This window comes from Hypomesus transpacificus, chromosome 9 (genome assembly GCF_021917145.1).
Source record: "Hypomesus transpacificus isolate Combined female chromosome 9, fHypTra1, whole genome shotgun sequence".
Lineage (NCBI taxonomy): Eukaryota > Metazoa > Chordata > Actinopteri > Osmeriformes > Osmeridae > Hypomesus > Hypomesus transpacificus.
Genome location: NC_061068.1, coordinates 13,755,274 through 13,827,362, shown reverse-complemented (window position 1 = coordinate 13,827,362; position 72,089 = coordinate 13,755,274). Strand labels below are relative to the sequence as shown.

Genomic DNA, 72,089 nt, shown 5'->3' with positions numbered 1-72,089 from the left:
TGCGCCTGGTGGGTTAAATGTCCACTCTATGCCTTGTTCTCTGAGTGTTTTTTGTATCTTGTCCTGGTTTGCTGTGGTCAATGCTCTCTGCAGCTCTTTCTTTGCACCAACAAAGTTGGTTCCATTGTCTGAGCGTATGTGTTTCACTTGGCCCCTCCTACAAATGAAACGTCTCAGAGCATTGATACAGGCATTTGTGTCTAAGGAGCTGGCCACTTCAATGTGAACTGCCCTGCTGGTCATGCAAGTGAATAACACCCCATATCTACTTCGAAAGGACCAAAATAGTCCACTCCGGTGTTCGTAAACGGAGGTAAATCAGGCTGAAGTCTTTCCTTTGGCAAGTCAGACATTTGTTGTTCTCCAACTCGAGCTCTGTGTCGTCTGCACACCACGCACCTAGTCAGAATCTTTCTGGCTGCTGAATTTGCATTGACAATCCAATATTTTCTCCGCAGTTCAGACAGCATATGATTTCTTCCACCATGTCCTGTTATCTTATGCATGTACTGTAAAATCAGTGTGGATACGTGTGAGTTTTTTTGGGATTATGGCAGGACATTTTCTTTCTTCTCCTGTGGTTATTTTGTTCAACCTGCCTCCCACTCTTAGTATTCCATCCTTCACATATGGGTCAAGTTTGTACAGTACACTTTTCCTCTTTAATTCAGGAGTCTTTGTGGTAAGCATTTCTATTTCATTTGGAAAGAACTGAAATTGGGTAAATTGAACAACGGCAATTTCAGCTTTCTTTAAATCTTCAAGACTCATCTGCTGGCCACTCAGTGGGTAATTAGGCATGTCCTTTGTCTTACTCCTGGTAATCACTTTGTTCTCACCCAGTTTTCTTTTTTGCACCAGTCCTTTTAAGGTTTCCTTTAGCTTCAGATACCATGCAACTGCAAGCTGAAGTTTTGTCCAGTCAGAAAAGTGTGACATCAGTCTTTGTGTTGCATTTTCTTCCTTTGCCCAGATTGCATTCACTGTGTGTGTTCTTTTAAGCTCTAGGTCATCCAGTGCAAGTGAACTGGTTTCTTTGAAGCTGACAGGCCCTTGCTGTTGCTCCTGTTTCTCTTTCCATAACATTTCTGGACCATGAAGCCATCTTTTGTTGTTCGTAAGTTTGTCTGCATTTTGGCTTCTTGTTGCATCATCAGCGGGGTTGGATTTTGACTCAATGTATTTCCACTGTGATAACTCTGTTGCATCTCTTATTGCTGCAACTCGATTGGCCACAAATGTTTTGTATCTGGAGTGTTCGTTTGCTATGTACTTTAGTACAGATTGGCTGTCTGTCCAGAACATGGAATGGTCTAAATGCAGCTGCAAACTAGATCTCAGCAGCTTGTCCACGTTTACGGCTAAAACTGCTGCAGCAAGCTCCAACCTGGGGATTGTCATTCCTTTGAGAGGAGTAACACGTCCTTTTCCCATGACAAAGGCGACATGGACAATGTTGTGGTCATTCACAAGCCTTACATAACTTACAGTTCCATAGCCTTGGTCACTTGCATCTGCAAAGTGATGTAACTGTGCATTTTTGACTGATCCAAATCCTTCAGGTTTAAAGCAGCGTGGCACCTTGAAGTCTGAGATTCTAGTCAACTCAGCTGCCCATTTCGACCACTGCTGACGGATGCCAAGGGGTACTTCTGCATCCCAACCTAGATTCATCTTACAGAGCTCCTGTAGCAGGAATTTGGCTGTTAGTGTAAAGGGTGTCAGGAAGCCAAGGGGGTCGTAGATTGAACAGACCATTGACAACATTCCTCTTTTGGTGAGTGGCTGTTGTTTTGGCTGAACATTGAAAGTAAAGTTGTCACTCTCGATACACCATTGCAGACCTAAGGCCCTTTCAGTTGGAAGTTTGTCTTTGTCAAGGTCGAGATCCATCATCTCTTTGGCTCTGTCCTCCACGTGAATGAAAGACAACACCTCCCTGCTGTTTGTAGCCCACTTCGAAAGGTGAAAGCCTCCTCTTTGGCAGACGGCTGTGATGTCGGTGATGAGTTGCATTGCCTCCTGGGCTGTGGGCACTGATTTCAACAGATCATCAACATAAAAGTTTTGCAGAACTGTATCTGTTACCTCGGGCCTGAAGTGCTCTCTATTGTCCTTAGCTGTTCTCCTCAGTGCATAGCTTGCACAGCTGGGGGAAGATGTTGCCCCAAAGAGGTGGACAGTCATTCTGTGTTCCAAAGGAGGTTGTGATATGTCTCCGTCTGGCCACCACAGAAACCTGAGGAAGTCAGCATCACTGTCTGCTACTTTCACTTGATGGAACATGGCAGTGATATCCGCCATCAGTCCTATTGGCTCCTGACGGAATCTGTTGAGCACATCTATAAGACTGTTGGTTAAGCCAGGCCCTTTGAGTAATTCTGCATTCAATGCTTTTCCACAGAAGGATGCTCCACAATCAAACACAACTCTTAATTTTCCTTTCTTTGGGTGGTAAACTCCATGGTGGGGCAGGTACCACACCTTTCTATCCATTCTAGTCAGCTGCCCCTCTGGCACAATTTCTGCATATCCTTTGCTGATCGTGTCAGTCATGAATGAGGTGTATTCTGCTTTGAATGACTGGTTCCTATTGAATTTCCTTTTCAGGCTTTGGAGCCGTTGCGCCGCAAGGCTACGGTTATTAGGCAATGTGGCGTGATCCTTTCTAAATGGTAGCTTGAGACTGTAATGTCCATCCACAATTTTGGCAGATTCATCTGCGATTTTCAGAAACTGTTTGTCTTCAATGGACATTTCCTTCACCTCTTCGCACAAATTCTCACTGAAATCAGTATTGTACTGAGCAATCAGCATCTCCTGCAGGTTATGTACTGAAATGCGGTTGACTGTATGAGACTGAATTTCATGGTTAGATCCTGTTCCTACTGGGCCACTCACTACCCATCCAAGAAGTGTTTTCATTGCGTATGGGCCGTCTCCTTCACTGTTTATGATTTGCCAGGGCTCTATTGCTTTGGGTGCATTTGTGCCTATCAGCAATTCAATGCCTGCATCAATAGTGGAAATTTTGACATCTTTAAGATAAGGCCACTTTGATAGAGACTTCTGGTTGGGTATGTTACTCTTTGTTACAGGAATCTTTGTTTGCGTGTATGTCTCTGGCAGAGTTATGAACCCGTTGTCATCATGAAGTCCACTTACTTCCAGTCCAGTGATGATATTAGTAGACATAGTTTTCTCCTGGCCCATTGTGCGCAGCATGATGCTTGTTCTTTTCCCTTGTACATTTAGTTGGCGCATTAATCTATCAGTACAAAAGGTGGCAGAGCTGCCGGGGTCAAGAAACGCATAAGCTTGTATAACTGTGCTGCCCTTGTTTGATTTTACCTTTACAGGTACGATGGACATCAGACACTGTTCTTCACCGGCCCCAGTTTGACTGCATGTTTCGAGGGACACAAGGCCTGTGTTCTTCACCCTGTTGGGTTCCTTGGCTGCCTCCTTATTTGTTTCCTGTTTTTCTGCTCCTTTGTTCTGCTCCACTTGTCCTATGTGCAGTACAGTAGGATGCGGCCTCTGGCAAATGGTGCATGACTGACGCTGGTTGCAGTCCTTGCTCATATGACCTGTTAAGAGACATGCAAAACAGATACCTCTTTCTTTCAAGAATGTAATCTTGTCAGTGTGACGTTTCTTTTTAAACCAAGAACAGCTTGCCAGTAGATGTCCTCCTGAGCAAAACAGACAGAATGGCCTATGTTGGACTGGTGACGCGCTATTCCTCTGTTTGGGATAAGTGGAGATAACATCAATGGTTGCTGCATTGGTTGTGAAGCCCTTGTCACTGAATTTGGATTTCACAGAACTTGAGTGTATGGGCCTTAGACCTTGTGCTTTTGGTGAAGGATCTTGTATATCACCAAAGACAGGATCTGTCAAGATTTTGACTTGTCTTTCGATAAACTCCACTAAGGTTCCGAATGTGGCTCTGCTGTTTGTAGTTTCTTGAAACTTGCATACTTCAACTCTCCATCCCCCTCTCAACTTGTAGGGCAATTTGCTGACTAACAATTTCAAATTAGAAGCCAGATTTAATTCATCCATGTAGGAAATTTCATTCATCCCATTCAAGCAACCTCTGAGGTACAGAGCATATGATTTCAGGGTTTGTGAATCCTCAGATCGAATGGAGGGCCATGTCAATGCCTTTTTAATGTAAGCATTGGAGACTTGGTACTCATTTCCAAAGTGCTCTTGGAGCAATTCTTTGGCCCTTGCAAAGCCTATATCTGCATCTAAGAAGAGACATGTCTTAACCAGCTCTCTGGCCTGACCAGATGTATATTGCTCCAGATAGTACAATTTGTCCTTTGCATGCTCAATTTTGCTCTCTATCATGTGTTCGAATGAACTGATAAATGATCTGTAGTCAATTGGATCATTAGTAAATACCTTCATCTCCTTTCGTGGCAAAAATGATTTGTCCTGTTGCCTTATCAAAGATGCTGTGATGTCGTTTTGCCTCTGCAGAATGTCATAGAGAACAGTGTCTTGTTCTCCAGGAGAGGCCCTAGGTGCATCACCTTGGGACTGTTGCCCTGAGTGGGGCTGTGATGGACCCTGGGGTTGCAGAGTGGTTTGAGAGGGCTGTGATTGATGAGAGGATCTACTAAGGCGTGAAGGCTCCTCAGTATGGCTAAGGGGTTGTGGCTGGGATTGTCGTTGACTTGGTTGGGCAGAGGACCTGTACAGAGATGTATCTGGCCAGAGGGGGGGCCGCACAGATGGAAGGGAATACGGCTCTTTTATGGCATGAAGTTGCATTGGTTGAGGGGGGAGGGCATGTGATTTAAGTCTAACACTCGCATCTTGCATTCCTTTGCTATGCCCCTTTTCCGTTTTTGGTTCATCATATTCCTTTCCAATTAATTCCTTTGTCCCTTGTAGTTTGAGTGCTTTCTCAAAATGCTCATTCATTACATCTCTCTGTGAAACACCACTTTTCCTATCACTTAATATATCGAGTTTGGCCTTAGCTGCCTCTAATTCGCTTTGGACAGCTAACATTTCCTTTTGTTTTCTCAGTTTTTCTTGTCCTTGAGCCAATTCTGCTTCTTCGCTTTCTATGGCGTGCTTTTCTTTAAGAGCCGCCAATCTAATTTCTAGCGCAGCCTTCTCCGCAGCTGCGCGACTCAACGTGGAGGAGGTTGAAGAGACCTTTGATCCCCCGTCGTCTGCTTTCCTTGCATGAGTTGCAGAAACACTGTCCTCTGGACTTATGTCCTCTCCATCGTCGTCATCATCATCATCATCACGCTTTTCGTGTTCACCTAGCCATGCATTCGCTTCTAACATGAACGATTCATTAATCTTTCTTTTAGGTTCATACCACCATGCATCATCAGAGTCGCGTTCCTTTTCCGACAATACATGCTGATACTCCTTATGACTAGCTTTAAATTCACCCAATAAGTCATCATATCGTGCTACATTTTCCATCACTTGTTTTACATTTGACGGAACAGTCATCAGTTCTTTAATAACGTTCATCTTGCGTGTAAGCATTCCGAGTTTTATCTTCCTGGATTTACGCAAATCTTTTGCGGTTTCATTTTCATCCAACTCAGTTTGCACATTTCTGTCTTCGGGCTTACTGGTTTCATCAGCCATTGTGTAACAAAAAAGGGAATGATCTTCGCAAAAATCAAAGTATCCTTTCCACACATATATCAACGCTCCGTTGCAATTAAGCTAATTCAGCAAGGTGAAAAATGCGCGCATCAATTAACAGCAGCGCTTAAACTTTCTTCTAGTAACTTAAAAGTCTCATCAAACTTGCTTCAAAGGCAATCCATAATTCGAACAAAAATATTATCTAAATAATCAATACAATCTTCGGCTCCTAGAGCTCTTTGTCCAAGTACAACTTTAACCTTTTAAAGTATAGAGGCCTACCGCATTTTCGGGATTTGTTTGTCGGCTTTCCTTTGTTCCTTTTGCGGCCTGTTCCTGGCGTGGCTTTCGAATTCCAATCCTCGTAATCCACAGGGTTATCCAGATCCAATAGCGAGCTTTTGACTAATATAGTGACAATTTATCCTGAGTGTCCCTTTGTTTGTCACGGTGGCGGCGTTGACTGGGGGTTCTTTGACGCTTGTGTTGTGAAAATAAATTAAATCCAAAGCGGTCCAAGTAAAGTTCCAAGTGGTTGGTTTATTAACAAAATGGATGGTACAACTTGTGGGTAGTAAATAAAGTTTCAGAGCACAAAAAAAACAGCGAGGCCTATCCTCCAGCAAACTAATCAATCAGCAAGGTCAAAAGCTGTGTGCTCCTAGTCAGCCGCACCTCCCACAGGTCACTCTCCTATTTATTTGCCTTTTGACCTGTAGAGGGCACAAATTCTCAGACAATAGAAATAAATGCCAGCATTAAAATAACGTATACAATAAATACAGAAATGGCTCCTACACATACACTATAAAAACTACATTTAGGACCAATAATATCACTGGGCTTCAAAGCAGGAGGGGAGGGGAGGGGAGGGGAGGGGAGGGGAGGGGAGAGCTGGGTTTTAATTGTTGACAAACAACAATCCTGTCTTTGATCTCAGTCCCACAGAATGTGATGAACTAAATGGTTACACGTGTTAAGCAGGGTCTTTGTCTCATCATTCTAATAAGTTGTTGGATCGAGGTTTGGCTCATATGGTTGCATTTTTTATTTTATCTCTGGTAAAATATGTTGACATAAATGTTAAAAATGATGCTTTATTAAGATGTTTTTGCTGCAGAGCTACTGGTGAAGGTCTCCCCGGCTTCTTCAGGGCTGTTTGGGAAGCTGACCACCTCCATTTCTATATCATTCTGAAACACAACACACTGAGTCAAAGAAAAAACAAAGGATTGATAAACAGAGATACTAAATTCATAAAAATCTAACCTCCCGAGTCAAGCCATAAACTATTATAAGAGTTGATGATCCCTCACAGTGTTGATGCAGTAAACGTTCCCCTGTTTTCACCTAAGGAATTTGAGAGATTTTGCAATGCAATGTCTCCATTATAAAAACAAAGACAGATAGCTGTATATTAACTATATTGGCATATTATACTCGCCACCACTGTGGCTGTGTAAGGATGTACCAGACGGGGTTGGATAGTCGGACAGGCAAAGATCGGTACACGGTAAGAGATGTGCAGTGAGATGTTCATTTAATGGCAAGTTAATTTTGCATGTGGAACTGTGAAATGTAGCTAATGTAATCTCATGTATACCCAGTTACAAGTAAATGAGTTGTACAAATTGCACCTCGTGAAAAAAGTGCAAAAAACTGACCAAGAGATGGTGTAGGCCTACTTAAGGTAGAAGAATAAAGGCTAATCTCCAAAAAGATTTACTGGAACACCAGTTACGGGAGGATGCATGGTCACAGGTGATGTTAATTGTAGGAACAATACCCTACATTAATATTAATTGTTGAATTTCTATTTTGACCAAGAGATGTTGTACATAGGGCAGAAGAATAAAGGCTGATCTTGTAAGGCTATCCACCTGCCCCCACCTCTTATATGGTAAAATATGGAGTTACTGGATGGAGTCTCAACTTGATGGCTCTCACATCTTTGTAACTTACTGTAGCATTGCTAGACATGTTAATAAGTAAGGGTCAAGATTCTGGTGTGATTGTAGTTGTTCTTGAATTGTGAAGCATTGTTCTGTGATCTCCTGAGACCTTCTCCTCACCTCATGCTTTCTATCTCTGGTTTTACAATAATCATTGTAGAGTATGCATTAGAGTTAACTTAATTGATTGCATTCATTTGCAATATGATAAAATGATTATATTATTTAACCTTCATTTGACCATTCTTGCTCTGATTTAACCCAAAGAGTCAAATAACTGTAATTCCATTGGTATTGGCATAATTTGGTTAATGTTAATACACTGTTCAGTTTCCCATCTTCCTTCAAACCATAGGGGAATTAATTTAGGTTGTTTGGCCAATATATCGACCCCCAACAATGTTGAAATAGATTTGCTGAAATAACAGTTACAGGACGGTAGCCTACATCATGTAAATTGTAGGAATCATATGAATCATGTAAATTGTAGGAACAATAGCCGATAAAAATAGGCTACTCAATGTTGGATTTCTATTTGTAGGCAATAAAGAAGACCATATATCATCTCAATTATTTTTCTTTATTTCAGTGGCAAAAGGTATTTGGTCAATTCTGAGTGCAAATCCATGGCGAGTAACACTATCGATGAAGACCCAAGGGCTGAGAATGTTGCTAAAATAAATTACAGATTGCGACAGGAAACGGTGACGTTAACTAAGGTATTTATCAGGGAATTAAAGTACATCAAACCGCAGTCTTAAAATCGTCTCCCGGCATATAACTAAGCAAATAAATTTTTGTTCGAGATCGCTCGGCTGAACCAGGAAATGATATGCCGTGTCTGCCAACGCTATCAGGCTAAGAAAGTGGGGGCGGATCGGTTGAAACCAGAGTTTGGCATGGATAACCTGCTATTGAGCAGGTTAGTTTCAAGGAGTAAGTTACCATGGAAACTTACCAAAAGGTTTCGTTACCTCTCTTTCTGGAACGCGGAACTCGGAGTATGCCTCTTTTCAGGGTTAAACAACTCAAAGTTTTCATTAAACCCGCTACTTGGAATACCCCCCAGGAATCTCACAGTTCAACACATCCACCACCCCCCTCTGTTTAGTTCTTTAAACAACAAAGTGTCTGGGGGATGGTGCTGCTGGGCGTTGTATTGTCTGTCTGCTTCTGCTGTGTTGTGGGGTTGGGTTGGTGGGTAGAGTGATGTCATCAGCTCGAGATTGATTGGTGTTTGCAGGGACACCAGCGACATCATCTGGGTCCCAGCTGACATCATCGATGGTTGGCTGATTCAGGGTTCGTACGGTCATGGAAAACCTGGAAAAGTCATGGAATTTTAAAATGGGTATTTCCAGGCCTGGAAAAGTGCTTGAAAAAAATAAAATCCCAAAGGTTTTGGAAAAGTCATGGAATATTGTTTTAATCATATTTTCATTTCGTTAATTTATGCTGAGTTTGAAATAAATCAAATGCTTTTAACACGTTCAAAATATAAGCAGGCATACGCTCTCCATGCGGCCATAGCCACAGTAACGAAGCGTGCAGGATCATAAAAAAAACAAAGCGTGCGGGATCATGCCAGGAAAGTGTAAATTTAACGATGCTTGGCTACGAATGGAAAAATACATGTGGGTTACAACAGACAAAGACCCGGGACGAGCAAAATGTCGGTTGTGTGGTGGGAAATCATTCGACATTTCTAATATGGGAGAGGCGGCATTAACTAGCCATGCCAAAGGTATCAAACATCAGAGCGCTGCTGCTAGCAAAGCTACAGCAGCACCCATCACTGGCTTTCTCACCACAGTGAGTTCAACTGCTACGCCTAGCACTAGCAGCGCGTCTCTGTCTTCGGCTACCAAGCAGGGGTTGATAACCGATGCTATGGCAAAAAATGAAGTCCTAACTGCGGAGGTAATGTGGGCACTGAAGGTGGCTAATTCTCATTATTCTTTTAAATCATCCGAAGATGCCAGCCTGCTTTTCCAAAGAATGTTCCCCGATAGCCAGATTGCAAAACAATTTGCTTGTGGCGAAAGCAAATGCTCGTATCTCTGCTCGTTCGGACTCGCTCCCCACTTTAAGAGTCTTACGTTGTCCAAAGTGAGGACGCAAAGGGCCTATGTAATGCTATTTGACGAAAGCCTGAACCACCATTTACAGTCCAAACAGATGGATTTGCATGTGAGGCTATGGGATGGCGCCAATGTGAAGACCAAATACATCGGCTCTGAATTCATGGGCCATTCATCTGCCCTTGATGTCGTTGGGAAAATGACCAACCTGCTGTCTGAGATTGGAGTCAACAACCTTATCCAAATCTCTATGGACGGCCCGAATGTGAACTGGAAAGTGTTCGAAATACTCAAAAAAAGAGTGTGCAAAAAGATGTGGGAAAGTCGCTTGTCAACATTGGTTCATGTGGGTTGCATATACTCCACAACGCATTCAGAGATGGATGCAAATCTACAGGTTGGGAAGTTGAACACACGCTCTCCAGCATTTACTGGCTTTTCCACAACTGCCCTGCTCGTCACGAAGACTTTGTGGCGGCAACTGGTTGCAGCACCAACATGCTTCGGTTTTGTAACCACCGATGGATCGAAAATGTTAACGTGTCAGAACGAGGAATTCTGCTCTGGCCGCACGTAAAGGCCTACGTGGAAATGGTGGGGAAAGGTGAACTACCCAATCCAAAAGTGAAGTCATTTAAGGCTCTGAAGGACCGCTGTGCAGATCCTCTCTTCACCGTGAAAGTGGGTATCTTCAATAGCGTTGCAAGAGAGGTCACTCCATTCCTGACCGCCTACCAAACAGACAAACCCATGCTTCCCTTCCTCAGTGAGGACATGTTCAAACTCATGAAAGGTAAGCATGAACATATTTTGAAGGCATACATTTTTGCTTTAAGCATTGCAATAGAACAACACTCTATTTTGGCTTTTAAATGTCTTGTATCATTTTGACAATTTCAATTAGTGTTGGAGTAATATGTTGGATAAAAACTTATTATAAATATATTTCTTTCAGAACATTTGAACAACTTTAAAACATTCTCTGTATTGCACCTATTAAAATGTAAAAAGTGGGTTGGAAGGGACCGTCCCTCTTCTAGTGTAATGAGGGTTGATTTGAGTTGATCTGCATCTAGAAAAATAATTTACGAATTGGGTACTATTCACTTGTTTGGCGTGTCTGATCAGACAGTGTATCATACTCAAACTATTAACACTTATTATTTTGTGAATTTGCCAATAAAGAGTGATCAAAATTCTAATGTTATATATTTGAAATTAATCATTATTTTCATGTCAATATTTGAAGGGCTCATGGGACGATTTCTGAAGGAAAACACCCTGAGGGAGGCCACCTCCACACTGAAGCTCCTCCATGTTGCTTTTCAGGACAGCAGTCTGCACAAAGACTCTTCCAAGATTGACATTGGATTTGCAGCAGAAACCACCCTAAACCAACTCAAGTCTTCCAAGAAGATTTCAGAGAGGCAGGTGCTGGAGATCAAGATGGACTGTAAGAAACTCTTGATCAATCTGACTGAGAAGCTGCTAAAAAAGGGTCCAGTGCATCACCAACTGGTGAGAAGCATGCAGTGCCTTGACCCAAGACGCATGGCCGTGTCCAAGGATCTGTGCGTGCCCCAAATGAGAAGAATGTTGCACACACTTGTTGAGGCCAAACACGTAGACGAGTCAGTGTGCGATGACATCCTCCGAGAGTTCAGTGAGTTTTGTGACACAACTGCTCTTCAGGCCAACTTCAGGGAGTTTGACCCCAAGACAGACCGGGTGGACACCCTCCTGTTCGAGACAATGGGGTCGAAACCATAATTTTCTAGAGTGTGGGATGTGGTGAAGGTACTGCTTGTCCTGTCTCATGGACAGGCCAGTGTTGAGCGTGGATCCTCAATCAACAAAGAAATTATTGTAGAAAATCAGAAGGAGATGTCCCTGGTGGCTCAGAGGCTCATTGTCGACCATGTCAGGTCTGTTGGGGGCGTAAACAAGGTCAAGATCACCAAAGAACTGTTGCTTTCAGCTGCAAGAGCCAGGCAGAAGTACCATGGGTACCTGGATGAAGAGAAGAGAAAGAAGGAGAGGCAAGGAATTGACCTGAAGAGAAAGGCCCTCACAGATGAGCTGGATGACTCAAAAAAGAAGAGGGCAAGATTGGAGACGGATATTAGCGCACTTCAGAAATCAGCAGATGAGTATGCTGAGAAAGCAAAAGCTACAGGCCAACTGACCTTCATCACCAAATCCAACAGCTTCCGCCGAACACAAAAAGAGAAGAAGGTAGCTCTGCTGGAGATTGAAAAGCAGATAGATGCGAAGGTCACAGAAATGAAACGCTAAGCTGGCAAGTTACTGTTCAGTTAAGGTCCCGAGGACAGTAAGAAAGCACCTTTTTTTTCTCTCTCATTACAACTTGGTCAGGTTGCCACCAGCTATTCTCTCTTACTAGTCTCTCAAGGGGACAGAAGTGTGTGTGTGTGTCAGTCAAACACAAAAAGAAAGCACTTGTTATGCAAATGTTGTTTTATAAACCTGTTTAAATGTGAAATTCTTTTTGTTGATTAATGGTCAAAGAGTTTGTTTCCAACTCAACATTTTGTTAAATTTTGCACTAAAAAAGAGAAAGCAATGTGTGCACTAGCTGGATGCTACTACTAAAGCTCTTATTGATGTGTCAGTGTTATGAATGCCTGTCAAACAGAGTACATTTATAAATGTTTGTTCTTTTAATCAACTATTATTTCTCATTCATTTGTGTCATCTAAGGTATACTGTATGCTTTGGAATTCTCATTGTTTGTTTAAATACTACATTTTATAACTTTTTAACGTATACACCAAGATTTCACAAAAGGTTTGGTCATGGAAATTTGGTTTAAAGTCATTGAAAAGTCATGGAAAAGTCATGGAAATCCATTGGTCAAAATGTGTATGAACCCTGCTGATTGTCAGATGATGTTGTCCTGAGTTGTTCCTGCACTGGACGAATGTCTCTTCTGTTCCTGCGGTATTTCTTGCCATTGACCAGGACAATATAGGAACGATCACTGAGCTGATCAATACAGATGCTGAGCACCCAGTTTTTGTCTGGACTGTTGTGGTGGATAAGGACTCTTACTGTCTGTCCCTGGGTGATACTGGGCAGGTCGCGGGCCGCACTGAGGTCATTGAAGCAATTTCACTCTTGTCTCTTTGGGTTGTTTCTTTGCAATGAACTCTTTAAGGATTCTTGGTTGCAGAAGGGCCCATTTCCCAGGCAGGACTGAAGGAGTGCGTCTTGAGAAACCTGGAGGGTTTCTCCATGTCAGCACTGCCTGCCATGGGGCCCTGCCATCCTTTGAACATTTTTGGAGTCGTGTTTTGGCGATTTTCACTGCAGATGCCACTTTTCCAATGCTTTGGCTGTGATAAGGGGAGGAAGTCATGTGCTTAAAGTCCCAGTCTTCAGCAGACAGTTGAAAGTCCATGCTGCAGGGGGGGCCATTGTCAGAGAACACAGTGTGAGAAATGCCCTGTCTGCTGAACTGTCTTTAGCATGTATCAATGACTGTGGATGAGGTGGAGTCTGATAAGTGATGGATCTCCCAGTAGTCTGAGCAGTCATCAACCATGATGAGATATGTGGAGGACTTGATGCTGAAGAGATCTCAGCCTACTTTGAACCACAGACAGCAGGAATGTGGTGTGGCGTGAGAGTTTCTTTCTGCTGTTTTGTCTGAGAGGAGTTTGCAGGTGGCACAGCTGTTAACGAAAACTGTTAGATCATTGGTCATTCCTGTCCAAAAGACTGCTTCCTGCACCTTCCTGTGACTGGCTTCAATACCTGAGTGCCCTTTGTGGATCTTCTGGAGGAAGATGGGACGTAACGTTCCGGGATGAAGACTCGTTGTCCTTTCAAAATCAGTCCGCCGTCTACAGTAAGTTCCTCCCTGTATGTCCAGAATGGATGAAGAGGAGGGCCAACCTTGGCTGATGTGGGCGCATAGGGCCTGGGCAACACGGTCTTGAGCTGAATGTTTCTTAATGTCCTCCAATGTCTTTGTGGTGCCGTTGGTGTTGCTGCTGTGGTTGACCTGTTCTAAGTCTCCTGAGGTCAGGCCCAAGGCTTACACTGAGGACGGTGCCTGCATTTGCAAGTGTGTAGAATTAGGCTGTGGGGTCCTGGACAAGAAGTCAGCTACATGAAGTTCTTTACCAGGTCTGTATATCAGGCGTATCGAGTGCCGCTGGAGTCTGAGCAACATCCTTTGAAGTCTCTTTGGTGCCATATGTAAAGGTTTCTTGAAGATGGTTTCGAGTGGCTTGTGGTCACTGTGAACAGTTATAAAGTCTCTGACATGGAGGTACTGATCACATTTGTCACATCCAAACACATTTGCAAGACATTCTTTTCCGATTCGTGCATACCTTTGCTCGGTTGGGGTCAGCGTTCTCGAGGCCAAAGCTACAGGCTGTCCATTCTGTTGGAGGGCTGCTCCAAGGCCAGTCTCACTTGCATCCCACTGCAGAGTGACTTCTTCATTGAGGTCATAGTATTTCAGTACAGGGTGGCGAGTAGCGAGTTCTTTGATTTTGCACGTCGCTGCATCATGCTGTGGGAGCCGAGCCCATTCCACATCCTTGTCTGTTAGGCGTCTGAGTGGCTCACAAACGTCAGAGAGGGGGGGCAAAAACTTGGAGAGATAGTTTAGGAACCCAAGCAGCCGCTGGAGAGACTTCACATCATGTGGTGTTTGCATATTTTGGATTGCTGCAGGTTTGTCTGGATCAGGGCGTAAGCCTCCAGCAGTGAGCAAATGCCTCATATATGCTACACTGTGTAGCTTCAGCCTGAGTTTTCTTTAGTTCAGTTTGAAGTGAACTGTTGTAGCCCTTTGCAGGAGGGCAGCCAAGTTAGTGTGGTGATCATCCATGGCCTCCTCTGCTGTGTCTCCACATCCATACACAAGAATGATGTCATCAGCAATCACAGAAACTCCTTTGAGCCCCTGTAGGACATCCTTTCGTCTCCTTTGATATTTTTCTGCTGCCGGCTTGATTCCAAACGGCATTCTGAGCCATCTGTATCGACTTAGTGGTGTCCAAAATGTTGGGAGATAGCTACTTGCCTCATCCGACTGTATTTGCCAGAAGCCATCTTTTGCATCCAAGACTGAGAATATTTTTGCTTTTGATATTTCAGGTAAGATCTCCTCAATTGTAAGCATTTGATAGTGCGATCGCAGAAGAGCTTTATTCAGCACACTGGGGTCAATGCAGATGCACAGCTTATCGTTCTTTTCAACAACCACAATGTTGCTGATCCAAGGTGTTGGCTCTGTGACTTTCTTGATGATTCCTCTTGTTTCCATGTCCAGTATTGCCTTTGTAACCCTGTCTTTGATGGGAACAGGGATCCTCCTGGGCAGTTGTTGTACAGGACGGACGGACAGGTCAACCTTCAGGTGTAGCTTTCCTGGTAGACATCCGAAACCATCAAACACATCATCATGATATGATATGAGCCCCTCTGTCGTGTTTGGTGTGCTTGCACTGAGAGCTTGACTTGCTTCAAGGCTGTTTATCACCTGGCTGCTGGTAACTTGAAGTAAATGGAGTCTCTGACAGGTTTCAGCTGAGAGGAAGGGAGTCTGAGAAGTTTCCATGACTTGAAATCTCATGAAGTGAGTCTCACCATTGTGCTCTGCTTGGAGATCACATTCCCCTTTTGGCTTTATCAGGGTGCCATCGTACAATTTCAGTGTGGTTTTGCTCTGAGATAAGGGTGGGTTGCCATCTTGCACTAGGCACTCTCGGGGCTAGTTTCAGATTTATGAACCACTTGTTTTTATTGGCTTGAATGCAATTGATGTGAGCCAGGTACAGCATTTGGTCTTCTCCATCATCAGCCTCTTGCTCATCTTCGACCAGATTCAGCTGTGTTTTGTGTTGTTCTTGTTTACACACCCGGGCAAAATGATTTCTCTTCCCACAAGCTTTACATGTTGAGCCAAATGCAGGGCAATTTTGTTTGGCATGTGTTGTCCCACAGAAATGACAGGTGATGTTGGGTGGCTTTCTTCTTGTATGTTCTGACACATGTCTGTTTACGGCCCTGCTGGTAATGACTGTTTTTGATCACTTGAGGTGAAATTCAATGCCTCTTGTTCTCCACCGCTAATTTTCCTGATTTGACTTTTTGCTTGTTCACTCATCCTCTCTGTGTTGTTATCAGACAGCCTCCTCATCCTCTCTGTGTTGTTATTAGACAGCCACCTCATCCTCTCTGTGTTGTTATCAGACAGCCTCCTCATCCTCTCTGTGTTGTTATCAGACAGCCTCCTCATCCTCTCTGTGTTGTTATCAGACAGCCTCCTCATCCTCTCTGTGTTGTTATCAGACAGCCTCCTCATCCTCTCTGTGTTGTTATCAGACAGCCTCCTCATCCTCTCTGTGTTGTTATCAGACAGCCTCCTCATCCTATCTGTGTTGTTATCAGACAGCCTCCTCATCCTCTCTGTGTTGTTATCAGACAGCCTCCTCATCCTCTCTGTGTTGTTATCAGACAGCCTCTTCATCCTCTCTGTGTTGTTATCAGACAGCCTCCTCATCCTCTCTGTGTTGTTATCAGACAGCCTCCTCATCCTCTCTGTGTTGTTATCAGACAGCCTCCTCATCCTCTCTGTGTTGTTATCAGACAGCAGAACCTCCAGCCTGACGGCAGCAGGGAGAAGAGTGAGTCTCCAGGGTGGTTGGGCTGTCTGAGGATCTTCTCAGCCCTCAACCTGCATCTTTTCTGATAGATGTCCTGCAGGTCAGAGAGGGTGGTTCTGATGGCCTGCTCGGCTGAACGGACCACCCTTTTCAGGGCTGAGAAGTCCTGCTTGGTGCAGCTGCCCATCCAGGTAGTGATTCTCCCACTCAAGATGCTCTCGATGGTGCAGGTGTACAAGTTCCTGAGCACCTGGAGGGGGAGCTTCAAGTCTCTCAGCGTCTGAGGTGGAAGAGACGCTGTGTGGCCTCTTCACAGTTCTCTGGATGTGAAGTGACCAGGACAGGTTCTGTGTGATGGTCACACCGAGGTATTTAGAACTGTCCACTCTCTCCACCTCAGACCTGTTGATCCACAGTGGGTGGATATCACCCTGCTGTTTCCTCCTGAAGTCCACAACCAGTTCTTTAGTTTGTTCACCGTTCAGCAGGAGGTTGTTCTCCCAGCACCAGCTCTCCAGGTGAAGGACCTCCATCCTGTAGGCTTCTTACTTCCTGGAGGAGATCAACCCCACAACTGCTGTGTTGTCAGCAAGCTTGAAGATGTTGTTTTCAGATGTTGACCACCAGTCATGGGTACAGCGAGTACAGCAGAGGGCTCAGCACAGCCTGGAGGGATCAGGTGTTGAGGGGGAGAGGAGATGATGTGTTCAGCACAGCCTGGAGGGATCAGGTGTTGAGGGGGAGAGGAGATGATGTGTTCAGCACACAGCCTGGAGGGATCAGGTGTTGAGGGGGAGAGGAGATGATGTGTTCAGCACAGCCTGGAGGGATCAGGTGTTGAGGGGGAGAGGAGATGATGTGTTCAGCACAGCCTGGAGGGGATCAGGTGTTGAGGGGGAGAGGAGATGATGTGTTCAGCACAGTCTGGAGGGATCAGGTGTTGAGGGGGAGAGGAGATGATGTGTTCAGCACAGCCTGGAGGGATCAGGTGTTGAGGGGGAGAGGAGATGATGTGTTCAGCACAGCCTGGAGGGGATCAGGTGTTGAGGGGGAGAGGAGATGATGTGTTCAGCACAGTCTGGAGGGATCAGGTGTTGAGGGGGAGAGGAGATGATGTGTTCAGCACAGCCTGGAGGGATCAGGTGTTGAGGGGGAGAGGAGATGATGTGTTCAGCACACAGCCTGGAGGGGATCAGGTGTTGAGGGGGAGAGGAGATGATGTGTGGGTGCCCACGCAACAACTTGTTGTCTGCCGGTTAGGAAGCAGCGGACCCTCCTACACAGGTGGGAGTTCAAACCAAGGTCACACAGCTTAGTGACCAGCCTGGAGGGGACTATGGTGTTGAAAGCTGAGCTGGAATCTATAAACACTCTCACATAGTTCCCCTTCTCAATGTGGATGTCTCCGCCCGAGCTGCTCTAAAACACGTCAGGACTGCAGGGGGTCTGGGTAGTCGTGTTATTAGGTGTGGTGGCTTTATATCCTTGGTCCTGTTGTTTCAACACCCTAGTAGGGTAGTAGGTTGGATCACTCAAGTCTCTGACTCCCCATCAGCACTGGATCTCCTCAGGGCTGCATCAACTGAGTTGGATTCAGCCTGTTCCTAAACAAGCCTGTTCCTAAACAAGCCTGTTCCTAAACGAGTCTGTTCCTAAACGAGCCTGTTCCTTAACGAGCCTGTTCCTAAACGAGTCTGTTCCTAAACGAGCCTGTTCCTAAACCAGCCTGTTCCTTAACGAGCCTATTCCTAACGCTGGCTCGTTTCCCTCTGGGCCTTTTCCTCTTCCTACCTGCCCGTCCTCCATTGTAGAGTCGATTCCCCGCTGTGCCAAAATGACGTTGTGTCCTTGGGCAAGGCACTTCACCCTACTTGCCTCGGGGGGAATGTCCCTGTACTTACTGTAAGTCGCTCTAGATAAGAGTGTCTGCTAAATGACTAAATGACTAAATATCAGAATAAGGCTGTTTATGAGTGCTGATGGTAATTCACTCCTCTTCCACTTGTGTTTGGTGCTTCTGCTTGCTATGTATCTTCCAGCATGTTCTCTGCCTCTCTGTCAGGATGTTCTGTAGTCACTGGCTGTCCCTTATCAATGAACAAAGGAGCTTACAGATTACATACACATATGCCCTAAAATTTGTCCTTCACCTGTTTCTCTTCTGCTTGATATGTGTCTTCCAGCATGTTCTTTGCCTCTCTGTCAGGATGTTCTGTAGCAGCACAGTGTCCTTCACCTGTTTCTCTACTAGAGTACCAGGATGTCAACAGAAGCCACAACCAAAGTACCCTTTTAACTGTGTGGTGTTTTGATTGGCTGGTCTTGACTTTACATCTACACAACCACATAGTCCAACAATCTTGCTGTTCACACATGTTCCAGTTCTTCTCCATGACACACCTTTGGATGCCAGTGTTTTGACCTGATCAACAGAGAGTCAGAGGAAATGGACAGGAGTGTCTCTTGAGCACCAAACTAAAGACCCTCAAGCTCTCCCTTCTGAGATCTCCTTCTGGGAGGGAGCTTGTTTGAATGCAGCTGTATCGACCATATTGAACATCTGGAAGACATGGACACAGGTGAGCCATTTGGATCTGACAGAATTCCACCTGGTTTCGATATGTTTCGATCTTTAATCTTTCTCCATCATATATGTCCGAGGTGACTTGTTCACTGTGTGGCCTTTGGTGTCTGCAGCTCATGCTGTTTTGAATCGAAGGATTCTAAAGTGGTGCCTGAATTTGAGGTGCAATTGGTATGTTGATAAAAAAAGCTTGAACTGTTCAAGGAACTGATTTCAATGGGAGCACTACAGATTTCACACTGCAATGTTTTAGTCTTCTATGTCTTCTTGCTTGTATATTTGACAGGTTTTGTATTAGAAGTGCTACGTCTGGTATGAAGGTCCTCCCTCCACCCTGGGTGGTTATGGGGGAACTGCTCACTTCCTGCGCTTCTCTCCAAGGCTGTATTCATACCAGGTGTGTCTCTGACTGCTCTATGGCAGCTCCCTCAGCTCTCTAATCACATGACCAACAGGCTGCTGGAGAGCCTTCATGTGTGTCCAGCTGGTCTACTGCTAGGGCCCCTGAAGAGGTGACTAATACCACAAGAAACACATTGAGGACCGAAACACTTGTAACGCTTTGACATTGTTGTTCCAATGAGACAAGTGTCCTGTTATACCACTAGGGGGCAGCACTAGGACATGGCTGATTTGTGAACCACTTGTCTGGTCCTCCTGTTTGTGTGTCTGTGTTCACCCCACTACCACACAACAACCACACACAGTCAACAATGGAACACAATCTCTTCCTTCCTTTTACCTCCTCTATCTCTCTCCCTTTCTCACCCCTTCTCTATCTCTCTTCTTTTTTCTTGTAAAATAATTGATGTGGGTTGACCTGGTTTTTATGTCTATTGTTAAGGAACATCCTGAGACTTTGCAGAAATGATTTGGGGCAGCAGAGGCAGGATGAAAGGGAACGCTTGTTTGACCACAACTCTGCACCTCTGATCCTTGATGTACTGTATACTCTCTATACACACTGTACCTTATGTACTGTATACTCTCTATACACACTGTACTTTATGTACTGTATACTCTCTACACACACTGTACCTTATGTACTGTATACTCTCTATACACACTGTACTGTATGTACTGTGTACTCTCTATACACACTGTACTTTATGTACTGTATACTCTCTATACACACTGTACCTTATGTACTGTATACTCTCTATACACACTGTACTGTATGTACTGTATACTCTCTATACACACTGTACTTTATGTACTGTATACTCTCTATACACACTGTTTACACACCTGTTTCACACCTTATGTGTCGCTTTGGATACAAATGTCATTTTCACACATTCACAACATATTAATATATGAACATTTTTAAACATCTTTTTATTATTCAGTCAGCTCAGGGGAGACCACAGGGGGGCCCAGGGACATTTTTACAGGGGCAATGGCCCCTGTAGGCCCCCGTGTAGAACCGCCACTGCATTTAACAAGTCCCATTAGTGCTTAACCTCAGACCCCAACAGAACTGGTAAAGTACAGGAGGAACTCCCAGCCTGACTTCCTGTCCACAGTCCTGTGCCTCCTAACCTGACTTCCTGTCCACAGTCCTGTGCCTCTTAACCTGACTTCCTGTCCACAGTCCTGTGCCTCCTAACCTGACTTCCTGTCCACAGTCCTGTGCCTCCTAACCTGACTTCCTGTCCACAGTCCTGTGCCTTCTATCTGACTTCCTGTCCACAGTCCTGTGCCTCCTAACCTGACTTCCTGTCCACAGTCCTGTGCCTCCTAACCTGACTTCCTGTCCACAGTCCTGTGCCTCCTAACCTGACTTCCTGTCCACAGTCCTGTGCCTCCTAACCTGACTTCCTGGTCACAGTCCTGTGCCTCCTAACCTGACTTCCTGTCCACAGTCCTGTGCCTCCTAACCTGACTTCCTGTCCACAGTCCTGTGCCTCCTAACTTGACTTCCTGTCCACAGTCCTGTGCCTCCCAACCTGACTTCCTGTCCATCAGTCCTGTGCCTCCTAACCTGACTTCCTGTCCACAGTCCTGTGCCTCCTAACCTGACATCCTGTCCACAGTCAGACGGCCCCAGGACACCGGTCAGGGTCTCCAGGTGCTGCTGTACATGTCAGGCTGACCTGTCCGGACAAGATAAGAGTAGAGAATTAGACAAAGAACTTGACTGGCCAAAACACTAAAACTAGCTCACTAAGATCAAAACAGCCACCACTGTATAAAATGTGGACTGAATCTCATGTCAAATCAGGGTGTCTCACGGCAGAGAAACCTAGTGAATGTGTTCCTTTGTTTGATGACAATAAAGAACCTTTGCATCTGAACTCGATCTCAGCCTCTCTAGAGCCTATTTGAAGCAACCTGGTCTGTGCAGCGAAAACAGCCCACCACACCCCCTTTAAGGGTTTGCCACATAATATCTGTTAGAGACTGACCTGGTTTTGGACCATCCTTGGCCAGGCTCAGGAACCTCTTAGCCTGAGACACTTTGCCCCTGGGCTTGGTAGAAGGAGCAGGAGGTTGAGGGGAAGGGGGAGCAGCTACACTGGGGAGGCAGGGCCAGGTGGGGAGGAGGAACCACAGCTGCTGCCCCAGAGTCTCCTCACTGTAAAACCCCCCACAGTCAGAGTTGGGTATACTGTGACCGTCTGCATGTGTTGGAGTCCAGCTCCTCCTCACTTCTATCCATCCCCCCTCCAGCAGGGCTGGACGTCCTTTTCTGGTGTGGCCGCCCTCCATTCCACTCATGAGCCGCACCTAGGCAGCTGGTGGTCTCCCGTGGGACATACCTGCCTCTGATCACCTGACCCAGGGCTTGCTGGTGCCTCTGCCCAAGGTGCTGACTGGAGTGCTGCCTGTGGTGCCTACTGGGACGCTGTCCATGGTACTGCACTCCTGGGTTGCCACAAGGTGGAAACAAACAAACACAAAGCTCTATACAGGGTACAGGCATAAAGACAAAAAGAAACTATGGACATTTTCCTACCAAGTACAAACAAAGTAAACACAACACAGTCCTCATACAAACAGCTGTTTCCACATCATGGATCAGTTCCCTCTCCTGGGGCTGAAGAAAGGTGCAGCTTTTATGGGAGGCAGGTCATGCTGATGGTTGGAATAGTGGAGACTGACGGATGATTGGACCAGGGAGGGGACCGGAATGGACCAATCAGACGGCAAATTGGGACCTGAGAGATTGAGTGAGAGGAAGGGAGTGAACAAACAAAACACAGACATCATCCAGACCAGAACTAGAGACATGATGTCCGGTGATGGAACAGTGTGCTGTATGTGTGTGTGTGTGTGTGTGTGTGTGTGTGTGTGTGTGTGTGTGTGTGTGTGTGTGTGCGTGTGTATGTGTGTGTGTGTGCAGATGTCTCAGCGGGCTCTGGTCCAGGAGCTGCTGTGTCCAGAGGGGGGCCATAGCCAGGCTGCAGCTGCTGAGGGCAGAGTACAGCAGTGCCCAGCTCAGCCTGCAAGAGGCGCTCAACCACAGCTTCCAGAAGCCTCAAACAACCTACAGACCAGGAGCATCTACTGACACATCATGATGGGCTCTTTGTTTTAGAAATGAATAAGAATCATTTGAAGTAAACCTAGACTCAGCAGAGATTGTAGGGAGATGTCCATTCAGCACCTGCAAGCACACCACGCATGTGTTAACCAAATCAATCAGATGTTGATGTGTAATCTCTCTCCTGATGGTTCCCCTCTCTGCAGGACCCAGACGTGTGGCTCTGGACGGTCACCTGCACTACCAGACTGGGGAGCACAGGAAGGCTCAGGAGGGCTATGAGAGGACCCTGGACTTAGTGGTGGACGCCTCAGACACACATCCCATCTACCTGCACCTGGGCTCCATCTACCTGGAGGAGGCCAGGGGGAGATGGGCAGGGTCACACACACACAGGAACCAGTCACATGGTTTAGGAACTTCACTAGGAGGTCGTTTGGGAACAATCATTGTTTTGCTGTAAGTAAAACCATCTGTTTGTATCTGTCCATTTGTAGTATGAGAAGGCTCAAAGGACATATTTAGGTGCCTGCATGAGTACCTGTCTTGTCTCACCTCCCTGAGGGCCCTGCATATCCCAGACCTGCTCAACAAAGGAGCAAACCTGATGTCACGGGGATGAACCACCGTTGGGGGTGGATGGACGAGGCCTCTCCCTCAGTGGAAGGATGCTCTTCCAAGCCGGAGGCACGGTGAAGAGCCCGCCTGTGATGGGAGGTCCTCTCATGGCTTGGCTACTGAGAGGGACCTGTTAGAACACAGAGGTCTGTCTGAGGCTGTCATCCACACTGTACAGAGCACACGCATGGGATCCACTGTGAGGGGTCATGTGATCTACTGTGAGGGGTCATGTGATCCACTAGGAGGGGTCAAGTGATCCACTGGGAGGGGTCATGTGATCCACTAGGAGGGGTCAAGTGATCCACTGGGAGGGGTCATGTGATCCACTGTGAGGGGTCATGTGATCCACTAGGAGGGGTCAAGTGATCCACTGTGAGGGGTCATGTGATCCACTGTGAGGGGTCATGTGATCCACTGTGAGGGGTCATGTGATCCACTGGGAGGGGTCATGTGATCCACTGGGAGGGGTCATGTGACACGCTGGCAAATTTTCTCTCGGTGGTGTGAAGGACAAAACGTTGACCCAGTCTCGTACCGGATCAAAACGTTCTTGTGCTTTTTACAATCACTGTTTGACAGGAGACTGTGGGTAGTGTCAGGGTATATGCAACAGCCGTCGCAGCTTGTCATGAAGGTGTTGCCAGGACGACTGTGTTCAGCCACCTGTTAGTTAAATGTTTCCTGTCTGGTACGTGCAAGCTGAGACCCCCTCAGAGAGCGTCAGTGCCCCGGTGGGACCACCGTGGGCACAAACCTAGTTGTGTTTATGTCCAGTAGGCGCTCTCTCATGCTACTGTAAGGCTGGGTGTCCCCCTGCCCCCTCCTCTCTCATGCTACTGTAAGGCTGGGTGTCCCCCTGCCCCCTCCTCTCTCATGCTACTGTAAGGCTGGGTGTCCCCCTGCCCCCTCCTCTCTCATGCTACTGTAAGGCTGGGTGTCCCCCTGCCCCCTCCTCTCTCATGCTACTGTAAGGCTGGGTGTCCCCCTGCCCCCTCCTCTCTCATGCTACTGTAAGGCTGGGTGTCCCCCTGCCCCCTCCTCTCTCATGCTACTGTAAGGCTGGGTGTCCCCCTGCCCCCTCCTCTCTCATGCTACTGTAAGGCTGGGTGTCCCCCTGCCCCCTCCTCTCTCATGCTACTGTAAGGCTGGGTGTCCCCCTGCCCCCTCCTCTCTCATGCTACTGTAAGGCTGGGTGTCCCCCTGCCCCCTCCTCTCTCATGCTACTGTAAGGCTGGGTGTCCCCCTGCCCCCTCCTCTCTCATGCTACTGTAAGGCTGGGTGTCCCCCTGCCCCCTCCTCTCTCATGCTAACATCTGGAGAGATTGCTGGAGTCTCTGCTTGATGGGTCTAACACAGGGGCGGAGCTAGACTCTCAGTACAGTGGGGGCGGAGTTTCATCAAAGGGGCCTCTGTTACCAAGTAGTTTTAAAATTAAACCGTTAAAAATACGGTAAAATATATGATGAATGCGTATTTCTGTATCACTTGTTGAGCCAAGTAAGCCTATATGTTAAACACAAAGAAAAGCCACATTTTTTGACAAGTTTGTATTGACAAACAAAGAAAACAGTTTGCCCATCAAGTAGGCTAAAAAGGTTTCAACACCACAGACAGCTGATTGACAGCGATGGTGCTGAACAAGCCAAGTGTGCTCAATCACATGATGAGAAGTACAATGTGAGAGGAGCACACGATGCTACCACACTTCTCCTACTATCTCGTTCTTTTCTTTTTAATTTGCCCGATTTATATTTTCTCTCATTTTTCGTAACTATTCTCTTGAGTGGTCTACATCTATTAGTGGTAACTGATGTAAATTGTTGTACTCGCTGTGAAATATTTGATTTTACTGTTACTTGCTTTTCCACAGGTACACTTGCAATTCATGTTGTTTAATTGTAACTTGTTTAACTACATGCTCTTATGGTTCTTCCCATCGGCACTTATTTTGGTTGTTCACAATGTGTGCTTCATGTTTTGGCTGCCCGCAATGTTTTGGGGCTTGTTGTTATCTTGTTGTTTTATCAGTGACCTATGCACTTTGTAAGCTCTCTTGGAAGTCGCTTTGGATAAAATAAAAAATGAATGAATACATGAATGAATACATGTAAATGTATGGTGCTGCCACTGTCTAACTGTACTCCCTGGATAAATATTGTCTAATTTTTTGAAAAAACGTCAAAGAGCAGTATTATTTAAAGCCTTCATTTTGTAACATGTTTGCCTTTTCATTTACTTTATTCATTTGCAATGTTATTAAATGTCGATTTCATTTTAACCTTACTTTGACCATTCTTGCTCTGATTCAACCCAGAGTCATATAACTGAAATTATATTGGTATTGGCATTATTTGGTCAATGTCAAAACACTGTTCAGTTTCCCATCTTCCTTCAAACAGGGTAATTCGTTTTGGTTGTTTGTCCAATATGAACCCCCTACACTACTTGACATGCTAAGCATCTATCAGATCTTCCCTCAGTTACTGATCTGCTGTGGTGGGTCAAGAGTTGGGATACTTTGTCTCCACAAAACCTCTCTTACTGGCTCCACAGTGCTGTCAGTATCATGGATGAGGGTGTGGGATGTCCTGTGTCACTTTGGCATTCAGGCTCATTCCACCAGAGGAGTGGAGACTTCGGGAGCCATCCTCCGTGGTGAGGGAGTGGAGGAGATCTGGAAGACACTACGGCCCTCCCTTTCTAACCCTAACCCTGTCTGAGACTGCTGTTATTGTACCCATATACATGTGACCTCCAGCACACAGCCATGACAACACTGCTCTCATTCCAGTGCTGCTGAATCAGCACACAGCAGTTATCTGGGGAGTGTTTACAACAGCAGGTTAATAAAGTAGCTGGATTCAGCCCAAGAGACAAAGGTTTACATATATATGGTCATGTGGTCATGAAAACTCTTGGTTGTAACAGGACAGAGAGACCAGGAGTTGAATCCAAATGCATATCTTGGAACACAGGTTCAGAGGTACTAAGTGTTATGTCTCATCATGTATGTTGAGTCACTCATGTCTAGTCTTGTTGTTCACTTCCTGTTTGTGTGATATTCCCGCCATTGTGATTTTCTACCCTGCCCCTGATGGGTTTCACCTGTTTTTCCTACACCATGTATAAATACTCCTTGTCTCCCTTTGTCTTGTGCCAGTTCGTCTTGTTCAGTCCAAGTGATAGTCACAAAGTATTATAACCGACTCTTCATGCAACCAGGTTTCAATTATAGTTTTTACGTGCAATTGTTTGATCCTCCAAGTGAGCGCTTTTCTTTGTTCGTACTTTTTACTGAATTAAACTTTTTCTGGTTAAACCTTCTTCTTTTATGAGTCGTGCATTTGAGTCCACCAATGTCGTGTCAAATAATAATAATACATTTTATAGAAAAGCGCCTTTCTCGGCACTCAAGGACACCGTACAGGATATAAAATACATTTAAAAACAGCAACAACAATGAATACAACAACATTAAAAGTTCAAGTCTTTTATTTGTCAGGTGCTCAGAGCAACACAAGGTTAGACTGGGCACTGAAATTCTTAAGACAAGACAACGCAAGCACCTGGCATAACATAACATATAAGTACACAGAACAAATTTACATCTATGCTGAGCTTAGATAAGTGAACTTCCCAAATATACAGATAGCAATAAATAAACGACTATACTAACCCTAACACTAAAACTTCCTAAATTACAGATAACAATAAAAAGTACGCTATACTAACCCTAATACACAAAAAAAAAAAAAAACCTGTTACAACCCTATAAACTAATCTAACCTAAATGGAGTACAGTGCAGTAGTGCAAATTTACAGATCAGTGACTATTTCAATGACCAAACAGGAGCCTGGTGGCGAGGTACAGTAGTGCAATGTTACTGAAAGAGCAACCAGTAGCTGAAAGTGACAGTGTATAAGTGACTAGTGTGCAGTAAAAATGTCCATATCAGTGTCCATTGAGAAGCCTGATGACCCTTGGGTAGAAACTGTTGTCCAGTCTGCGTGTGCGCGACCGGATGCTGCGGTAACGCCTGCCAGAAGGCAACGGGGTAAAGAGACTGAAGGATGGGTGGGAACAGTCTCTTAGAATCCTGCTGGCTTTCCTTAGGCAACGTGTGTGGTAGGTGTCCTGTAGGGCTGGGAGCTTCCTGCCGATGATGAACTCAGCAGAACGGACCACACTTCGTAGGGCCTTGCGGTCCCGGTCTGTGCAGCTCCCATACCACACTGTGATACAACCAGTCAGAATGCTTTCTATAGTGCATCTGTAAAAGTTAGTAAGGATGACTGAGTCCATACCAAACTTCTTCAGTCTCCTCAGGAAGAAGAGGCGCTTACGGGCCGTTTTGACCACCTTGTCCGTGTGAACAGACCAGATGAGGTCATTGCTGATGTTCACCCCGAGGAACTTGAATCAGCTGACCTTCTCCACTTCCGATCCATTGATGAATAGGGGTGCATGCTCCTCCTCCTGCCGCCTCCTAAAGTCCACAATCATCTCCTTGGTCTTGCTGATGTTAAGAAAGAGGTTGTTGTCCTGACACCATGATGTCAGGGTGTCAACCTCCTCTCTGTAGGCTGACTCGTCACTGTCAGAGATGAGGCCCACGATGGTTGTGTCGTCAGCAAACTTAACGAGGAGGTTGGAGCTGTGCGTAGCCGCACAGGAGAGGGCTGAGCACACAGCCCTGGGGGGTGCCTGTGTTGGTGATCAGTACAGATGAGGTGCGGTCACCGATTCTCACCACCTGCGGCCTCCCCGTCAGGAAGTGGAAGATCCACTTGCAGAGGGAGGTGCTTAGTCCCAGGTACACAAGCTTGGAGACCAGTCTGGAGGGGATGATGGTGTTGAATGCAGAGCTGTAGTCAATGAACAGCATCCTCACATATGTATTCCCCTTGTCCAGGTGGGAGAGAGCGGTGTGCATGGTCAGAGCGATGGCATCGTCTGTAGACCTATTGGACCGGTATGCAAACTGCATAGGGTCCAGTGTGGGGGGCAGCGAGGAGTAGATGAATGATTTGACTAGCCGCTCGAAGCACTTCATGATGATAGAGGTCAGTGCTATTGGGCGATAGTCGTTCAGACATGTGACCTTGGTGTTCTTGGGCACAGGGATGATGGTGGTCCTCTTGAAGCAGGTGGGGAGTACAGACAGGTTAAGGGAGAGGTTGAAGATGTCACTGAAGACCCCTGCCAGCTGGTCAGCGCAGCCCCTAAGGGCCCTACCTGATATGCCGTCTGGGCCAGGTGCCTTGCGAGGGTTGATCTTCTTAAAGCATAGCCTCACCTCGGCTACAGTTAGTGTAGGCACACCACTGGCTTGGCCTTCAGGTAGCTCCACTGCAGGGGGTTCACTTTCCCTCTCAAAGCGAGCGTAGAAGGAGTTCAGCTCGTCTGGCAGTAGGACAGAGGACTGGGTCTCATTGTAGCCTCTCCCTTTGTAGTCTGTAATGGCTTTAAGTAAAAACAACAGAAGCAGGCAGGATAATTGACATAAAATTGAATATGTAGTATTAAACAGATGGGTTTTGAGTTCCGATTTGAAATGGGGGAATTACTCAATATTTCTAATTTGGGGTGGTAGTGAGTTCCAGAGACGGGAAGCAGAGCGGGTGAATGCTCTACTCCCCTTGGTGGTGAGACGGGCAGAGGGGCTGAATGCTCTACTCCCCTTGGTGGTGAGACGGGCAGAGGGGCTGAATGCTCTACTCCCCATGGTGGTGAGGCGGGCAGAGGGGCTGAATGCTCTACTCCCCATGGTGGTGAGGCGGGCAGAGGGGCTGAATGCTCTACTCCCCATGGTGGTGAGACGGGCAGAGGGCCTGAATGCTCCACTCCCCATGGTGGTGAGACGGGCAGAGGGGCTGAATGCTCTACTCCCCATGGTGGTGAGACGGGCAGAGGGGCTGAATGCTCTACTCCCCATGGTGGTGAGGCGGGCAGAGGGGCTGAATGCTCTACTCCCCATGGTAGTGAGACGGGCAGAGGGGACGGACAGGTGTATGGAGGTAGAGGATCTGAGGGAGCGGGAGGTAGTGGGACTCTGGAGGAGATTAGACATGTACGGGGTGGTGAGGTGGTGGATGGCCTTGAATGTAAACAGGAGGATTTTGAATTGTATACGGGACGGAACCGGGAGCCAGTGGAGCTGATGTGGTGGATAGAGGGGGTTCGGGTTATAATGGCGGCAGCTGAATTCTGGACCAGTTGAAGTGTATGGAGGGATTTGTGAGGGAGACCAAAAAGGAGAGAGTTACAGTAATCGAGACGGGAAGTGACAGGAAGTGACAAGACTGTGAACAAGATTGGCGGCAGTGTGGGGAGTAAGGGAGGGGCGGAGACGATTGATGTTTTGGAGGTGAAAGTAGGCAGACTGGGTAATGTTATTGATGTGGGGTTTAAAGGATAGTGTGCTATAAAGGATGACACCCAGACTCTTAACCTGGGGGGATGGTGAAACGGAGGAGTTGTCAATAATGAGGGAAAAACTGTTGGTTTTGGATAAAGTGGGTTTGGTGCCAATGAGGAGAACCTCGGTTTTATTACTGTTTAATTTGAGGACGCTACACGAAGGGCTAATCTAGAATCATGTTTAGAGAGAGACAGGTAAGGGTCAGTCCAGGTACAACAGGTATATAAGGACAGGGGAGATAGGGCAGGGTTTATACAGGGGAGCATAACTTCTGGTCAGAGTGTAATAATCTGCTTTATGATGTTCATGCTGTTAATGATTCAACATTCTAGATTGTGTTGCCACCAGGACTTAATTCTTCTCATTTGGTACAGAGCAGGAGCTGGAGAAGAAGTTGACCCCCCCGGATTGTCATTGTATAATTTGCGCTCTGGTACAGAGCACCTCTTTGTGGTTCTGTCAACAACCACCATAACACATAGCAGCTAACTCTAACTGTGTAAATACATGAGTTATTAACTCTAACTGTGTAAATACATGTTATTAACTCTAACTGTGTAAATACATGAGTTATTAACTCTAATTGTGTAAATTTATGAGTTATTAACTCTAACTTTGTAAATTCATGAGTTATTAACTCTAACTGTGTAAATACATGAGTTATTAACTCTATATGTGTATATACATGTTATTAACTCTAACTGTATAAATACATGTTATTAACTCTAACTGTGTAAATACATGAGTTATTAACTCGGTGTAAATACATGAGTTATTAACTCTAACTGTGTAAATACATGTTATTAACTCTAACTGTGTAAATACATGAGTTATTAACTCTAACTGTGTAAATACATGAGTTATTAACTCTGTGTAAATACATGAGTTATTAACTCTAACTGTGTAAATACATGAGTTAGTAGCTCTAACTGAGTAAATATATGAGTTAGTAGCTCACAGAAACAGTAAGCAAGCAGGTGTAGATGGATAGACAGTATTCTGTATCAGCTACAGTGTATTGATGTTCTGATGTGACAGTACACCCAGGGCCCTCCTACCTGAAGGGTTAACAGCTCTCATGATGGGGTCTATATCACTGGACTCTGACCTGTTTTATTCTACTGTTCAGTGTACGTGCAACTAGAATGAATGATGATGTCTATATGACCAGACTTTAACCTGTTGTATTGTTCTGTACTTTTTCATTGAGGAATCAGCCTAAACAGCATCAACACGTTTCTTTTCCAGCACAAAGGACTATGTATGCTTGACGTCGGGTTGTGAATTCAGACAAGCAGAAAGCAGAGGTAAGTCCCTCCAGAGATTTTTGCCAGGTCAGGTATGAAGTGAGGATGATTATATTTGAACGCTTGGATCTACAATCCTCCTAAATGGAGGACCAGGTTGTGGTCAACAGACATGGCTGAACCGTAGGAACATTTGGTTGGACACTAACATGAAGAACCATATCCAGTAGAAAATGAAGGATGTTAATGGGTTTAATGGTAATATGTGTATGTCTGTCTTAATTTGTCAATTTCTCACACTGAAGGTGATTTTGAGCACAAAAGCACAGTACAGATCCTTGGTCATTCCTGTTAATCATTGTCTAAAGTACAGATGTCTACTGGACTGGGTGTTATTACAGAACATGTGATGACAGAGAGAGCAGTTTAAGAGAAGGAAGTAAAGACGCTTTAGATAAGATTACACGGTTCATTGTCTCTTGAGTTAAGGTTGTTAAAAGTGATCATGTGTTAAATAATAGCATATAATCTGATGTTATATAGCAGAGTTAGACTTGGTGATGTTTCCCCAGTATGAACACCTCTACCAGCAGCTCTGACAGTCCCTCCCTTCCTGACTTTCTGACTCTTATTTAATCTACCCATCCGTCTCAAACACACCAGCTCTCCCTCTGTCTCGCTCTCCATTTATCTCTTTATCTCTGCATAATACACACACCTGCCTCTCTCTCCCTAATACACACAGCACACACACACAACTGCCTTTCTCTCTCACTCCAGTGTTGTATGAGAGTTTTTAATAGGGGTTAAACATTTTAAATGTTGTTAATGTAAGAGTATATCTTTGTGCAGGGGTTTGTTGTAGGGGGATCGTGTTCATATCTAGTATATAACCAGCTCTCTCACAAGGTTCTTAAATGCTGTATTCATTAAACAGCTGTTTGTATCCATGCCAACAACCATTACAGGGGGAGATTTGAACCTGCTACCTCTTGATCTGCAGTCAAGTGGTCCAAGCACTGAGCTCTAACCCTCCTGTCTTCCTCTGGAGTTCTCTGTCTCTGTGGAAACTCCCTCTCTTCCTCTGCATACTGCTGCATATGAAGTCATAAACCATGAGAGGGTGTGCTATATTACACATGTACCATAGGCTTTTGTGGTCAAAGACCTGTGGCCCAGCACAGTATTTTAAACTAACGTCCTGCATACTACTATAATGTGGGATAGAGCCTGAGTTATAGAAGATTGATATGAACACTCATTACCTTCCCTTGGTTCTGACCTATCGTGATTCATGATCCCCATACCAGATCTGACCTCTCAGTCTATCCTGAGGCATGATCCTTGAATTCCCCAGTGTCTGTAGCAGCTAGAAACACTACAATGTTACAATATAGTGTTGAGTGCTAACCATCCTTGACTCAGCACAAGTATTGTTGGAGTCAGAGCAGTGAGGTAGTATAACTGCTCCTGGATACAGAGGTAGATATAGTCTTCCTTTATAGTACCCTGCAGGTCTGCCTTGTGGAGTGGGGGGTTGTAACCTGGTGGTTGTAGTGTGGAGGTTGTAACCTGCAGTATATATACATATGGAGGTTGTAACCTGCAGTATATGTACATGTGGAGGTTGTATCTGCAGTATATATATATATATATATACATGTGGAGGTTGTAACCTGCAATATATATACATGTTGAGGTTGTAACCTAGAGTAAATATACATGTTGAGGTTGTATCTGCAGTATATATACATGTGGAGGTTGTAACCTACAGTAAATATACATGTGGAGGTTGTAACCTACAGTATATATACATGTTGAGGTTGTAACCTACAGTAAATATACATGTTGAGGTTGTAACCTATAGTATATATACATTTACATTTAGTCATTTAGCAGACGCTCTTATCCAGAGCGACTTACTGTAAGTACAGGGACATTCCCCCCGAGGCAAGTAGGGTGAAGTGCATTGCCCAAGGACACAACGTCATTTGGCACGGTGGGGACTCCCTCACCGCTCAGCCATCTGACTCCCATATACATGTGGAGGTTGTAACCTACAGTATATATACAAGTGGAGGTTGTATCTGCAGTATATATACATGTGGAGGTTGTATCTGCAGTATATATACATGTGGAGGTTGTAACCTACAGTATATATACATGTTGAGGTTGTAACCTACAGTATATATACACATTTGATTGTAACCTACAGTATGTATACATGTGGAGGTTGTAACCTACAGTATATATACACATTTGATTGTAACCTACAGTATATATACATGTGGAGGTTGTAACCTACAGTATATATACACATTTGATTGTAACCTACAGTATATATACACATTTGATTGTAACCTACAGTATATACATATTGTGTCACGGAGTGAGGAGGGGTAGGACCCAAACGCAGGAGAGGACGCAGCCATGTCGAAAACAGAGGTTTTAATAGCAAACGGGAAATAAGTACCACGCAGACAGTTAGCAGTAATGACAAGACAAAAACTGGACACAAAACTGAAACCTAAATACACTGAACCAAACGACACACAGGTGAAGACAATGACACTAACGAGAACGAGACAGGTGAAGACAATGACAGGGAAACACTAGGACAGGGCAAAACCAAAAACGGGGGCACGGCTGTGGCCTTGACATGTTGAGGTTGTAACCTACAGTATATATACATGTGGAGGTTGTAACCTGCAGTATATATACATGTGGAGGTTGTAACCTGCAGTATACATACATGTGGAGGTTGTAACCTGCAGTATACTGTATAAGGAGCTTCCTGTATCAATGGCCTTGCAGGAAACAGGGCAGCTGCATGACATGCTGGTGTCCAGAGACAAGTTGCTGGTCTCTCTACTCACTGAGCAGCCCAGTCTCTCTGGGGAAACATCACGTTTCTGACAGATGCAAGTCTGCACATGTTGTCACTGAGGGACTCACCTTACTGTAATACTGGATGTGAAAAGATCCATGTATCAACATTGTAATCCATGTTTTAGAATTATACTAAGCAACCAACAAAACATCACTGTGTTTCAGGGCACTGCCTCTAAAATGAGTCTCTCAGGGGAGAAAGAGGAGGGGGTCCCTGCCTCTAAAACTAGTCCCTCTGGGAAGAGAGAGGAAGGGGTCACTGCCTCTAAAACGAGTCTTTCTGGGGAACATGACATGGACACCAAAGCTAAGACGTAAGATCAGAATCCAGACCTGTTCATGACTGTTTTCCATCTCAGAGCTCAGCTGTTATATTTTGACATCATCATTAGTCAGAATAAATGAGAGACTGAAGGTCTGTCACTGTTGTGTTGAAGCTCAATCCAGCAGAGACCAGCCTCACCTGTACCCAGCTGTGTGTCCATGAAGAGTGATAGCTCTGAGAGACAACCAATCCACCTCAGAGAAGAATACCGTATCTTTGAACCAAAGTATGAAACATGAAGTTGTACTGTATTTATGTTGAATATTTCCTCTCAATATCATAAACAGGCACCTTTTTGATGAGTAACAAGTCATTGATGATTCTGATCTGCCAGGGCTGAACAACAGAGACCAGCCTCACCTGTACCCAGCTGTGTGTCCATGAAGTGTGACAGGTCTATGGATCAACCTACTCTGTTCAGAGACAAAGACATTACTACAAAACAGAGGTAAGAACCTGGTCTATTAATAACAACATTGTCTCTGGGACAGTGAGACATTTATCTGTATTTATCTAAATACTCATGTACTCCAGTGCTATCATGGACATCAACCTATTTAATTCTCGATTATTAACCACTTTACTTTAACAAGTTCTTTGCTATAGTTCTCTATTTTTGTGTTTGATAGGATCATACAGCAGAGACCAGCCTCACCTGTACCCAGCTGTGTGTCCATGAAGAGTCACAGATCTGAGAGACGACCAATCCACCTTAGAGAAGAATATCGTATCTTTGAACCAAAGTATGAAACGTGAAGTTCTACTGTATTTATGTTGAATATTTTTTCTCAATACCATAACAGTACCCTATGCGTTGAGTGTTAGGTAAGAACCTGGTCTATTAATAACAACATTGTCTCTGGGAAAGTGAGACATTCATCTGTATTTATCTAAAGACTCATCTACTCCAGTGCTATCATGGACCATAGCATGAGTGACCATGAAGTCACAGCTCTGATACCAAAGTATGAAACATTACGTTCTACTGTATCTATCTTGAAGATTTGCTCTCAATACCATAAACAGGACCCTATGTGTTGAGTAACAAGTCATTGATACAGGTATCAGGCCTGTTATGAGCACAGACCGGGCGGGGCTCAGCCCACTTAGACTGGTTAAGACCAGAAGGTCTTCAACTCCTGGGTGGAGGAGTGCTGCAGTGTCTAAAGCAGGCTGCTAGCAAACATGCAGCCCTGTGCGAGGTGGACTGGCTGAAACAACACAGTTGGGGGTGACAGTGTTTCTATATTTGATTAATGTTATACAGGAACATTGCCATCTTGTGGAATAGATTATGGTTTACTTTGTGTCACTAAGAATCAGAATCAGAATTTGGATTATTCGCCATGTAAGTTCAAACAAATATGAAGGTGCATACGATAAACATATAAGAATCTTAAAAAAGAGTATACATTTACAATAGTATGTACAATAACTCATTCTAAACAACTAAACAATATGTAAAATATAAAATAGATATAAAAATAGGATAACATTTGGATAACAGTGCAATATGAAGATGGCTTATGCAATGTGCAAATAAGGGGTGGACTAATTCTGGATTAAATAGATACAAGTTATAATGGAAGTGGGAGTCCTTGGCCTTGTTGAAGAGGCCAGCATCAGATGGATAAACTGTTCTTATGGTGTGAGGTTTTGGTCCTGATGGACCGCAGCCTTCTGCCAGAGGGGAGTGGCTGGAACAGAGAGAGTCCAGGGTGGGAGGAGTCAGCCACAATCTTCCTCGCTCACCTCAGGGTCCTCGAGGTGTGCAGGTCCTCGAGGTTAAGCAATTTGCAGCCGATCACCTTTTCAGCAGTGCGGATGATACGTACCAGATGTTGATGGAGGAGGTGAGGCTGGACTCAATGATGGCTGTGTAGAAGTGCACCATCATTGTCCTAGGCAGGCTGAATTTCTTCAGCTGCCGAGAGATCCGGTGTTGATGGACTGGGAGTCAAATGGAAGATGAATGAAAGTCTCTGTTTTTCCCCACCAGCAGCTGAAGTTTGTCCAATTTGTTGTTCAGCGAACGCACGTTGGAGAGACATATCCCCGGTAATGCTGCACGAACCCCACGCCAACAAAGTCGCACCAGCACGTTTACCTCTTTTATGACACAAATATAATGGCTGCTAATTCTGCTATAGGAAGCAGAAAAGTGGTATACTGGTATCCTGGCATAACACTGAATTTAGCCTATTAACAAAACAAACACAGGGCACCGACTGACCAAGGCAGCCATCTAACCAGGGCCAACTTGATCTTGAAGTCATGAGCTTTACCTGGCATTCCTACTAAACATTCCTAGTGTCTGTAATTTCAGGAGAGTTGGAGCTCATGACTGTAAGTCTGGCTGAGACACAGACTGTGCGTCTTCTGTTGTCACCTCTGCTGGTGTTCATTGTTGAGGTGACTAATAACCTGTAGTGTGACATAGTTATCAGACTCAGGAACATCATCTGAGAACCACAGATCAGCACTGATAACCAAACCTGAACCCTCAGAAAAATAAGGACAAACTCCCTAAAGAAACTCTCTATTCTGTACAGCTGTTACTCAATGTTGAGGTCGCAAACAATCGGAATGTTCTTGGATAGGATATCTGGTGTCTCCTTTAAATGATCTATGTTTGTAAGACACTTTGTTGTGTTTGTTGACAGGATGAAACAGCAGAGACCAGCCTCACCTGTACCCAGTTGTGTGTCCATAAAGAGTGAAGGTTCTATAGAGGCACCTATCATGTTCAGTGATGGAGGAGGACCTTCTAATGAAGAAGGGTATATACTGACGTCTACTGGTTTTTAATGTTAAGTAGATAAATATTTGGAAGTATAATGTTATCACTAGATTCAGGATCATCATTTGATGTCCTCCGTTGTCAGCGCAGCTGGTGATCATTGTTGAGGTGACTAATAACCTGTAGTGTGACATAGTTATCAGACTCAGGAACATCATCTGAGAACCACAGATCAGCACTGATAACTAAACCTAAACCCTCAGAGAAGATAAGGACAAACTCCCTAAAGAAACTCTCTATTCTGTACAGCTGTTACTTAATGTTGAGGTCGCAAACAATCGGAATGTTCTTGGATAGGATATCTGGTGTCTCCTTTAAATGATCTATGTTTGTAAGACACTTTGTTGTGTTTGTTGACAGGATGAAACAGCAGAGACCAGCCTCACCTGTACCCAGCTGTGTGTCCATGAAGAGTGAAGGGTCTATAGAGGCACCTATCATGTTCAGTGATGGAGGAGGACCTTCTAATGAGGAAGGGTATGTACTGACGTCTACTGGTTTTTAATGTTAAATTGATAAATATTTCTAATTATAATACGGTTAGATACAATCAAGCATTCTGATTGGTTGAGAGTGAGTCACAGGGTGTGCTTTATGTAAGGGATAATGCCCGACGAGATTTCCAATATCACCTAATAATGGGCGATGCAGAGGCGTGAACCGTCCAACGCACAGCGTATCAGGTGATATTGGACACCTCGAAGGGCATTATCCCGCTTATACCATGGTCACTTGCCAACTATTTTTTTTTTACAAACATTAATTTATGTTTTCAGGCGTTTTGCAAAATAAATCTAACATTTTTTAATGTTAGCCAACTCTGATATTTTATAGTCCGCTCAGCTCATAGAACCAACACCGGCTTTCCCTTGGCTGAACTATTAGCCCGAAAGCTAACGTTATGCTAGCAAGATTCAAAGGCAATAACATTGTGTATGGTTGACAAACAGTAGATATAATTTTACAGGAAATTTGACAATAAGATTTGCTAGCTAACCAGCCATGTCACTGTCCCAAAATCAATATCAATATTTTTACGAACAAAGTAACAGCCGTATACTGTATAGGCTACAGTACGACTGCAGTCTGTGGAGCGAGTTGAATAGCAAATGAATGTGAGATGACCGCATCAAAGTTGACATATTCTCCAAACAGTAATTATAATTTGACAGTATGTTTACAACATGACTAGCCAGCTATTGAGCCATGTCATAGTCCCCAAATAAAATCTAGATTTTTAAGAAGAAAATAATCGGCCATGTGTAGAGTTGCTGCTACTGTCGTGTTAGCCGCAGCCTGTCTGAAGTAGATTGACTAGCGAGGTGAATAGCGAATGGGATAGGAGATGAGCGGTTACGTGACACTGACATAGTACATTCAGAAAAGAAACATTTTTCAAATAGGTTAAAATAAATATTGAAGTCACTCATTGTTGTAAATACAAGTTAGCTTGTTAAAGTCTTTCAAAATTGTAAATGGAGGGTTTGACTCCGTCCCTGTTGTTATGGTTACTTATTTCAGACACTTTGTACAGGCTTATATACTATGTAGCCAGCGGAATAATTTAGAACGGTGAAAAGACAGTTTTGCTGCAATGACGCAGTAGGTGTCCGTTATCACCCAATATTGGACACCCCTGCAGCCAATCAGAATCGAGTATTCTCCCAGACCATGGTATAATTAAGCAATAAGGTACAAGAGGCAGTACTTTATCGTCAATAAAGTACATGTTCAAGGGTGTTGTTAGGCGGCAAACCCTGGAGCCCGTACTTTATTGACGATAAAGTATGGCCTCAAGCACCTTATTGCTTTTATAATACAGTTACCAGCGACATTATAAATAGTAAATAAATAGTAAGCTGCCTTTCAGCAGAAAATAGTTATAGGCAACAAACGTTGTGTATCGCATTTCAGTAGCCGAGAGAAAATAGTCCCGTACGTGTGGCTGTTGCTATGCAACGGACAAACAGCATCGTGAACTTCACGTTTGTTAGCGTAGCTAGATCTCGCACCCTCTCATTCATTCACATTGCTCATTTTATAAAAGTTGACTTTAAAATAACGACAATGGGACGCTTTCAATGAAATAATATTTAATTTAAACATTAGGCCTAAACATTCTAAATCAATCATAAATGTTTCGTAGGCACTGGGTATATGCTAGCTAGCTACATATGCTGTAAACTATAGTTACAGTACGAGTGTCTTGGGACTCGATAGACCAACAGGCTGTTGTTAAGGTTAGCTTATATTGATTTGGATATCTCCATTAATTGTGCATCCGTGGAAAACGTTGTTTTAAAAAGCCAAGACCAGGTCATGTTTTTGCGTGGCTACGTAGCTAAAATTATATAAGTGGATATCTAGTTAGCAACTAATGGCTAGACCTTGGTTAGCAAGCTAGACTAGCAACATTCGGTTAATTATTTAGCAATAATATTGCACTGTCCCGTGCTATCAGTACTAAGGTCTAGCTACTGAAACGTTGCACGGAAGCTCAAGTCTAGCTAGTTACCAGTTCACATCGGCTCATGCTAGCCATTACATTAGTTACTAACTACTGTAGATATACACTTATTTAATTTTAGCTCCGTAGCCACGCAATTACATGACCTGGTCTTGGCTTGACAACGTTTCGACAGATGCACAATTAATGGAGATATCCAAATCAATATAAGCAAACCTTAACAACAGCCTAATGTAAGTCTATCGAGTCCCAAGTCACTCGTAACTAGCTATAGTTTACAGTATATGTAGCTATCTAGCATATACCCAGTGCCTACAAAACATTTATGATTGATTTAGAATGTTTAGGCCTAATGTTTAAATTGAAGAGTGGAATCTTTGAATGCAGTTTTCTCTGTTATAACTTTTTGACACCGGTCAACTTTAAGATGATGTAAGTAAGTAAGTAAGACTTTATTTATATAGCACTTTTCATACAAGAATTGCAGCTCAAAGTGCTTTACATAAAATCAACAAAAACAATAATACATAAAACACAATAAAACAAAAAAGTGTTGATCTAACTAGCCGCACTCCATCTGCGGTCTCTCGAATCAGTCTTAGATCAGAGCTGCCACTTGCAGTTTCTAATACACAAACATGACAAGGGGGTAGACAGGACAGGAAGAACTTTTCAGCATAACATGAGGAGAGAGAGGAGAAAAAAAAGGCAACCCCCAGACTATGCTCCTAGAGGAGTACAGTGTGGGAACAGGCAAAAAACACCTCAGCATTAAGCACATACATTGTACTGTACAGAACCACATGACTTGCAATGGGGAGGGGGGGAGGGGTATGGACAAGCAGCCATACTAGGCGCTGGTCACAGACCCGCCAGCCACACCGGGGAACAAGCTGGCGAAGGCGTTGGATGGGGGAAGGGTTGTGTATGAGTGTGCCTGGGTTGGCGCCTTCGCCTAGGCCACAATTAGTCAGATTCTCAGTTCGCAGATAGTATTGCCATGGAGACATCCTTGGTCATGACCCAAGACAGAGACGCAATCCACAAGTGAAAGTTAGTGTATGAGTAGGCCTGGGTTGTCACCATTGCCTAGGCCACAATTAGACACTTCTCAGTTCGCAGATTGTATTGCCATGGAGACAGCCTTAATCAGGTCCCAGACAGAGACAACAATCCTCAGGTGTCTGTTGGAAGGGGGAAGGGGGAAGGGAACGCAAGAGAAGTCTCCCTGCAGCGCTCTTCAGGGGAGTTGTTGTTCCAGCAACGGCCTTGGCCAAGGCCTGTGCTGGTTAGGGTGCCGAAAGCAGATAAGATTGGGGTTGTTTGGTCGAGTAGCCGCATTCCAATTTGCATGTCTACTCCTTTTTCCACCGGTCTCCGTCGGTCCAATCATGTCGGCCAGCCTTAGGGGGCTTTTTTACAGCTGTAGCCATTTCCTTAATTTTTCGATATGCCAGGGCAGCGCCTAATCCAATCAGCAAAAGCCTGTAATCGTGGATCCAAATAGGTAGATGTCTTCAATGTCCTCCACGGAAAGCGCCGCTGGACACCCGACGCGTCCATCGAGTAGCCAGCTGCAAACGTCCCGTCAGGACAGTCAGGTTCCCCCGAACCCAAGATGGTGTCAATTGCATTAAGAGACCAGCTGATCAAATCCATGATTTTTAGTTTGCGGTGCGGAGAGAGTCTCTCAGTATAAGACACAAGACTAGACAATACGATAGAAGCCAAGCAGGGAAGGTCAGATGTAACTTCAGTTGTGATAAAGATATCTGATTGATTTAAACAGATTTGTATTCACGAGAGTTTGTAGTTAGCCAAAACGTTTGGCGCATGGTGAAAACTAATTTTCATCATGTGAAGGGTTTCTGCAGGCTGCCACCGATATCATCCCTTGTACGTGTGGTTAATGTGTTTAAGTAGAGTCATGTCTTGTCCTCAGAAATCAACAGGAGAAGTCTGAGACAGACCAGAGTCACCATGAGGACTTGTCCTCCATATTCACAGTGAGTATTTTTTTTTAATTTAATAGAAATGACAAACAAGACATCCTTTTAAACATGTTGTTCTAATGTATAGATAGTTCCTTGTTCATCTGATATCTTCCCTCTCTGTTTCAGGTGCTTGAGGAGACTGTCATCAGGTTTGTGAAGGAAGAACTGAAGAGGATGAAGAGGATTCTGAGTTCAGATTTCCCAGAAGGCTTAGAGAGTCAGAGGGAGGACCAGGAAGTGGTGGACCCTGAATATCAGAAGCAGGAGAGCAGTGCCAGAGAGGGAGCTCTGAAGATCACACTGCACATCCTAAGGAACATGAACCAGATGGAGCTGGCTGACACTCTGGCGAAAAGTAAGAGACTCCATTATTTAGTCTTAGTTGACCAACTGATGGTATATGATGAAGATACAGGTTAAGAGTATCAGAGTAACTTTCAACTGGCAAAGTGCAATGATGGAAAATCATTGTTTATGTATAAGCCATCAATGTCTGCCATATTTAGAATACGAAAAACTATTCTGGACTGTTAAAGTAACTTTCTCTTTCAAACTAAAGCCCTGTGAAGAATAACATCTGTGTTTGGTCATTCAGGAGAGCTTCCTCATCATAAACTCTCACAGAAACTCAAATCTAAACTGAAGAAGAAGTTTCAGAATGTCTTTGAGGGCATAACTCTGCAAGGAAACCCAACTCTTCTCAATAAGATCTACACAGATCTCTACATCACAGAGGGTGAGAGTGTAGAGGTCAATAATGAACATGAGGTGAGACAGATTGAGACAGCATCCAGGAAATCAGCAAGACCAGAAACAGCCATCACATGCAACAACATCTTTAAACCCTCAGCTGGACGAGACACACCTATCAGAATTGTTCTGACAAAAGGAGTTGCTGGCATCGGAAAAACTGTGTCTGTGCAGAAGTTCATCACAGACTGGGCTGAGGGACTTGCCAATCAGGAAATCCACTTCATCTTTCCTCTGCCGTTTCGAGAGCTGAATTTGTTGGATGGAGAAGAGTTCAGTCTGATGGAACTTGTCCATCACTTCTTCTCGGAAACCAGAGAATCAGGAATCTCCAACTACGACATGTACAACATTTTGTTTGTCTTTGACGGTCTGGATGAGTGTCGACTGCCCTTAGCCTTCAAAAAGAACAAGAGCTGGTGTGATGTCACAGAGTCCACCTCAGTGGATGTGCTGCTGACCAACCTGATAAATGGAAACCTGCTTCCCTCTGCTCTCATCTGGATCACCACTCGACCTGCAGCAGACAATCAGATCCCTTCAGAGTGTGTTGACCTGGTGACAGAGGTACGAGGGTTCAATGACCCACAGAAGGATGAGTACATCATGAAGAGATGCAGTGATAAGATCCTGGCCAAGAGAATCATATCACACATCAAGGCGTCAAGAACTCTCTACATCATGTGCCACATACCAGTCTTCTCCCTAATGTGTGTGACCGTTCTGGAGCACATGCTGAGAACAGAGAAGAAAGAGAAGATGCCCAAGACCCTGACTGAGATGTACACAGCCTTTCTGGTGTTACAGACCAAACAGAAGAAGGTGAAGTATCATGGGAAAACTGAGACCGATCCACACTGGGATGAAGAGAGCATTAAGAGCATTCTGTCACTGGGAAAACTGGCCTTCCACCAGCTCAACAAAGGCAACCTAATTTTCTATGAGAAGGACCTGACAGAGTGTGGCATTGATGTCCATGATGCCTCAGTCTACTCAGGAGTCTTCACACAGATCTTCAGAGAGGCTGGTAAAGTCTTCCAGGAGAAGGTGTTCTGCTTTGTCCATCTGAGCTTTCAGGAGTTTCTGGCTGCTGTGTTTGTGTTTCTCTCATTCATCAACAACCAGCAGAATCTGATGTCTCAGTCCACCTCAGTCACATCTGACATCCACCCCTACAAGAGTGCTGTGGACAAGGCCTTGCAGAGTAAGAATGGACACCTGGATCTTTTCCTCCGCTTCCTCCTGGGCCTCTCAATGGAGTCCAATCAGACTGACTTACGAGGCCTACTGACTCAGACAAGAAGCAACACGCAGAGCCATGAGGAAACAGTCAAGTACATCAAGGAGAAGATCAGAAAGAATCCCTCTCCAGAGAGATGCATGAATCTGTTCCACTGCCTGAATGAACTGAATGACCATTCTCTGGTGGACGAGATCCAACACTACCTGAGCTCAGGAAGTCTCTCCAGTGAGAAGAAGCTCTCATCAACACAGTGGTCAGCTCTGTTCTTTGTGTTGCTGACTTCAGAAGAGAAGATGGATGTGTTTGACCTGAAAATATACTCCAGATCAGAGGAAGGTCTTATGAGGCTGCTGCCAGTGGTCAAAGACTCCAAAACTGCTCTGTATGTATAAAGCAATTTTAATAATAATATGATTTAGCACATATTGTGATGTAATACTTGATTATCGTATGATCCTATCGTACAAACTATGACTCTGATGATGTCTCATGTTCTCCTTATGTCATGTAGGATGAATGACTGTAACCTCTCAGAACGGTGCTGTGAAGTGCTGGCCTCAGCTCTCCCCTCCTCAGATCTGACAGAGCTGGACTTGAGTAACAATCATCTGAAGGATGCCGGCATGAAGCTGCTCTCTGCTGGACTGAGGAACCCACACTGCAAGCTGGAGACACTGAGGTCTGTATTTATGTTCTACGTGAGAGAAATAGCAAAGTTATAATAGCACAATGACTTTGTATGGTTGATTTTAGACAATATAATTTATTCTCAAGTTGGGTATAAACATCATGCCAGGAATAAGATATGATTTTTGTCATCAGTGAGTAATTTGATAAGAAACAAGTTGCTCTGCTGCATCAATCAAAACATTGATGCAAGTATCTCTGACAATGTGCAAAAGTATTGTAGAACCTATGTTGTAATTGAAGAATTCTGACAATATATTCAAACAGTCAAGATGCCTGATTAATACAAATGAGTTATTCAGTACCGTAAAGTACTTGACAGATCGATCCACTGGAGGACACGTAATGTAAGTGTTGTTCAGCCGAGTGATAAAGATCCCGACCCTAAAACATACACGGTCTCATATAGACTCCTAACATCTGGTCTTTCTTAACAACATTCCATCAATATAAACATCAGTCACATTCTCCTACACAATGATCTTCTGGATCATCGAACAACTGTTTCCTGTCTCTCCCTATCATCAGCTCACTCCTAAAACAATATAATCAGTTGAAACAAGACCCCAGGTGATAAGAACTCTCATGCTGTAAGTCTGTCCAAGGTCAACTGACCTTTGTGGCGACATCAAGAAATAATTATTACTGATAGATCTACCATAAACAATCCCCCAACAGTTTAGAACACTTTACAACCTCTTCAGCACTCTACTTAATTATCTCACCTTCCTGCAAACAACATAAGTTGTTCCAGCATTTCTTTATCAAAGCTCACAGTTCAAACCACATTTAAAACGAATAACTGTTACATATAACCAAAAATTATATTACAATGTCATGCAATTTCTTTGGGTAGTGGCAACAATCTCCAACCCCTAAGACTTTTTAAACCTTCTACGAATGTTAGGGTTACTACTAAAAATATGCCATTACAAGCTGAAACCCCCCATCATTTTGGGGTTTTCTCTGCTGTTACATATAATAGCAGTCATGTTTGACACTGAAGACAACACAAGGGTTAAGATATACTATTCATCATATTATTGTACATTTGCCTGGGCAGTGAGTTTAGCATCTGGCGGCTGTTCACTGCATGAAGGGTTGTGGATTAGAAGTAGCAAGAAAAGTGTGCTTGATGTATAATACAACTGTATTTACTGTATATATGTATGGAAATGGCTATTCACATTATTCAGACATACTTTACTTTTTAGGATGGTAGTATTCCATCTGAGCTGCAGGGATGGTCGACCAAATGCCCCATACCAAGTGAAATTTCAAACATAAAACATATTAGGCCCTATCTTGCACCCAGCGCAATTGACTTTGTCACCGTCGCAAGTATCCTTCCTAGTTTGCACTTGACACAAAGCGGACTTTTCTCTCCACAGACGCACGTCGGTAAAATAGGGAATGACCTTGCACTCCAGGGGGCGGTTCAGCGGAAAAAGGAGCAGACGTTCCCTGGTGCTATTTTGCAGTTTCAGAAAAACAATTCCGCCACTGACCAGGAAAAACGTAGCGTAAAGTCAAAACTTTTTCAATGTTAATAAAATATTTTCATGAGAAATCTCTATGTATGTGAACTTGATTTGTAACAATTGTGGCAATTTCCTCCCACGCCTGTTTAACCGAAGCTAATTTGGGTGGGTTTCTTCTCCCATCTCTATCAGAATCAGAATTTGGTTTATTCGTCATGTAGCCTATGCTACACAAACACGGAATTTACTGTGGCAGGAAGGTGCAAACAATAAACATACCCGGGTTTTAAATTAAGTAAATTTAATTTACTAAAGTAAATTAGTACAATAGTTAAACTAATTCTAAGAACTAAACAATTAAAAAAACATAACAATAAAAAAAATCTAATATATATAAAAATAAGAATTTGAATGAGCAGCATGAGCGGGCAATTTAGTGCAATGAGAAAACTGCTCTGCCTTTCCCATACAATAAGTGCGTTCGACTTTATTCCTTGAGGGTTTAGGTTGGTTGAGGGGCAGTTCTATGGGCGTATGTGAAGCCCTCTGTGACATGCTTGCGTGTAAAAAGGGCTATACAAATACATTTGATTTGATTTGATTTTTTATTCAATGAAAATTCTCTGCATTTCAAAAGCAGACGTAAACCAGGATGCGCTTATGCATCCTGGTGAAATGGCAGCCGTAACCCAAGCAAGACGAAGACACAGGTCAAAGGATTTTTGCCACAAGGATCACACTTTTTGAGTTGAGTGAACACGAAATCATTAAGCTCTACAGATTAAGCAGCCATGCAATATTACAGTTACTGGAAGGAATCACATTACATAAAATCTCCAACTCAGCCTTCACATTCCATTCCAGCAGTTGTTAAACTCCTCGCTACATTACAAATATTGGCATCAGGATCATTTCAAACAGTCATCGCTGTTTTGACTTTGGTGGCTGATCCATGATAGAAGGACAGAAGGAGGCCCATTCAATCGCGGGTTTAAATGCTCGCAATGTACGGTATAGTGGGCGGAGAAAGGCGCTGATTACCCGATGACCTGCATGTTTCGTAAATACAACGTAAACTGAAGTATCACTGCGTTCGCAATCTGCGGGTTGGCCATGGAGCTAATAATGCTACGTTTGCGAATGTACGTACATGAGGCCCAGAGTGACCACTAGAACCCCCCCCCCCCAAACCCTCAGGAGAATAGTAAACCATTTAGAAGTGGCAGTTACAGTTACATCATCCCTTCTCTGGGTGGTGATGTAATCAAATAATACAATTTTTTCTAACAGTCGAAGGGTCAAATTCTGCTCGGTTCTGGATTTAGGGATTCTCCTGCTAGACGTCTTTTTAGCACAGTGCTTTAGGGCGGCTGGAGAGACAGTGTCTGGCCCAGCTGCTTAGCAGGGGTAGGTGTTGTGGTCTCTCAGAGTCGTTTAGCCTGTCTCAACACCTTGCTGAACCTGGGGGGTGTTCCATCAACATCGATTAAGGGAAAGCAAGACTTATTTCGCCAAGTCTCACTTAGAGTTCCGTTCCATTAAGGTGGATTATTCTAGTTCTAGCTACGTAACCAAGGTTCGGAACTAGCCTGATCCGTGTCAGGCTAGAAGTCAAGGTAAACTAAAATGTGATGCAAATAATTTCAAACAGGCGGAAATAGAATTTCAAAAGACAGTTCCGTCGAGTAAATTCCTGCGCGCAAAGCACTTTAGTCCGTGTTCGGAAACGTAAATTCAGACTTTTTGAAGTGCAGAAACGAATGATTCATGTGTTTAGGCCTACATCATCTCCAGAAAATATATTATTTTAAATTTACAAGTTAAGAAATAATGTCACTTTATCTGTTTTCAAAAGCCATTGGTTAATTGACATAAAATAAGGCCTCAAGAACAGGGACGTGCACACGCTGTGGCTAAGGTTGCCCGGGCAACTGCCCGTTTGCCCTCCTCGAGTCAAAGTGCCCCTCCGAGGAAAATAAATAAATAATAGTGAATTTAAACAGCTGCAGAATTTCATGTAGACCTAGATTTAAAAAATCGCCACCCAAAACATTTCATAAAGTAGCCTTATTCACTTCCAATCGATAAGCCTATGGGCAACGAGAGTGGAAGTCACAAGGGGGAGGGCGTATGCCCCCTACTCTGTTTACTCTGCGGTACTGCACGCGACCGCCACCTGAGCCTGCATTTTCTTGCACTTAAGAGACGGTCATGGTTGTTTTATTCTGTGTCGATGAAAAACTGCTTTGACGTTGTCAGAAAAGTTGAGTTTTAAGTTGTAGAAATGTATAACAAACGAACAATCATCATCAAGTTTTATGAAATCAATTAAAATCTTCATAAATCCAGGCTCAGTTTGCCACGTTTAGCCTAAATAATCAGACGGCTAGCTTGCCAACCAGCCCGTTATCACATGCAAATTTTTTGGTAGGAAAACTAAGCTACATGTCTGCTGATGGTTAGTTTATAAGTTTATTTAGTTAGAATAAATGATGGAAGTAATGCATTGCATGAATTATTATCATTAGTAGGCAGGCTATTTTATTGTATTTTTTTTGTGGGGGGGGGGGGGGGGGGGTGGAACGGCTGTTAGTGGAACGGCTTGAGGCTTAAATCCAAGTTGACGTTTACCCAAGTGAGACTTATTTGTGTTAGCGCGAATGCGTTAGCGACGTTGATGGAACACCCCCCTGTTCTTTAACTTCTTGATGGATATGTCCCTACTCCTGAACGCTTCATCCTTGCCCAACCGTAGCCTTCTGAGATCAGCTGTGAACCAGGGTTTGTTGTTGTAATAACTCAACCTGATGTGTGTTGGTATAAAGCTGTAGCTACTCACAGAAGTTGATGTATGAGGTCTGCCACAGCGTCTGTGAGCTCATCCAGACTGGATGACTGAGGAGTGCTGTGTATGTGGTCACTACTGTGTTACAGCCATTCCAAAACATACCAAACCATGTATTGTAATTGTATCTCAAGTTCAAGTCTTTTATTTGTCAGGTACACAGAACAACACAAGGTTAGACTGGGCACTGAAATTCTTAAGACAAGACAACGCAAGCACCTGGCATAACATACCATATAAGTACACGGAACACAATTTACATCAATGCTGAGCTTAAATAAGTGAAACTTCCTAAATATACAGAGAGCAATAAATATCGACTATACTAACCCTAATACTAAAACTTCCTAAATTACAGATAACAATAGATAGTACACTATACTAACCCTAAATGCACAAAAAAACTGTTTCAACCCTATAACCTATTCTAACCTAAGTGGAGTACAGTACAATAGTGCAAATTTGCAGATCAATGACTATGTTAATGACCATACAGGTGCAGACCATAAGCAAAGCATAATCGTGCATCAACAGTAGAGATAACAATAAAATGTGCAAATGGATGTTGAACACAGATATTCAGAGTTCCAACTTTGAACACAGATATTCAGAGTTCCAACTCAGTGCTCTGAGTTTGCACATGTCAGTTTGGCAGTGGTAGCCACAGGGTTGGGGAGTAGGATCAGCGCAGCATCACAGAACAACTATGTAGATGGACAGGAAGGAAGGAACTGTATGCTCTGTCATGAGACAGATGTCCACTTTGCATGTTCAATGTTCATGTGTTCAATGTTGGCAGACCAGCGACCTGGCAGGTGTTGACAGCTTAACTCCCCAAACCACAGGGAGGGGGAGAGGGGGAGAGAAGAAAGTAGGATTAGAGAATGCAAAGGTACAAATAACAGTTAAAATAACTGTAAGGTTGAGATCCCTACTGGTTAAGTAAACTAGTGTAACTAAAAATAAGGGTTTTTGATGTAACCCTAAACACCAAGACAGTGTCAGCCTCTCTGATTAATACATGAAGTCTGTTCCAGAGGAGACAAGCTTTATATGAGAACACCTTGTCCACCTGTTGTTTTCACCTTGTAACATTTACTTGCCACGATACCCATGGAAATTCATCAGACCGATATTCTTTATTTCTACCTCTAGAGGGTAGTAGTGTTTGTGATCCCTCCCTAATGATAATCTTCTACAGGCTGTCAGGCTGTGACATCACAGAGGAAGGCTGTGCTTCTCTGGGCTCAGTGCTGAAGTCAGCCTCCTTCCTGACACAACTGGATCTAAGTAACAATGATCTGAAGGATGCCGGCATGAGGCTGCTCTCTGCCAAACTGGGGACCCCACTCTGCAAACTGGAGACACTGAGGTATGTAATCAAATTCAACAAGAGACAACAACTAGTTTCACAATATCACACACCACGGACTGGCTGTAAGTTTGTGGTTAATGCAAGGTACAAGGAGGCCGGCCAAAGAATATTCAGTGGCAGACAGTGGCTGTTTGAAGGGCAGCGACAGAAAGATTTTAAGGGCTGCTACTGCATGACATGGGCTCTCACCAGTGTAACAATGGGAATGGGACGACACCCCAAGTGCCGTCACAGCCTCACTTTGGGAAAGCATACCCTATTGGGAACATTGTAGGGGAGACTGTTGGGCACAGCATCTAATCGTCTTCTTTGGAAAGGGCACCATTTGGGTCACTGTCATGTAGGGGCTGTATAAAGGGCACTTCATAACAGCAGCCTTTTCCAATCGAAGTAAGGGCACGGGAACAGTCCCATTTAGACCATTGTAAGGGCACCTTATAGGGTACTGGATCACATTTTCTATACTATAAAGAAACTCATTAAGACATGTTTTTACATTTATGGAGGGCACACTGTCATTTATTGCATGGGGCATCCTGTGCACTCAAGCATATTTCACAATGTGAATGGCAGACAGTAGGGCACTTGGTCTAATTGTTGCCCCTCTAGAGGGCATTTTAGAAACACTTTCAAGCCTGGGGGCACCAGGCAGTCACTCCCTGAGTCTTCCAGTGGGCCTGGATACACCCATGGGGACAGTATATTGCACCTATAATATTGGGGAAGCCAGAAGGAGAGGATTAAGTAATACAGAGGCTGGTCAACATACAGGCTACTTTAAACAATGTCAATACTTTATACAAATGAATTAAAAGTCTCATTGATTCTTTGTGTTTCAAGATTACCTGGAAACCGATGATAATATTCAGGTACTGCCTTGGAGCAAGGTATACCCTTCATATATCCTGGCACAGTGGCTTTTGTTAAACTTTTTTAAGTCACCAACCCTGTTCAAGAATGTCTCACATGCAAAGACACACAGAGATGCAGACAGACTGAACAGTGGTCAAGGCTTGGCTACAGTGGGTTTGCTTCCTTGTGTGTGATTCCAGCAGACTACATAGTCTAGGCCTACCTACATAGACTGCAGTCTACTACCCTCCTTTCTGCTATTATAGTCTACTCTCCTTTCTATTACTTTCTATGAAGGATGGTAGGATGCTCGTATGTGTTCATTACATCCCTAAGAGTTGCCTACGTGTTTTTCTATGTATATATTTTTTTTAAATGACAATAAAATATATCAAGACTATGCTGGACCTGCTGAATCTATACCTCTTCCACATATACTGGTCAGGGAAGCATTACTTCTGTCTCTGAAGACCCTTGAGGCTGGTGGGATAAACGTTCTTTGTATAGGCTAATCTGAGCACTTTCATCCACAGGGTTGTCAAAGAACGGATTCGCCATAATTGATTGTACCTTGTCTAGACGCTCTGCCTAGATTCTAATGCCTTATTTTATGTCAATTAACCAACGACTTTTGAAAACAGTTAAAGTTACATTATTTCTTAACTTGTTTGGTAACACTTTATTTGAAGGGGTGTGAATAAGAGTGACATGACACTGTCATGGCACTGTCATAACCATGACATGACACATGAAACGATGCTTATGAATGTTTATGAATGTTGTCATTAGGTGTCATTCGGTGAATTATGTCATTTCTTATGCAAGGTTGACATTGTTTGTGATGTCTTTGTTATGACAGCTTGACATTAGCTGAGACAACATCACCTAGCAATGTCGTTGTCATGACAACTTGACATTAGCTGAGACAAAATAACCTGGCAATGTCTTTGTCATGACAACTTGACATTGACTGAGACAAAATCACCTGTCAATGTCTTTGTCATGCCAACTTGACATTAACTGAGACAAAATAACCTGTCACTGTCTTTGTTATGACATCTTGACATTAACTGAAACAAAATAACCTCTCATAAACAAATCATAGAAGGCCTGATTATCAAACTTGAAGAATATATTTAGCTTTATGTGAGGTTGTCTTGCTGTAGCCTCTCCAGTGCACCTGTTGTCACTTTCATTTGCACCAAAACAGGTGATATTGATTCATAATTGCTTATGCTTCCTACCTGGACTGATTGACATCCCTGAAGTTTAAATGACAGTGTAATATTGTGGTGATTATGTATTCCATACATTTTCAGAGCAGTGTATTTAGCTTTATGTGTTAGTATTAAATACTACTGTCATATGTGGTTGGTGGATGATCATGAGACCATTATAATTGTGTCATGAATATTTTCCTTGACCTCAAGTACAGTGGTAACATTTTCACTTGTCATAAAGATATCATTAAGTGTTAGTACACTGTCAAACGCTTGTATAACAGTGTCATGAATATTATCATTGACCTCAAGTACAGTGGTAACATTTTCACTTGTCATTAAGATATCATTAAGTGTTATTACACTGTCAAATGCTTGTATAGCAGTGTCATGAATATTTTCCTTGACCTCAAGTACAGTAGTAACATGTTCACTTGTCATAAATATATCATTAAGTGTTATTACACTGTCAAATGCTTGTATAATAGTGTCATGACTATTTTCTTGGAGCTCAGGTACAGTGGTAACATTTTCACTTGTCATGAAGATATCATTAAGTGTTATTACACTGTCAAATGCTTCTATAACTATGTCATAAACATTTTCGTTGACCTCAACAGTGTGACAATTTGGAATTGTCATAAAGATGCCATTAAGTGCTATAACACTGTCAAATGCTTTTATAACAGGTCATTAACATGTTCCTTGACCGCAAGTACAGTGGTAATATTTTCACTTGTCATAAATATATCATTAAGTGTTATTACACTGTCAAATGCTTCTATAACTATGTCCTGAACATTTTCTTTGACCTCAACAGTGTTACAATTTTTGGAATTGTCATAAAGATGCCATTAAGTGCTATAACACTGTCAAATGCTTTTATAACAGGTCATTAACATGTTCCTTGACATCAAGTACAGTGGTAACATTTTCACTTGTCATAAATATATCATTAAGTGTTATAACACTGTCAAAAATATACATGTTAACTTCTTACTCAAACAGAGGGTTCCAACATATTTTCTCTGCAGGTACTTTAAACAAAAATTAATAACATAGAAGATAGTTAAGTAATGGGCAACTGTAGGGTAAGAAACCATGTGATTAGCAGAAAGTCCTTGTCGCTTTTCAGCTCCCTGTTGGCCTCCTCCAGGTATTTAGCTAACACAGTCCTCTAGGTGTTCAATATTTTGTCGATCCGTCTCGGTTTGTTGTTTTAGTTTGGCAAACTCCAACGCACCTATATACAAATAGCGAATATCATATTAGCTGGATCAGAACATATTGTCGTTATTGTCCACATGTTTTAGTAGGCCTAGCCTAATACCAATTTCAAACTTTCAGGCTCTATAATAAATTATAGCAATTCTTACCAAAGGACCTTTTGAGTTACACAAGTAGTTTAGGGGCAGCATGAATACAAATAATAATACAACTTATGATTACAATAGGTACAGTACCCTTACATCTAGCAAGCTAACGTAAATAGAGACAAGTTCATGCTTAATTTACCACCGCAACCCATCAATCGAATTTCACCCAATGCATGCTTACATTTTGCTCATCCTGCTCTTCAGTATACACAATTTCTGCATCCATCTAACTATTCTTCTTTTGTTCCTTTTAGTATCAGAATTCCTCAAGTGTTTTTTAAGTGATCGGATAATAATAATCCTGCCATTGCAACAGTAATTGCCTAGTTTCTAATCCAAAAACAACCTGTTTCTGATCTTGATTTCCTTGAATGTCGCGCCCAAAAATTAGTTATCCGTTAGACAGGAAAGTACGTCATTCAGTGTTGCCAGGTCCGCAATTTCCCGGCGGAATTGGCCTACTTTTGAAGTGTTTGCCGAGGGTTGAATGTTTTGTCCGCTTGTTCGGGTAAACATATTTAAATACAAATCCAGATTTTAAATGAAATAATTTATTTCTACCTGACTCCAGATCAACACGTACGCTTTTAATGCTGGCATACTAAACATTTGGTGTTACTTTGTAAGATTACGATACATTTGAGAATGATGCAATTATGGACTTTAAAAGCAGTGTATATGGTTTGGCAGGGGCATATTTTGAGTTCTGATGTTGGGCTGGTTTTTGGACTGGTTTTATTGGCCATTGGGCTGGTTTTGGGCTGGTTTTGATTGGGCATTGAGCTGGTTTTGTCACGCAGACCTGGCAACCCTGACGTAATTTGACCTTCCCTTGTCGCTCTTTACTTGACCAACGTCGAGTCGTTGGCAACGACAACAGAGCAGGCTGTTAAGACAGTAAATCAGTTCCAGACTGATTTAAATAGACGATATAAACGCACAAGTTTGCCAAAAAAGTTAGAGCTATTTGAGGTAAGGTAAACACAATACTTGGATTCTCTTCGGGAATTTACTGTACCATTGACATAGATCGTTCTTGTTCGAAGTAAAGTTAGCTGGTGTTAGCTCGCTAGCTAAGCTAACTCCATAGGCCTTATCATGCTAGTACAGTAACGCTAGCATAATTTGTTCTTCTTCTAGCAAGCGCATTTTAAACAGCTAGCTAGATTAGCCAAAGTTACCTGAGGAACTGTGTGAGTTTACTAATGTAGCTGACATTACATGGTGCTTGTGTTCTTTACTTTGTACAACTCTTGCTAGCTAGATGGAAACCCGTTTCACCAAACACACACATGGTGGGAGGATGACAACAAACCAATATGGATGACAAAAGATTGAACACCTTGAGGACTGCGTTAAATACCTGGAGGAGGCAAGCTGGGAGCTGAAAAACAACAAGGACTTTCTGCTAATCACATACCCTAAAGTTGCCCATTACTTAACTATCTTCTGTTATGGCTGGATTTGTATTTATTTGTTTTTGTACGAAATGTACCTGCAGAGAAAATATGTTGGAACCCTCTGTTTGAGTAAGAAGTTAACGTGTATATTTTTGACTGTGTAATAACACTTAATGATATATTTATGACAAGTGAAAATGTTACCACTGTACTTGAGGTCAAGGAACATGTTAATGACCTGTTATAAAAGCATTTGACAGTGTTATAGCACTTAATGGCATCTTTATGACAATTCCAAATTGTCACACTTATGAGGTCAAAAAAAATGTTTATGACATAGTTATAGAAGCATTTGACAGTTTAATAACACTTAATGATATCTTTATGACAAGTGAAAATGTTACCGCTGTACTTGAGCTCCAAGAAAATATTAATGACACTATTATACAAGCATTTGACAGTGTAATAACACTTAATGATATCTTTATGACAAGTGAACATGTTATTACTGTACTTGAGGTCAAGGAAAATATTCATGACACTGTTATACAAGCGTTCGACAGTGTACTAACACTTAATGATATCTTTATGACAAGTGAAAATGTAACCACTGTACTTGAGGTCAAGGAACATATTCATGACACTGTTATACAAGTATTTGACAGTGTAATAGCACTTAATAAAATCGTTATGACAAGTGAAAATGTTACCACTGTACTTGAGGTCAAGGAAAATATTCATGACACTGTTATACAAGTATTTGACAGTGTAATAGCACTTAATAAAATCGTTATGACAAGTGAAAATGTTACCACTGTACTTGAGGTCAAGGACAATATTCATGACACAATTATAATGGTCTCATGATCATCCACCAACCACATATGACAGTAGTATTTAATACTAACACATAAAGCTAAATACACTGCTCTGAAAATGTATGGAACACATAATCACCACAATATTACACTGTCATTTAAACTTCAGGGATATCAATCAGTCCAGTTAGGAAGCATAAGCAATTATGAATCAATATCACCTGTTTTGTTGCAAATGAAAGTGACAACAGGTACACTGGAGAGGCTACAGCAAGACAACCTCACATAAAGCTAAATATATTCTTCAAGTTTGATAATCAGGCCTTCTATGATTTGTTTATGAGAGGTTATTTTGTTTCAGTTAATGTCAAGATGTCTTAACAAAGACAGTGCCAGGTTATTTTGTCTCAGCTAATGTCAAGTTGTCATGACAACGACATTGCTAGGTGATGTTGTCTCAGCTAATGTCAAGTTGTCATAACAAAGACATCACAAACAATGTCAACCTTGCATAAGAAATGACATAATTCACCGAACGACACCTAATGACAACATTCATAAACATTCATAAGTATCCTTTCATGTGTCATGTCATGGTTATGACAGTGCCATGACAGTGTCATGTCACTCTTATTCACACCCCTTCAAATAAAGTTTTACCACTTGTTTATTTAAATTAATACTTTTGGAGATGAATGAAAGAGCTTTGCGCGCAGGAATTTACTTGACGGAACTGTCTTTTGACATTGTGTTTTCTGCCTGTTTGAGATTATTTGCAACACATTTTAGTTTAGCTCGACTTTTGGCCTGACACGGAGCAGGCTAGTTCCGAAGTATAAGTTACCTTGGTTAGGTAACTAGAACTAGCCACCTTAATGTAATAGAACTCTCGCTGAATTAAGCGAAACTTGGCGACATAAGTCTCGCTTTTCCTTAATCAATGTTGATGAAACCCCCCCAGGGTGTGACATGAATCTGTTTAAGACATACAACTCCATTACATGAGTGTAGATTAACTCTGGCAGTGTGTTTTGTGTTGTTCTGATAATGTACTGTTTCCCATGTGGTTGACACCCTAACTCTGCATTAAAGGTTGAGGGTCAGAAAAGGTGCCTTTTATATTGAGACACCTGCTACTGGATGTAGTATGAAATACATTCTTGGTTTATTGTACTACTATGTAACTGGATGTCCAATTTTCTAAATATTAAAGGATGATATTGCGTTTAAGATGAAAGGAAAGTTAACCAACCAGGACAGACAGTCATCAGACTGATCAAAACTTCTTGGTGTTTGAGAGGAAATTGATCAGACTGATATTCTTTATTTGATCCCTTCCTAATGATAACATTCTACAGGCTGTCAGGCTGTGACATCACAGAGGAAGGCTGTGCTTCTCTGAGCTCAGCTCTGAAGTCAGCCTCCTTCCTGAGACAACTTGAGCTAAGTAACAATGATCTGAAGGATGCCGGCATAAAGCTGCTCTCTGCTGGACTGAGGAACCCACTCTGCAAACTGGAGACACTGAGGTATGTATTTATGTTCTACATGAGCCATTAGTAAAGTTATAATCGTACAATGTTTTGTGTGGTTGATTTAGACAACAGAGTTGAGTCTCAAGTTGTTTATGAACTTCATGCCAAGAATGAGATATGAGTCATCAGTGAGGACTAGTTTGATAAGAAACAGGCAGATTTGCTGCATCTTAAACTTTCAAAAATATACTGTACACAATGAATGGCTTATATTTTTTAATGTTTGTGTTTATTTGAGACAGAATTAACATTTTGATTCAACTTTTTCTGAATGTGTAACATGATTGCAGTCTCTTTGGGTAGTCTTAAGCTGTATGCCCTTGCCCAAAGGGTAATAAAATACATCTTAATTTAATTTTCAATCTTAAACGTATTATGCATGACAACAAAACCTGTCATTCATCAAACTTTGAGGTCATATGTGGTTGCCCTCATCACAGTGGAAAAATATTGACTTTAATCTGTGAACACTTGTTTTATTACAACACTGAAATGTGCAGTCATGGCTTTAGCAAAGAGGGGGTATTCCATCAACGTTGCTAACGAAAGCTGCGCTTACGTGAAAAAGTATTGCTTAGGTAAACATCAACTTAGACTTAAGTCTTAAGCCGTTCCACTAACATTTCGTTCCACTAACAGGCAACACTAATTCAAGCTAGACCTCAATAAGTTTAGATTGTGCATGCACACAGAGAACCGAAGCAGCCCAGTCCAGGCGATCTTTGAAAATAAGAGTTATGTCGCTAAAAGCAGCAGCAGAGTGGTGTTATTTTCAGCAGCGTAACTGGATTTTTTTAGTTTCTTGGAGTTATCCCGAAAAATTGCTATACTGACGCAATTAACAGGGCAATGGAGACAATTTGGCAAAATATTGTTGACCGTTTACATTTGTAAATTGTAGGCCTACAAAATATAGTTAACATAACTAATGCATTTAGGCCTACTGATAATTAGCGTAATTTGATGAGCTGTCTGAAATTGTTCTGACAGTAATCACTGGCCAATATTCTGAACAGGAGGTTGAGAATAATAGCCCAAAAAAGAATGTGGCAACAATGGAAAATTGTATGTTGATGTAAGTTATGCATTAATGCAAAACACTGCAGAAGGAAATGGTTTGGACTTGATGTGGGCTAATAATGTTTTTACTTCAAAATAACTTTGCCACACACATTTATTAACTGATAGGCTAAATGCTGAGCTAATAAAAGGGAAATATACTGTCACGGAAAATTTAAGCGGCACTGTGTAGATTTGAACATAGTCAAAATGGCGGTTTCAAAATAATTTATTTAGTTTGCACAAACTTAAGAATGAACTGAGTACTCCGGACCCGTAATAGCGAAAGACATGCCGATGTAACCTACAGATCGTTCGAGAGAGTGGTGAAGAACCATCACACATGCACTGCCTTATATAAACTTTAGATCAAATGGCATTCTATAAAGTCAATCAATCAATGTAGCAAACTGTGATTGGCTCACTCAAGTCAGTGACAGTTTGAAACAATACATCTCCATACCAAGTGTCCCAAAGTTCTCTGACGTCACAGCTCTCTCCAGAGCAGTAGATAATAAAGCCACAGGGGTTGGCCAGCCAAACGGTCAACTGTCCTTGGTGTGGTCATCTTCAAACAATACCTTTATTTAACATAAACAATGAAACAGGACACAGTCCTTCTAGCCAATACTTTAAAACAATACAAGATGCTTTACCCATCCTCCAGAGTAAAATGTCTCAGAGCCTTTTAGCTACTCAAAACCTTACCTAATCTATTCACTGGCTGTCCTTTATCAATGTACAAGGGAGATTATAGATTTCATACACATACATCTATGCATATGACCAACATTTCTACCACAATAACCATGACTAAAATGGGGATTCACTGAAATAAGTATTATTGCACAGATCAAGCACAAAAGTTCAGATCAGAAGGTGACCCAAACTGTAGCATACTTTTATTGGCAGAATAGTCATTTAAATTTGCTCAGCATGACTAATGTAAAGTGTGTCAATCTAGATGGAGATGAACACAAGGTTAAATGCCAGACCAAGTTCTTTGTAGTTTATTGATAAAAAATGATGCAATCAAACAATGAATACAACACACCAGGGGGGCATTCCAGAAACCAGGTCCTGTGAGCTGCCCATGATACCCGAGTAAGTTAACTCCCCAGCTGACACCCAGCGTTGTAGCAATATTGCCAGTAGGTTGCTGCAACATCGGGAATAAGCTGGTGGGTTAACTTACCCGGTTATATTGCATAACATGCTTTCTGTAATACCCCCAAGGATGTCTTCAGTCTAGTATCAGTAAAACCAGTCGATGGTACAAGTGCAGCTTCACAGAGTAAAGAGTCACAGATAGAGTAAACGAAAGGCCTTCGTGAGAATGGTCTTGACAGAAGTCAGAGAGAGTTCTGCCCAGTCCAAATTCTGTCTACCTGTCCCGGGGACAAAGGTCTTGTACCTCTCATGAGAGGGAGGTGTTTGTTAGGTGATTGATCAGAAGCCATGGGGAGGGCATGTGGTTATCCTATCAAGTGTCAAGGGCGTTCTTGGTGGCTCAGGGTCGGAAGTCCAAAGGCCTGATGATGTTCCGGGAAGGGGGGTAGACAAGACTCAAAGGTCTGATGATGTGAGGGGAAGGTGTGGCAGGGTCTCCAAGAGAAACCAGCATCCGAGGGTGGGCTGTATATCCAATGGGGGAGCAGAATCTCCAAAGGTGGGACAGACCAGATGGTCTGATGACATCCAAAGAGCAAAGAGTTCTATCCTCCACGGCCCAGTGCGTCTCCTAATCTCCTGTTGTTGACACTTTTACTCTGCAAAGCTGAGAGGCCCATTGTACTCGCAACAGTCCCTGGGCACCACCATTTAGCCTCCCTAGTCAGCAAGCTGACCTTCTGCATTCCTTCTCACATGAAAAGTTACACTTAACATAACATGGGTCACTTTTCACAGACTTACAAACATCCTGTTGCATAAGCTCATCTGTTCTTAATTAAAGCGCAATATATGTTTAGTATTATCTTTACACATTTATATGATTGAGGTATTGATTGTTATAGCAGCGTTGGATAAGCAGTATAGATATCATTCCTTCACTCTAAGAATATAAATATTATATTACGTATGCATATTTAATCCAAATCCAATTATTACTGTTCTGGCTGACAGTGTATGGACAGCTGGCCCATATTTCCATATTTCCAATCAACACCCCAAGTGTTGTCACAGCCTCACTTTGGGAAAGCATGCCCTACTGGGCACATTGTAGGGGAGACTGTTGGGCACAGCTTCTAATCGTCTTCTTTGGAAAGGGCAACATTGGGCACACTGTCATTTATTGCGTTTAAGGGTATCCTAGGCACTCAAGCATATTTCACAATGTGAATGGCAGACAGTATAGGGCACTTGGTCTCATTTTTGCCACTCTAGAGCAGTGGTCCCCAACCCTGGTCCTCAGGGACTTCCTGTCCTGCATGTTTTCAATGTTTCTCTGCTCCAACACGCGTGATTCAAATGAATGGTCGTTATACAGCTATGTAGAAGCCTTCTTATGACCATTCAATTGAATCAGGCAGGACGGGTGCCCTGGGAACCAGGGTTGGGAACCACTGCTCTAGAGGGCATTTTAGAAACACGTTTTCAACCCTGGGGGCACCAGGCAGTCAAATCAAAATGTATTTGCATTGCCCTTTTTACAAGCAATGTCACAAAGGGCTTCACACACGCCCATAGTACTGCCCCTCAACCAACCTAAACCCTCCAGGAAGACAAGGAAAAACTCACAGAAAAACTCACTAGAGGAGAACAAATGAAAGAAACCTTGGGAGGAGCAATTCAGGGAGAGAGACACTCTTTAAAGGTAGACACACTACCTTTAAAGAGTAGTAGTGTTTGTGATCCCTACCTAATTATAACCTTCTACAGGCTGTCAGGCTGTCACATCACAGAGGAAGGCTGTGCTTCTCTGAGCTCAGCTCTGAAGTCAATCTCCTTCCTGACACAACTGGATCTAAGTAACAATGATCTGAAGGATGCTGGCATGAAGCTGCTCTCTGCTGGACTGGGGAATCCACTCTGCAAACTGGAGACACTGAGGTGTGTAATCAAATTCAACAAGAGACAACAACTAGTTTCACAATATCACACACTACATACTGGCTGTAAGTTTGTGGTTAATTCAAGGTACAAGGAGGCCGGCCAAAGAATATCCAGGCCAGGCTAGGGTCATATTCCACAAGGTAGAGGTACAGGGTGGCTGGCAGGCTCAGAGTCAGGGCAAAGAACTAAGGGGCAGAAAAGACTCAAAGTGGAAGAAAACACAAGGAAGTCTTCTGTAGGCTTGACAAATAAGATCTGGCCCCAAGCAGAAAACACAAGGATAAATGAGAGTAGGAAGAAAGATGGGAGACACATGGAGTGGGTGGAGACAAACATGACACAGGTGAAACAGATCAGGGTGTGACAGGAATCTGTTTAAGACATACAACTCCATTACATTAGTGTAGATTAACTCTGGCGGTATGTTTTGTATTGTTCTGATAATGTACCGTTTCCCATGTGGTTGACACCCTAACTCTGCATTAAAGGTTGAGGGTCAGAAAAGGTGCCTTGTATACTGAGACACCTGTTACTGGATGTAGTATGAAATACATTCTTGGTTTATTGTACTACTATGTAACTGGATGTCCAATTTTCTAAATATTAAAGGATGATATTGCGTTTAAGATGAAGGGAAAGTTAACCAACCAGGACAGACAGTCATCAGACTGATCAAAACTTCTTGGTGTTTGAGAGGAAATTGATCAGACTGATATTCTTTATTTCTACCTCTAGAGGGTAGTAGTGTTTGTGATCCCTCCTTAATGATTACCTTCTACAGGCTGTCAGGCTGTCACATCACAGGGGAAGGCTGTGCTTTTCTGAGCTCAGCTCTGAAGTCAGCCTCCTTCCTAAGACAACTGGAGCTAAGTAACAATGATCTGAAGGATTCAGGCATGAAGCTGCTCTCTGCTGGACTGGGGAATCCACTCTGCAAGCTGGAGACACTGAGGTCTGTATTTATGTTCTACATGTTCTACATTAGTAAAGTTATAATCGTACAATGTTTTGCGTGGTTGATTTAGACAACAAACGGTACTGCCTGTGGTTGATGCCTCTTCCACTCCATGAAGGATTTCAAATTAGGAATGGCAAGAAAAGTGTGCTTTGTGTATAATACTACTGTATACTGTATGTATGTATTTAACTGGCTATTCACATTTATTGTGACGTACTTTACTTTAAAGGGTGGTACTTTTTTTATTTTTTATTAGCGATATTCGCCGTGTTTCCGCCAGTCCCCCCCGCCCCTCGTCCATCAGCAAATCTCAACCTACCACCGTGACTACACATGTTCTGCAGGAAACCCTGGATAGTCAACCAAATGCCCCATACCAAGTCTGATTTTTTACACATATTTGCTCTTTAAAAAGGGAAGAATGAAAGTAGAACACAGAAAGTCAGTCTTTTATTGGTCATTTGCACAGATCACAAAAGGTAACATTGGCCATTGCCATTTTTTAGGTTGGCCCTGCTACATGTAACGTAACATTAAAGCAAAAAGGGCAATATATATATATATATAATTATTTTTTTTTGCAAGAATATACAATTTTGAAATAGGGTGAATACAGGTAAAGTGGGAAACTTAAACTTGGGGGCGCTGCTCATGTGGCGACCAATAGCAGGTGTTGTGCATCTGAGCGTTTTCTTGTTTTTGTGTGTTGATTTGATTAATTTGGGATTTTTTTTTTCTTCTAAATGTTAACTGTTTTATCTGCGATCATCCTCACTCTAAATTTCGCTTTGGGCCTTCACCATTCTCAAACAATCTAAATTTTGTTTTTCTCAGGAGTTTTCTTGGGGTTTCAATGCAACAGACAAGTGCCGGATTACTAAAGGACAAATTGTCATTTGGCGTATTGACACCAGATGGGATGCCCCTTGATAGGATGTATATACGAGGATACAAGCCTGGGAAATTTAATGTTAGGAAACGTGGAAGAAGAGGTTGTGTTTGGAGGCAGATCAGTCAACAACTACGGAATAATCCCTCTGCCTTCTATGATACTATCTGATGTGCTGTCTTTAAGAAGTGAAATTGACGAGTTGCAAGCGAACGTCAATCATTTACGGGAATTTGGAGAAGCCTGCATTATGGCGGTGACGGAAACTTGGCTCACACACATGGAGTCAGATTCTTTACTGGAAATTGATGGCTTTGTACATTTGTACATTGTACATTTACATTTAGCAGACGCTATTATCCAGAGCGACTTACAGTAAGTACAGGAACATTCCCCCGAGGCAAGTAGGGTGAAGTGCCTTGCCCAAGGACACAACGTCATATTGTACGGTCGGGAATCGGCCCGCGACCCTCTGATTACTAGCCCGATTCCCTAACCGCTCAGCCACCTGACTCCCCACCGCTTTGGGACTCCTATTCAATTTGATTGTGACTGTGAGGTAACGGGGAAGTCTAAAGGAGGGGGTTTGTTTGTTTATAAACCGCAGATGGTGTAGAATCTTTACTTACTCTCTGTTTCACTTAGGCCCGCCTACCTTCCGAGGGAATTACCCTCAGTTGTTTGTTACTGTTACTGTTATTGTTTGTTTGTTGGTCTATATACATCCCGAATATACAATATTCAAAGTGACACAAGAACTGCAATCTATATCTCCAGATTCCTCCAGTTTTATTATGGGAGACTTTAACCATTTTACTGTAAAGGAAAGGGCACATTATCAGGTTTTTATCAGTATATCTCATAATCTACTCATTATAGTAAAACTCTTGACTTGTCTTATGGCTCTATCAAGGGGACTTTTAAGTCTGTTGGTGGACCCCCGCTTGGATCTTCAGATCACAATGTAGTACACCTTTTACCGACCTACAAGACTGTGCTTCGGGGGGAGGGGGGTTTGGACTGAGGAGAGTTCCCTTGCCCTTCAGGGATGTTTCGAGTGTACTGACTGGTCAGTGTTCCTGGACACCTCTGATGACATAAATGAACTTACTAATGTGGTGTGTAGCTATATTCTGTACGGACTCTGTGATCCCTACTAAGGAAGTTAGAATATTCCCAATGGTGGATTGATATGATCCACCATGTTCTATGTCTCAGACTGCTTAAGAATAGAGGCAATAGCCTCTACTGATTTGTTGGGTTCATTCAAGTCAGGTTTGGGACTTGAATCCTAGTTTTTTTGAGCAGGCTTAATGTGGACTTCTGGTCCTGATGTTCCATAGAACTACTAACACCAAACTGAACACAAACAAAACCTTCCTGAACTGGGAGGAAAGGTCACTCTGTCTAACTATATTACTTGCTGCCGGCTGCAAGGAGACAAAAAGGCTGCACGCCATGGTAGTCACAGAGTGTGTCTGCTAGCATGTTGTGCTAGCTAACCATTTAAACAAAACCGCTCTATCATATCATTCTTATACAGGAGAAAGAGTTACATCTTGAACTTTTCTAACATCGGATAACGTGGGCCACTCTGTCTAATGAGGGGAGGTGCAGCTATGACACAGGGCTGCCAACTTTTTCCAAAACCTTGGCGTGAGATTTGGTGCGAGGGGCAAGCGTTCGCGAGCTTCACCACAACCCCCCCCCCCCCCCCCCCCCCCCCCCCGAGTTTACATGGCTGTTTGCGCGTCATTGTTGCTTCACTCCGTTAACCTGCGCGTCGTCCGTTACTGTTTACAACGTTAGATTGGCTACTTGTTTGGCGTTGCCTTTTCAGCGTGAGATATACAAGGTGTATTGTAAGAGCGTGAGAAATGGTTGAAATGCGTGTGTCACACGGCGAAACTGTGAGAGTTGGCAGCTGTGTATGACAGCACCTGCCAATTGAACCCCTCTTTGCTGATTCACTCTGTAGGCCCAGATGGATTCTGTCACTATATTGATCCTCTTTCTACAGGCTGTCAGGCTGTCTGGTCACAGAGGAAGGCTGTGCTTCTCTGGCCTCTGCTCTGAGGTCCAATCCCTTCCACCTGAGGGAACTGGACCTGAGCTACAATCATCCAGGAGAAAAAGGATTGAAGCTGCTCTCTGCTGGACTGGAGGATCCACACTGCAGACTGGAGAAACTCAAGTAAGGAGATGTTTGTTTTTTTTTATATAATGTTGCTTAACACTGAATATATACATCTAATTACAAAACTCAAGTAAGGATATGTTTGGAAAGGATATATTTGTTTTAATTTCTCTACAAAATGCTTGCTAATTGGACAGTAGTACGTGCCTGCTCTGAGCTGATACAGTGACCAGTCCGCCCTTATATCCAACATTATATAACCAATTAAACGTATACTTTAGACTCTTAACTTTTTCAATTGGTTAATATTAGCCGTCAATCACTCCCTTTGCGAGACACGAGAGAGACACACGAGTGTAGATGACGTTACACACGCAGTTGAATAATCACTCCCGGACCCTCCCCCCGCACACACGTTGGACAGCTCTGGCAGACTCGCTCCTTCCTCGTTTTCTACATAAAGGGAAAATATATTTATTAATGTTCAAATCTGAAATGTCAAGTTTGCAGGTTACACATTTGCGAGTAGTTGTAAAAGATACTCACAAAAAATGAAAATTTTCAGTCTAGAGCCCTGTTATCAACCCAATTGCTGTTGAAACCATAGAACACCTAAGGATGACATGAAATTCAACAGTTTTCCATGCAGAGCTAACCTGGCATTTACTGAACATTTCACTGTTAATCTGTGCTGTAGAGGTTGATGGACCCTCCTCCTTGCAATGTAAGTTAAAAAGAAGAAGAATGTGCCAGTTGTTTTACCATTCATTCTTTTCTTTTTTTTGTCATCACGTCGATGTACATGTAAAAGTCATAATTCCACACAAGAATATCAAAACAATAGGGCTGGCTGTCCCCACTCAGTCGACTAGTCGATTTTCTGGTCGATATGCTCTTGGTCGACAAAATTTATTTTAGTCGAGCTGCCGTATGGCAGTGTGAGATCTGATTCCCACTTGTGTCATCATTGCTGAATTAAAGAAATGTTCTACAGAAATTGTAGATTATATTATTTAAGACAAATAAAGCAACTCTAAAAATATATCATTTAAAAGAAAGAAAAGAAGTGTTTGGTCGAGTCTTGGTCGACCAAAGAAAATCTTAGTCGGGGACAGCCCTACAAAACAATGTACATAGAGAGAGAACAGTGTAGCTCAGTAGCTACCATATATGAAGATGTATACCTCTGTAGGTTTTTCTGAATCCCTCTCTGTGGCAGCAGAAAACATATCTTTATCATTCTGTGATGAAGAACATTCGGTAGAAATTAACCCCCCAAATGAAATATCCACAAACACATTAACATGTATTGTGGGCACTTGTGTCCTCGGGGGTGATAAGCTTGGATGAGCTTCCTCCAGGGATGCCTTCAGCCACTGGTCGCCCAGCGTTCTGGCTCAGAGCTCTTCTGCCTCTGTCAGAGGTGGTGCCCTCTTCTGACTTCTTTCTGTTAGCCCACAAGTCCAATATTAATATACTGAGCAGGATATTACTCTCATCTTCCGAATAAACGTACTGGTACGTTTATTTTTTTTACCCGAAAAATCCACCCGGTACATTATTATTTTGGACGGTACGTTTATTTTTTTGGGGGGAAATTGAGAAATAATTGTAGAAAATTCCATGCATTTTTTGGGAAGGGAAGATAGATTTGAACTCTTTGATGTGAAAACGTTAGCTAGCTAGCTACTGGCAGCTTACATTAGCCAACGACATTAGCTACCAACTGGTTGTCAGTGCAAGCTAGTAAATGTTAGCCAGAGCCACATTATGGCTCTGATGTTAGCTCTAGCTACTGTACACTCACATAACGGTTCCCATTCAGCACACCAGCATGACAGTCACAACCTATAGACAACGACCCTCTCATCGTCAAATAGAAATCCCAGGGCATTTACTTTTTTATATTTTGCAAGCTCAAGTACAGTAGATACTTTGAAGGTGTAACTAGTACTGGTGCAAGTACAGGATTGTATGCCGCACAAGACGCGGAATATGAGGTGCTGCGAGATGATGTCATCAGAAATATCACAGCACCTGCAATTGTGCTGCGCGGCAGTCGTGTCTACTATAAGTTTGTTGAGGTACCGTATACCAGTAGTCATGGCATGTTTGTTATTTGACAGATTTGTAACTATGTATTTCCAAGCTACAGGCATTGAAGTATTTTCCTAGCAATGCTTTATTTGGTAGTGGTTGTCATGTTGACTGTAAGCTGTTTAAGGAAAAGTGATAGTACTAGTACATGTATATTTGTAACTAGACAGACTCTTTTTTACTTTGTAATAACTAAGTATGTCCAGTGGTTTTCATGTTATGTTGCAGTCATGTTGACTAAGTTTTTGAGGAAAAGTACTACCATATATTTGTAACAGCCTCTTTATGGAAAATTTCTAATAATGATTATGTATTTCCAAACTACAAGTGTTGAAGTTGTTTTCTAGCAATGGTATATTTGCTGTCCATTTCTATTCCTGATTGCAAGTGACAGTAAAAGATGCGCACTTACACTGATAGGAACACATTTTGATCGCATATGGACACAGTTTGCGTGCTGCTTTGGCAATTTTCCGGGGGGTACTTTTATTCCGGGGGGTACTTTTATTCGGAAGATAAGAGTAGGTGAAACAACATCTATGTGTTAAAACAGCATTCTGTTGGGGATGAAAGCTACTACAAGTTGAGACAGCCACTGAATATTTACTTGGTTTAATCCTGTCAAATATGATTTAAACAATTATGTGTTGCAGGAAAATATGCCCTACCTGTTTGAACAGTTTTTATATTTCATTGTCAGCTGCAGCCAAGTGTGTTTTGTTCCCATAGGATTGTTCCACCACTTGTTAAGCTATAGTAAGACATGTGGTTAAACGGTTAGGTTGCCATCGTAATTATGTTTTTTTATCGTCATGCAATTGCTTAGCTACACTCAGATTTGATTGGACTACCTCAGATCAGTTGTTCTGGAATTGATAACTGTGTTTCCCATCTCAGGGTTCATCAAGTCAGATTTCAGGGTTAGGCTCAGAGTTTGTAAAATCAGCTTTCTTTATCATCTTTGATGATAAAGATATCAATAAAAGTAATTTGTTAAGTCACTTAGTAACAGGTGAAATTACATTTACATTTAGTCATTTGCCAGTCATTTGAAATGCCATTTCCTCATCCTCATCTTTCCTCTGCTTATCTCTACAGTGTGGATCATGGTGGAGAGTGCAGGATCAAACCTGGTCTTAGGAAATGTGAGTATTGACTGCTACTTGGTTTTAGTACACAAGGTCATACAAGACACAATACCATTAGTGACTTGAGATCATAAAAGGGACACACATTCTGTAAACACTACATTTAAGAGCAGTAATTTAACACTTGTATCCCCAGGAATACTGTGTGTGTGGAGGAACACACAGGATGGATAGTTGAGAGAGAAGGGAGGATGAGGAGAGAAAAGTAAAGAGTAGAGAGGGGTGGGATTGAGAGAGAAAGAATTGGGGGATTACATTTTTTTTCGATTGCTAGACAGCAGTGGTCACAACTGAAGCCACATGTTCAAAACTCTAACCACAGTCTGCATTACCAACAGTGACTTGAACTAAAAAGTTTACATCACCTGCAAAACTCAATCCAACCTACACAACTCTTAACACGTCTCAAAACAGGTTCAGTGCAGACAAACACTATGAACAATCCTCACTGAGACAACACACACGCACTGTCACTCAGAACACACTGAGAGTAAAAACACTAACGTCAAACACCAATACAGAAAATACGACCTTTTTATTTTTGCAGTTTCAATAATTTGAGTGACTTAATACAAAGTGACATTCTTTCACATGATTTATTTGAATTTTAGAACATAACAATTCTTTGAGGTAAATGAAAATAAGAAGTTTGCTCCAATAGATATATCTTTTTATTTTGTCTGTAGTAATTTACAGAATTATAGTAATGAGAAAAAAAAGGTAGAAACTAAAAGTACATGCTGTAACTCAACCAAAGAATTGAGGGGCTAATCATGCTTCTCTCTAGCATCAGGCCACAGGTTTTCATCAACATCACATCTAATGTTTTCTCTTGCCATGCACCTGGGGAAGAACCTTCTGGAATGTCTTATCCATCCCTGGCAGTCCTCTGGACTCGTGTCCTCACATCTGGCACTCATGGTTCCCAAAAGAGACATTTGATTATGTGGGTGGTGATCACACACTTTCCACATCCAGGCAGAGAAAAACTTATCTATTGGGTTGAGGAAGGGTATATGAATATGGAGGCTGGTACAAAACCCTAAATCTGCAATGTGCTGCAAACCAATCTGTGACAGCTGCAAAGCGGCTAATAGCAACATTATTGCAAACTATGACAACAACTTGGGAGTTTCTTACGGGCTCCCCCTGTTCTGCAGGCACTAGCTCAGCATAGAGTTGTTCTAGGAAAGCTATAAGCCTTTCTGTGTTGTGTGGGCCAATGAGTGGTGTGTTGAGAAGCAAACCATCATTGGCCATTGCAGCACAAAATTCGCTTTAGAGATGCCACTGTGGATCTTTGCAAATTGGGTTGCACCCTCAACCCTACCTCTCTCAATGAGAGACCAGGGTTCACGACATGGTCTACAAGTGTAGCCCTTTTTTCATTTGAAATAACAGCTCTTTGTCTCCCTGCCACTCTTCTCCCTCTACCAACCCGTCTTCCTTGTTCCATTTCCAAATTAAGTCTTTATGAGCGCTACCTATATATGTATGTGTTCACTAACAAGTCTAAAACAAGACACCTGCTTAGGCTTTCAGCTCAAATTGCAATCAGCAGTATTTAAAATGCACCAGGCTGAATTCCATTCTGTTTTGAATGAGTGGTTAACAGTTTTGACAGCAGTGTGTTGGCATTTGAACAAAGTGCTGTGAATCCACAGTGTTGTGCACGTTGTGGTTTAAAGCCATGGGATAAGTGTGTAGAGTTTTGAAAACTGTGTTCAAGCAATGAAAAACGAACTAGAGTTTGGTCCACATTAACTGCTGCTGTGCAGACTGTAGTTTGAGTTTTGCACATGTGGCTTCAGTTGTGCCCATCGTCATCTAGCTATTGAAAAAAAACTGTATATAAAATGAGGATGGAACAGGATGAGGAGAGAAAGATGGAGGGATAGGGAAGCATATCGGGGGTAAAGAAATGACAGATGATTGAGAGAGTGATGTGGAGGGAGAGAGGTTACAAGTGCAGGGAGGTAGAACGAGATGAGAGAATGTAAGGAAGAGGGAGAGTGGAAGACAGAGAGAGGAAGGGTGCTGAGAGAATGATAGTCAGATACCAGCGATGAGAGAAAGAAAATGAAAGGGGGAGGGCAGGAACAGGGAAACATTCTAATGTGAATGATGATGATCAGTAATATATTGTGTCTTGGTCTCCCCCATCAGATGCCTGTGAGCTCACACTGGACCCAAACACAGCACACAGAGACCTCTCTCTGTCTGAGGAGAACAGAAAGGTGACAAGAGGGGAAGAGAAGCAGCCGTATCCTGATCACCCAGAGAGATTTTACATCTCTGAACAGGTTCTGTGTAGAGAGGGTCTGTCTGGGCGCAGTTACTGGGAGGCAGAGTGGAGTGGAAAAGGGGTTTATATAGCAGTGACATATAAAGGAATCAGCAGGAGAGGAGTGGGTTTTGACTGTAGGCTTGGACACAATAGCAAGTCCTGGAGTCTGTACCGTGATGATAACAGTTACTCTGCCAGGCACAATAAGAAGAGAACTGTCATACCTGCCCCCCCCTCCAGCTCCCACAGAGTAGGAGTGTATCTGGACTGGCCGGCCGGCACTCTGTCCTTCTACACAGTCTCCTCTGACACGCTGACCCACCTGCACACATTCCACAGCACATTCACTGAGCCTCTCTATCCTGGTTTTTTTGTTTATTCTGACTCCTCAGTGTCCCTGTGTCAGGTAGAATAGCCCACACACACACTCTCACACTGCTCATATACTGTATATGTCAGTGAAGATTGAACTGTATGCAATTATAATTGATATCCCGGAGTGTTTGTAAATATTGGTGTGTTGAATTGTTGTTTTGTTTTCTTTGATCTGTCACTGATCTCAGTTCCATTGAATGTGATGAACTAAATAGTGTCTAACTGACTAAATAAGGAGAAATAAAGATGTTTTACACAGGATGATAGAAGACATTAAGACATTGTGTGTGTCCATGTGTGTGTTTGTTGGTGACCCAGTTGCCCTAGACACACACACACACACACATGGACACACACAATGTAAACACTACATTTAGAACCAGTAATAGGACATTGTAGTGTGGTTTGCACGGTTAAGATTAGCAATACTTAGTTTATAATAAAGTATAGTCGTTCTTGGGGGCACCACCTCTGATTCGTGAAAGGGACAGAGGAAACCTTGTTTAATAATATTGAATAATAGCACTCGTAATAATCAGTCTAATCTTAAGTAGGGAATTCTATGAAAGTAGAGCAGATCATACAACGTGAGAGATACGCGAGTATTATACACAATGATTTATTTAAGAGAATGTAATTATAGTGAACACATACCAGATAAGTTATGGGTTAGTTGGGCTAAAGCAGTACAGTAGGCCTAAATTCTAATGAGAGCGCACTACACAATGGCTGCGTAGAGCGCGTGTGGAGGGGGAGGGGAGAGAGAGAGTGAGGAAGAGGTACAGAGGAAGAGGCTTCTATAGTAACAATGGACGATCAATAGCAACTGACCTAACGATGGTAAAGTTAAATCATTTGTAAAATACAATCAAACATCGACAATTCAATCACAACATGCCAATATGTCACAAGTAAGAAATATTGCAAATCGCAGTTACTTTTGTCGGTTTGAAGAACGGAGTCAATGGTTCGTTATATCCAACGAATAGGAAACGGAATCTCTCGTCAAAGTTCCGGGCGCAAAGTGAATATGCAGGTTATGAGGTAAAGGTTAGGGAGTGACGCGTTCACCCCAAGTTAATCCTACGAACAAGCGGGGGTGATTGTAAGTTCGGCGATTTTATACTCCAAAGAACAGGGGGTCATCCGTGTGAAGGTGACCTCTCTCATTGGTCAGTTACTTCCACCTGGGCGTCGTCTTGAGATCTGCCCAGAGGTGTGAAGTGGCTGATAGTTTAAATTCCATTATCTCAAATGTCCATGAAATGCTTAAACTTCAGAATAGAGCAATACAACGTTCATAACTGGTTTTGTTAGTATGATACAATTATTTTGATATCAAGATTGACT

General features: G+C 42.9%; 2 protein-coding genes across 2 annotated transcripts; both read left to right on the top strand.

The window, feature by feature from the left end:
- The first annotated feature begins 9,450 nt into the window (after positions 1–9,450).
- Positions 9,451–11,440, top strand: LOC124471367. Its single transcript, XM_047025857.1, has 2 exons — positions 9,451–10,463; positions 10,920–11,440. Exons 1-2 carry the CDS (start codon positions 10,169–10,171, stop codon positions 11,438–11,440), a joined length of 816 nt encoding a protein of 271 aa, XP_046881813.1. The 5' UTR covers positions 9,451–10,168.
- A 25,698-nt stretch (positions 11,441–37,138) lies between these two features.
- LOC124471393 (NACHT, LRR and PYD domains-containing protein 12-like) lies at positions 37,139–70,836 on the top strand. The gene is made up of 12 exons (XM_047025885.1): positions 37,139–37,169; positions 41,102–41,165; positions 41,280–41,508; positions 41,749–43,528; positions 43,658–43,825; positions 49,361–49,531; positions 56,559–56,729; positions 60,675–60,845; positions 61,630–61,800; positions 64,716–64,889; positions 68,028–68,074; positions 70,244–70,836. The coding sequence occupies exons 3-12, from the start codon at positions 41,328–41,330 to the stop codon at positions 70,777–70,779; spliced, it is 3,570 nt and encodes a 1,189-aa protein (XP_046881841.1). The 5' UTR covers positions 37,139–37,169; positions 41,102–41,165; positions 41,280–41,327; the 3' UTR covers positions 70,780–70,836.
- The last annotated feature ends 1,253 nt before the right edge of the window (positions 70,837–72,089 follow it).

Coding starts and splice junctions, on each gene's coding strand:
- LOC124471367 (XM_047025857.1), top strand. CDS start 10,169: ATGCTTCGGTTTTGTAACCACCGATGGATCGAAAATGTTAACGTGTCA. Junction 10,464..10,919: donor CATGTTCAAACTCATGAAAG/GTAAGCATGAAC, acceptor CAATATTTGAAG/GGCTCATGGGACGATTTCTG.
- LOC124471393 (XM_047025885.1), top strand. CDS start 41,328: ATGAAGAGGATTCTGAGTTCAGATTTCCCAGAAGGCTTAGAGAGTCAG. Junction 49,532..56,558: donor TGCAAACTGGAGACACTGAG/GTATGTAATCAA, acceptor AACATTCTACAG/GCTGTCAGGCTGTGACATCA. Junction 64,890..68,027: donor TGCAGACTGGAGAAACTCAA/GTAAGGAGATGT, acceptor TTATCTCTACAG/TGTGGATCATGGTGGAGAGT.